The sequence below is a fragment of the Cryptomeria japonica genome, chromosome 11 (assembly GCF_030272615.1).
Source record: "Cryptomeria japonica chromosome 11, Sugi_1.0, whole genome shotgun sequence".
NCBI lineage: Eukaryota > Viridiplantae > Streptophyta > Pinopsida > Cupressales > Cupressaceae > Cryptomeria > Cryptomeria japonica.
In genome coordinates this window covers 54204198-54276286 of record NC_081415.1, presented here as the reverse complement: position 1 = coordinate 54276286, position 72089 = coordinate 54204198, and the positions used below count along the sequence as shown (strand labels likewise).

General features: G+C 37.4%; 1 protein-coding gene across 3 annotated transcripts; it reads left to right on the top strand.

Annotated features, from left to right (window-relative positions):
• Positions 1-18620: 18620 nt before the first annotated feature.
• Positions 18621-47079, top strand: LOC131051331 (uncharacterized). Of its 3 annotated transcripts, none has more exons than XM_057985794.2 (4): positions 19257-19393; positions 44791-44926; positions 45133-45219; positions 45383-47079. In XM_057985794.2, exons 2-4 carry the CDS (start codon positions 44888-44890, stop codon positions 46802-46804), a joined length of 1548 nt encoding a protein of 515 aa, XP_057841777.2. In that variant the 5' UTR covers positions 19257-19393; positions 44791-44887; the 3' UTR covers positions 46805-47079. The 3 variants fall into 3 exon arrangements, with proteins under 3 accessions (XP_057841775.2, XP_057841777.2, XP_057841776.2); XM_057985793.2 differs by lacking the exon at positions 19257-19393 and adding an exon at positions 35769-35786; XM_057985792.2 differs by lacking the exon at positions 44791-44926 and having other exon boundaries at positions 18621-19393.
• Positions 47080-72089: the final 25010 nt, after the last annotated feature.

The window sequence follows — 72089 nt, the reverse complement described above, 5'->3', positions numbered from 1 at the left end:
TAATACCTAATCCCCCCTTGCATTTAGGATTACAAACTTTGTCCCAGAAAACCAAAGCTATCATTTTCTTGTCTTCTACCTCTGAGCAAAGAAATCTTTTCTTAATCCTTTATAAAGCTTCAGCAAATTTAACCGATATACTAAACAAGCTAAGAGCATAAACAGGAAGATTATGAAGAGTAGCTTGAAGAAGTTGAAGCTTACCAACTTGAGATAGCATAGATCCTTTCCAACCTGCCAATTTCTTGTTGATTTTGTCAATTAACAAGTTCCAGAAAGAGTTTGGGGGAACCAAACCAAGAGGGAGGCCCAAATAAGTAGAGGGGAGCAACTCCGCCTTACAACCAATAATGTTAGCAATTCTCTGCTGCCTCAATATTGGGGTATTTATGAAATAAATAACAGATTTCTCCCAATTAACTTGTTGTCCAGTAGCCAAGGAATAAGAGCTGAGAGCACCTTTGAAAGCAACAACCTCACCAACAAAAGAATATCCCATCAAAATTGCATCATCAACAAACTGTTGGTGAGTATAGGAAACATTAGCAGAGGAGGGTTGCAACCCTTTGATGGTTTTATTCACTTTCAACTTTTGAATCAGTCTGCTCATACTTTTCGCCAAGATTGTGAAAAGAATAGGAGAAATAGGATCTCCTTGCCCGAGTCCCCTGGAAGATTTAAAAAATCTAGACGGAGATCCATTAATAAGAATAGAAAAATTTGGAGTAGCTATCAATTCTCTTGTAACTTTAATTACCTTCTCATCAAATCCGAAGGCCTCCATAACCCTGAAAAAGAGCCTACCATTCCACTCTATCATAGGCTTTTGCTAGATCCAATTTTATCAAAAAACCCTCTTTGTTTGCAACATTATGAGAGTGGATATTTGTTGGGAAAAATGGTGTCTCAACCTTGCATTTATGTGAGGTTACTATTTATAGTAAGTTTTTATTTGAGCACGAAATGGTGCGAAACTCTCCCTGAAGCTTCTGGTTGGCTAGATAAGCATTCCGGTAAAGTTTCGTCGCAAGGTCACAGCTAGTTTTGAAGATATTAAAGTTTTTGTCTTGGAGGGGTGCAATAAAATGTTTAAACTTAAATTTGGGGACTTTAGAGGCTCCGAAATGCCCTGAAAAGTGGCCGTAGCTGGCGAAGCGGGTTACGAGGTGATAGAGCACTTCGCGAGCTTTCCGACGCTTCAAACGGTTCGTCAATCGGACACCCGGTTCTCAAGTTATGGCCTCCGGAAGTTTGTACTCCTGAAATAGGAAAAATAATTTGTATCGAATACATAAATGAGCTGTAAAAGGGAGCGACACGTGTTGATGTGTGCTTTAACATGTCATAGAAGGGAGATAAGGTCGGCTGCACCTTATTGGGTGGTTTTAGCCCATGGTTTTGTAATACCGTTTGACGGTTTCTTGTATTGTATCTCCTATTTATGAGGTGTGTGAGATAGAGGTTGTGTGTAAGAGTCTTGTGGCTATTGAGTTGCCTCTGAATCTCTGATTAATGGTACTCCTGCGAAGAGCTTGCTCTGCAAGTATTTTGTAATCTGTTTTTGATTGCTGAATAAAATATTGAGCTGCTTTTGGAAGGTGGGGTTTTTCTCCCGAAAGGGTTTTCCCACGTAAATCATTGTGTTGTGGTATGAATGCTATTATATCTATTTCCATTTTCTGTAACTGTTGTAATGATCTGAAAATTTTTTGCATTACCCTCCTCTCAAGGTTAGTGTAGGAAGTTGTTTCCGCTACTTAACTTCCTTACAAGTGGTATCAGAGCCTGATCACCTTTGGTTTCAATTGTGGGCAGTTGGGTTTTTTGTACTAATCCAGATTTGAGTGGGAGCTTGTGCAGAAGACACTTTTTGATCTTGTTGCAGGAATATTCAGATGGCGAGTTCGTCAGGGAGAATAGAGGTGGAGAAATTTAATGGAAGTAATTTTGAGATGTGGAAGTTGAAGATGGAAGATCTGCTAATAGATCGAGATCTTTGGGATGCTGTTGATGCGAATGTCCAAAGGCCCTCAGATCCTACTGCGGCAGCTCAGTATGATGTTATGGACCGAAAAGCCAAGGGTCTAATCAGACTGTGCCTGGCAGACTCTGTTCTAATCAATGTCCATGAAGAGAACTTTGCAAAGAAGCTATGGACTAAGCTTGGTGAGATGTATCAAGTGAAATCTTTATTAAATCAAATTTTCTTAAGAAAGAAATTGTATTCCTTGAAGATGGAAGAGGGTGGACGAATTGCAGACCACCTAGAAGCATTCAATATGATTGTGGCTCAATTAGTATCCGTCGGTGTTAAGATGGATGAGGAGGAGAAATGTCAGATCTTGCTTTGCTCTTTGCCTGATTTGTGGGATTCTCTTGTTATGGCTATCGGTAGTACTTCTGTTGTTTTGAAATCTGAAGACGTGGTGGGTGCCCTACTCGGTGAAGAGATGCGAAGGAAGGTATCCATCAGTTCAAAGGAAGCCCTAACTATTCGTGGAAGACCTAAGGAGAAAGGCAAGAAGAATGAGAAGCGTGGCAAGTCCAAATCCAAAGGGAGATCGAAATCTCCTGGAAAGTCCAAAGTCATTTGCTGGAATTGCGGTAAACCGGGTCACATCCATAAGGACTGCAAAGAAGAAAAGAAGAAGAAAAAGAAAAAGTTTGATTCTGATTCTGAGTCCGACAAGGAAGATGGCGATGCATTTATTGCGGCTTTGGCAACTCATGCAGGTAATGACGCCTGGCTAATTGACTCAGGTGCATCTTTTCATATGACTTCCAATAGAGATTGGTTTTCTGAATATGAAAGATTTAATGGAGGTAAGGTGTACTTGGGTGATGATTCACCTCTAGACATTGTTGGTCGAGGTAAAGTTAGAATCAGGTTTTCTGATGGTAGAATAAAAGGGATTAATGGTGTGCTGCATATCCCTGGATTAAAACGAAACCTGTTATCTGTGAGCAAACTAATAGATGCAGGTGTGCAGGTAGTCTTTTCTGAAACAGGATGTAAGATGATTAAGGGTGCTATGGTAGTTGCTAGAGGTGTCAGGTTTGGCACTTTGTATAAGCTTGAAGCATACACTGTTGAGTGTAATAGCACTTCTGTAAAAAGAAAATTTGTGGATACTTCACTGGAAGATTTGAAGGTTTCACCTTCAGCAGATGGAAATGGTTTTTGGGTACCTAAGGGTGCTCTTTCGTCTGAAGCAAAGTTACCTGCAGAGAAGACTATGTTATGGCACCAGAGACTTGGCCACATTGGAGAAAAGGGTCTAAGGACCTTGAAAAATAAAAACCTTGTTGAAGGTTTGAATGACTGTAACCTTGACTTTGATTTCTGTGAGCATTGCATTTATGGAAAACAAAACCGCGTTCAGTTTTACTCGAGTTCTCATAAAACTTGTGGTGTTTTGGATCTTATCCATTCTGATGTGTTTGGTCCAGTAGATGTCTTTTCGATTGGAAAATCCACATATTATGTTTCATTTATTGATGATTTTAGTAGAAGGACATGGGTTTATTTTCTAAAGAGTAAATCTGAAGTTTTTAGTTGTTTTAAAGAATTTAAAGCAATGGTTGAGTTGCAGACTGGAAAGAAAATAAAATGTTTGAGAACTGATAATGGCGGTGAGTTTTGCTCTAATGATTTTGATAGATTCTGTAAAGACTGTGGAATTAACAGACAGAAGACAACTCCGTATTCTCCACAACAGAATGGAGTTGCAGAAAGAATGAACAGGACATTGATGGAGAAGGCTAGGAGTATGTTGAGTGGTGCTGGTCTCGAACAAAAGTTTTGGGCTGAAGCTGTTGCCACTGCTTGCTACCTGATTAACAGGTCTCCTACATCAGCTCTTGTTGATAAAACACCTATGGAAGCATGGTCAGGTCACAAGCCTTCATTGAGACATCTTAGAGTTTTTGGTTGCGAGGCATATGCACATGTGCCAAAGGAGAAGCGAACAAAGTTGGAGAACAAGACTGTGAAATGTATCTTCATCGGGTATAGTTATGGTGTGAAAGGATACAAGCTTTGGGACCCTGTTGCACAAAAGGTAATTCACAGTAGAAGTGTTATTTTTAGAGAAATTAAGTCTCCTTCTGTTACATTGCAGCCAGAACAGACTAAAAAAGAAGATGTGATTCAACTTCCTTCTACACCTGAAAGAGTTGAATCGAGACCCCTAGATAGACAAGAATTTGAGGAGAGCTCATCTAGCTCTGAATCTTCAGAAGAGGAGGAAGAACCTCCAACTCAGCTTGTTCGAAGGTCTACAAGACATAGACAACCACCTGGAAGGTATTCACCTGATGATTGGAGATGTATTTTTGCTCTGAATACTAGTGTGGATGAACCGAAATCTGTAGAAGAGGCATTGGGTATGAATGATGCAGAATCCTGGAAGATTGCTATGGAGGAAGAAATGGCAGCTTTGAAAAAGAATGATACATGGGATCTTGTACCATTGCCCGAAAGACGAAAACCTGTTGGTTGTAAATAGGTGTTCAAGAAAAAGATTGGTTCAGATGGAAGCATTGAGAAGTATAAAGCAAGGTTGGTTGCAAAAGGCTACTCTCAGGTTGAGGGTGTTGATTATGGTGAGATATTTTCTCCTGTTGCAAAAATGACGTCCATTAGATTTTTGCTTTCTATTGCTACTGCTTATGATTTAGAGGTTGAGCAAATGGATGTGAAAACTGCTTTCCTTCATGGTGATTTGGAGGAAGATATTTATATGACACAGCCAGAGCACTATGTGGTGAAAGGCAAAAGTAATTTGGTCTGTAAATTGAAGAAATCTTTGTATGGCCTCAAACAAAGTCCTAGAATGTGGTACCAGAAATTTGATACATATGTGTTGAGTTTGGGATTTGAACGTTCTAAATCAGATCATTGTGTTTATTATAAATCTTATGGTGATCATTTCTTATTCATTGCATTGTATGTTGATGATATGTTATTCATTGGTAAAGGGAAAGGTATGATTTCAGAACTGAAGTCTCAGCTCGCTGCTAAATTTGAAATAAAAGATCTTGGTGCAGCAAAGCACATTCTTGGGATGGAAATTAGAAGAGATAGGGTAAACAGAAAGTTATGGCTAGGCCAGAGTAAGTATGTGAATTTAGTGTTACAGAGGTTCAACATGCAGAATTGTAGACCATTGAGTGTTCCTTTTACAGTTGGAATGAAACTATCTATTTCAGATTGTCCTACATCCCCATTGGAGATGTAAGACATGAGCAGAGTGCCTTACCAGAGTGCGGTTGGAAGCTTGATGTATGGTATGGTCTGTACTAGACCAGACATTGCCCAAGCAGTGGGAGTACTTTCTAGATATTTGTCTAATCCTAGTAGAGTTCATTGGGATGCAGTCAAAAGAGTCTTCAGATATTTGAAGAGTACTTCAGAGTATTCTTTGTGCTATCATGGTAATTCAGTTGGAGACATGACTTCCCTTGATATCCATGGTTATGTGGATTCAGATTGGGCAGGTGATATTGATAGCAGAAGATCCACCAGTGCTTATGTGTTTACTTTGTTTGGTGGTGCAATTAGTTGGATGAGTAAGCGACAGGCTGTGGTTGCTTTATCCACTACTGAAGCAGAGTATATGGCAGCTACTCATGCTTGTAAAGAGGCCATTTGGCTTAAGAGACTGTGTTCAGATATTGGAATGAAACAAGGTTCAGTGACAATTTACTGTGACAGTCAGAGTGCAATTAGCCTAGCTAAGAACCCAACATTTCATTCCCGGACCAAACATATTGATATTCAGTATCATTTTGTTAGAGATATGGTCGAAGATGGTAGGGTGAAGCTGGTTAAGGTGGAAACTTTGATGAATGTTGCAGATGCTTTAACTAAGGCAGTGAGCACAGATAAGTTCAGATGGTGTTCAGAGTCTATGGGCCTTATGGCCCCTAGCAATTGATTCATTGTGTTGACATTCCCTTCCGCTCATGCAAGGTGTTCGACAAGTGGGAGATTTGTTGGGAAAAATGGTGTCTCAACCTTGCATTTATGTGAGGTTACTATTTATAGTAAGTTTTTATTTGAGCACGAAATGGTGCGAAACTCTCCCTGAAGCTTCTGGTTGGCTAGATAAGCATTCCGGTAAAGTTTCGTCGCAAGGTCACAGCTAGTTTTGAAGATATTAAAGTTTTTGTCTTGGAGGGGTGCAATAAAATGTTTAAACTTAAATTTGGGGACTTTAGAGGCTCCGAAACGCCCTGAAAAGTGGCCGTAGCCGGCAAAGCGGGTTACGAGGTGATAGAGCACTTCGCGAGCTTTCCGACGCTTCAAACGGTTCGTCAATCGGACACCCGGTTCTCAAGTTATGGCCTCCGGAAGTTTGTACTCCTGAAATAGGAAAAATAATTTGTATCGAATACATAAATGAGCTGTAAAAGGGAGCGACACGTGTTGATGTGTGCTTTAACATGTCATAGAAGGGAGATAAGGTCGGCTGCACCTTATTGGGTGGTTTTAGCCCATGGTTTTGTAATACCGTTTGACGGTTTCTTGTATTGTATCTCCTATTTATGAGGTGTGTGAGATAGAGGTTGTGTGTAAGAGTCTTATGGCTATTGAGTTGCCTCTGAATCTCTGATTAATGGTACTCCTGCGAAGAGCTTGCTCTGCAAGTATTTTGTAATCTGTTTTTGATTGCTGAATAAAATATTGAGCTGCTTTTGGAGGGTGGGGTTTTTCTCCCGAAAGGGTTTTCCCCACGTAAATCATTGTGTTGTGGTATGAATGCTATTATATCTATTTCCATTTTCTATAACTGTTGTAATGATCTGAAAAAGTTTTGCATTACCCTCCTCTCAAGGTTAGTGTAGAAAGTTGTTTCCGCTACTTAACTTCCTTACAATATTCTCATGCACAAGAATAATAGAATCCAAAATCTGCCTACCTGGGACAAATCCTTTTTGCTCCTCAGAGATAACAAAGGGGAGAACAACCAATAGTCTGGAAGTCATGACTTTTGAAATGATCTTGTAAAAGGAATTACAAAGACTAATTGGCCTAAACTTTCCCATAGAATCAACCCCAACCACCTTAGGAATTAGAGCAATAAAAGTAGAATTGATTTCCTTAAGGATTCTTCTGGAACCAAAGAATTCTTTGACAACATTGATCGTGTCTTTCCCAACAATATGCCAATATTCCTGAAAGAAAAACATGGGAAAGCCACCCTGGCCCAGAGCCTTATCCCCTTGAAAAGAAAAAACAACTTTTTTAATTTCATCAGTTGTAGGGATAGCAAATAAAGTCTTATTCTTGTGAGGTTCAATAATCTTACGAATATTATCAACCAGGTCTTGTTGCTTAACAATGTCAATATCCTTACTAGCAGTAAGGAGGTTAGAGAAGAACCTAACAGCTTCATCCCCAATGTCATCATCTTTGAGAAGGATTTTGTCATTAGCAATTAATCTTGAGATTCTGCTGGTAGCTTTATGCTTCATAGATGTCATGTGAAAGAATTTAGTATTTCTATCCCTGACTTCCAGCCAAATAGCCCTAGATCTCTGCCTCCAGTAGATTTCTTCCCTAGATATAGTGTTGTGAAGTTTAGCTAGAATCTTATCTTCCTTAGCCTTGGGAAACATATTATAACCATGTTTCTGAATAGAGTTTTGAATCTGTTCTAGTTCCTCCTTCAACTTCCTTTTGGATTCAAAAATATCTCCAAAAAACCTTCTTATTCCAGATCTTAATGTTATCTTTGGTATTTCTTAAATTTTTAGCAACTTTGAACATGGCAAAACCATCCACATTAATATTCCACCATTTGGCAATGGAATTTTCCAAGGAAGGGTGCGAAATCCACATTTTTTTAAATCGGAAAGGAAAACATCGATTGCTCTTAACAGACTCAGCAACAAAAGAAATGGGATAATGATCCGAACCTATTTTGTTAATAACAGACAAAGAACATCTATACTTCAGGATCCAAGCAAGAGTGATAAGGGATCTATCAAGCCTTACCTGAATAAGGTCTCCTCCATCCCTTCGATTAGACCAAGTATAAGAAGCTCCAGTAAGATCAACATCAATCGGGGCATTGACATTAATAAAGTCCATAAGGTCAATCCTGCTATCCAGTTGAGCTTGAGTTCCTCCAAATTTGTCACTTTCTTGCAATGGGGTGTTGAAATCCCCCATCAACAACCACCTTTCTTGAGAAAAAAAACCCCTTTTTCTGCCGAATTTTGTCCCAAAATTTACTCCTAGCATCTTTAGAGTTTGGGGCATAAATGTTGGTAACCACCCAGTCCTGTCCTTTAGCAATACATTTAACTCTCATAGAAATAATATTACCATCTTCATCAATCAGATCTCCATCAATAGTTTTCTTATTCCAGAATATGGCCACCCCACCCGACGCCCCATTCGAACTACTACCACAAAGACCTCCCTGTTTGAAGAATTTTAATTTTCAACTTTTTCCTTACTCATTTTAGTTTCCTGAACCAGGATGATGTCTGGCTTATGATCTTTGATAAAATTCCTTAATACATCCTGTTTGTGGAGACCATTTAGGCCTCGAATGTTCCAGAAAATTACCTTCATTTGGAAACCTGAGAGCAGGATTCCTGGATAGTTCGCTGCCTTGCATCAGCTATGTTCTGTTTACTCTCCTGGTCCCTATGCCACTTCATGGTTTTACGTCCCTGCGGGGATTTGGAAAGACCAATATCCGCCTTAGATCTGGTTTTGGTTTTAACCCCATTAGAACAACCTGTCTTCTTATTTTTCTTTTTTCCCACTCCTATTATCTCTTCATCTTCTTCATCTTTATATGCAGGTTGCTTATTATTCCATGGTTCTCCTATTATCTAAGAAGAGGTGAGTGATTCAGTACCAACATTCTGAAATAGAGAATTTAGGTAATCCTGAGGCAAGCCAAACTTGATCTTTTTCTCAACAATAACTTCTTGACCTTCAAAGACCTCAGGGCAACCTTTATTATTTTTCATATCTATTTCTTGTAGAGCCTCATGTTGTGATTCATTTGTGTCACCAATCTCGCCCTCTTCAAGAGGTTCTTTTATGCTTACATTCTCTACCTCCTGAATCTGTAATACTTCAAATCCATTGACTGTTTTGATCTCAAATCCTTTATCTTTATTCTGTCTATCTTCCTTCTGACTAGAATCCTTGGAAGGAATAGCTCTCCTATCATCTTTTATTATATCTTTTGGGTTACTAGGAAGTCCACTTCCTCCTTCCTCATTACCCTCCTCATTTTTGTTACTCTTCTCTTTCCAGATCTATTTAACATGATTGTTATGCTTTTGAACATTCTTAGGGTTACTTGGGCAAGCCTTTTCCCAATGTCCAACTTTCTTACAAGAGAAACACACAAAGGGGAGGGACTCAAACTCTATGGCTCGTTCCCACTTCCCTAGTTTGGAATTTATTTCAATAGAGCTAGGTAGGTCCGTATTCTGTGAAATATTGACACATATCCTCGCATACACCGACCTCTTTTGTGCTATTGTCATAGAATCTATAGCCACAATCTCCCCGAAGGAGTTAGCAATACCTAAGAAAACATCCTCCAACTAGAATTCAAGCGGCAAACCATGCAACCTCACCCATACCAGGGCAGATTCAAAAAAGGAGTCATTGAGCTCCATATTTGGAGACCATTTCCTTTAGGATAATGAGGATTTCCCAAACATCCATGGTCCTCCAGTCAGGGCCATTTCCAAGTCTTCCCCACAAGAGAAAGAAAAGATAAAGAAACCCCTTGACAGGGCTGAAACATCAACCTATCCTTTCTGTATATGGTGAAAATGGATAACAATAATAACAATATTGAAAGGCTAAATGAGTTCAACCACAAAAACCCTAGCCTAACAACAACAAAGATCCACCATAACATATGAAGATTACCTAAGACAATGTAAATCAAATGAAATCACAAAGATTATACCTTCACATGTCCAATAGGGTTTGGATCTCATTCTTCCTATCTCCATTGATCTTGCTTGATATATTTGCTCTCAGATTTTATGTGTGCACAAGAGCTCAACAAAGAATGGAATGTGGTTGCAAGTAGGATCGTAGTGAAGTCAATTGCATAAAAATGATTAGAATGCATAGAACGATTAGGGTTTGATAATGAGGGAAGCATCTCCTTATATAGAAGACACTATAAGAAATGAAGGGATAAGATTGAGAGGTGTAAAAGGAGGTCGGCTATGATTAGAGGGTAGGTAAAAGAAATAATAAAACAATGAAAGGGGTAGGTAGTGTAAGAGATGAATGACATGTGTCATGGGTAGAAAAGGTTAATGAATTAATTAAATAAATAAAGATTTATTTAATTAATAGAAGAAGTGGGATCAATTAAATAAAGAAGATATTTATTTAATTTAGGAAAAGGATAATTTAAATAAATAAATGTATTTATTTAAATGAGAAATAAGGTTAGAAGAGGATAAGTGAATTAATTAAATAAATAAAGATTTATTTAATTAATAGAAGAATTAAGCTTAGATAATTAAATAAATAAAATATTTATTTAATTAGACATGACAATTTTGGGTGTCTACACTTTCAACCTCCATTTTCTCTTAACAAAAGACCTAACGACCTCAATATTAGGTCTGGGTCCAACAAATTTTCCAACTAGAGAAAAAGCCATCAGGGAGATACTATGGTCTATTACCACATCTGGAACTGCAATAGCCAGTCTGCCTATTTTTCTATTAGAAATATCTTCCACAGAAGGAAAGGATGATTTACTAGTGGGTTTGTTTGCAAATAGACTATTCCAGGGTTTGAGAGCCTTCGTCTTTGTCGTCTTTTCCAAATCGACGTTCAAGATCTCAGGAACTAACTTTGAAGAATCTTCATTATTTTGATGAGGGTCCCGATGCCATGGGTCCCCATCCTTTCAACCATCCTCGTCATCCACCGTAGATCCCAAAGAGTTAAGTTGTCCTTGTGTTGCAGAGGAATCAGAACCAGCCGCACTGTTCCCTCCATTCGCAAAATTCAAATTTCCAACTGCACTATTCCCTCCATGATATGCATTGAGGATGACTTGTTAAAGAAGTAGGAATGTTGATCTTATTGAAGCTCACATAGATATCTTGTGAATATACAACAATCATTGATATTGTTTATATATCTTATTGTTGAGAAATGTACAAATAAGAATATCTTAGATGGGTTGGATTGGTTTATCATTGGCTAGAAGTACCTATAGAGATATAATTTTTTATGTACCCTTAATTTGTCCTTATAAACCATTTGTTGGGTTTACAAAGCTTATCACTGTATTGAGATATTTGTTTTACCTAATATATGTTTCCATAAACCTTGGTGCAAGAATATTATCTTGACTAGGATGCCATAGCTCAAGAATCTACAGGAGTAAAATAATTCCATGGTTTACTAAGGGAATGATTAGGTTCATGTGTACTATGGATCTAGTTTAGAATGATATGTATGCCTAACTATGTTTCATAGTCCTTAATTAAGAATATTATTATATGTGACCAATGTTAATAATATTTAAACATAATAATGATAGGTGATTTGGTCATTGACATTTTGTAAATCGATGTTGTTTAGTATATTTGACTTCTTGAAGAGTAGGATAAGGCATAGATTATCCATAACAAAACAAGTTGTGAAATACATTATCCTCGTATATAAAAGGGGTTACAAATAAATTTATTGGAACTCGTGTGATTCAATTGTGCTAGATATGCAATATTATTTCCTTGTGAGCTTCTTATTAAAATTTTGTATTCTCGAATGCTCTTGATTTTATTGTATACTCTTATATGACTATGCATGCATATTTATGTTGTTGCAAGATTTTATATGCATTGTTTGCATGTTCAATGTGTATTATTTGTGACTATGGATCATGGGTGCCGAATATGGGTAAGCATAGAAGGGTAGATCTCCACTTAGATCTATCTGTCAGTAGTTGGCCTGAAAAGATGCTTTGGCCAAAGCTCATTGAAATCATCTTGTGAATGATTGTATTTATTTTACTCTCTGCCATATCATGGTGATATATGTATATCTTTTTCTATGTGTGTGGAATAGTATGTTAGATGCATCATGTTGCACCCAATTTCATCACCCTGCCAGTTTCGAGTTGCTAAGCATCCTCGTGCAGGGTCAGGTATTCTTCATGTTAGGAAGAATTTCGAGGAAGCATAGTCCTTTGTGGTTGGGTGGAAAAGTGCTCTGACAATGTTCTTGCCCGTGGTGTTCTAGAGGGAGATAGATGTTAGGAGCTCCTATTAGGATTATCATTAGTTATGCACTCTATGTATTCATTGTATTCAACCTCATGGTCTATTGTAAAGGTAATTGTTTCTTATGTTTTGCTTATGATTAAGTTTACGTACTTTGACATTTTGTTTAAAACTATTATAATGTATCTATTCCTAAATATAAGCGAATTGCCATAATGTGTGCTTAATTATGTGCGAGATTAAGTGTAAGTATATAATTTAATAGTTTAACTAAATGGACGTCTTTACTGTACCATCCACAAAATATCTTTGATAGGTGTCCGAAGCCTACCGTGATTTGGTAATAACATCATCTTGCTCAACCCGAAAATGATTCCTCTCGATAATAAGAGAATCCTAATCCTGTATCCACTCCTTCCTCTCCTACGTAAATAATGCCCTATCCTTAGCCCCACCCCTCTCTGTTGCGGCTAGCCATGTCTATAGCTCTACAAGTCGAGCCTATAATGTTTGTATTTGAGCTTTGACCACCTAAGGATCTCGTATCTAGGCAACATCATCACCCACTTGTATGTTCTGCAAACCATCATCTAACACATGTATATTTGGCATGGTCACATCCTCTCCACCATGACCTTCACTCCTAGCCTATCATAATCAAAGTCTAAACTAGAATCATAGTTATCAGATCTAGAGCCAGAATCATCTAAAAAGCTCCTTAGTCTCATCATCAATAGATCCCAATTCTCCTCCACATCTACATCCATACCCTCACCATCCGCTCCCATCACTTGTTGCAGTGCTATCACTGGGGCATCCTATCCACCACTTCCACCATCACCATCTCCATCCCCTCATCTGTAAGAGTGTGATATCACAACTAATCAACTAGGCTCCTAAATATGAAACAAAGTGTAATAGATGATATAGCATGGAAAGTACACACAGACCCCATGCATATGCTCTACAATCATCCACCATACCCCCCAATACCCTACCCCACCCAATAGGAAAACCATGCCCTCACTTGCTTAAAGTATTGACAATCAGATTGCAAAACACCATCGTATACTTATAATACATGTCCATCAAAGTGCTCAATGTGATCTCAAATAAGTCATCAATAGATCACATTGATATAATTGACAAAGAGCTGCAATCCTAGACTATGGCTCGTAGGTCACCCATTCACTGTGAATAGGTATCCACTGGATGTGCTACACCTCCTCCAATGTCATAGAAGCCTCCCTAGTTGGCAAGTGGAAGGAGTTTGTCTCTGAATGCCAGTGCTTTGCAAGAGTAGTGATCAGACCTCTGTTGGTCGTAACCTCAGGCATAAAGAACACATGGTATAGACCAATCCATCGCAGGTAGTCTCGCTCAATCTCATCTAGCTAGTGATGCCAAGCAAGGCCCTTAGGTCTATTCTCTCAGACACCAAATAATGGAAGGACAACTTACAAATCAAGCCTAATGTCAACACATGCCTATCATTGAACCTAATTGACCCATCTCAATCTAAAACATAAACTTAGCAACAAATAAAAATCCTAATCAAGCAATTGTGTAACATTACAATGAAAATGTCTAACAATTGTGCAACAATTGAAGCAAATGTTTAACAATTAACACTTGTGCAAATTTACTAGCAATTGCATCAAAACATTAGTAGCTACGTAAAAACCAATACAAAATTGAGTAGCTCTTATTTTTGGGCATCCCGAGACCTAAGAAAAAACACACAATAAACGACATGAAATGACAAGATGGATTTTGGTACTTACCCTATTGCTTGTGCCCTCTAGCCTATCATACATCTCGACTCACTCTGATAGATGTTTCTTGAGCCCAACTCCCACCATAGCTCCGCAAACGCTCACAAATTATTGTGACATTACAAATGACCAAATGAAACCCCAATTCTCATATTTATAGCCAAATGGAGCCCTAATTAGGGTTTCCTACCTTGTCGGTCATAATCCTTTTTACCTTCAACACCTTGTAGATTGGATGTACGAGCCCCGTTGTTTCCATAAAATACATATTTGGGATCTTGATTGTATTATCATCAAATTGAGATTCAAATATTTTTTTTTGACCAATTTCCCGAGGGAGCACCATATTACCCTATAGACACTAGGACATATTGGGGTAAAAATTTCTTGTTTTTTCTTTGAAACAACGTTTGAAAACACATTGTATCAAAGTAGAGCAAAATGTAAAGACCTAAAATCGTCTAATGTCTACATACGCCACTTTTACTAATTATTCCTCTTTATTGATTAAATAACTTTTATTATTTAATTAATCTAATTTCATTATTCTGAATCAACATTTCAAAATCATATTTCAAATTTCCCTCTAATTCATAATCAATTAATCATTTCCCTCCTAATATTAATTAAATAATCTTACTATTTAATTAATCCTAATTATTCACTTTAGTTAAACTATCTTTATTGTTTAAATTCATTTCTATTACATTCCCATGATTGAATAATTTTTTAAAATTATTTAATTAGCTATCAATCTCATCTATATTAAATAAATTTCTAAATTTGTTTACTTTCATTTATCCCCAATTTCAATTAATTTCATTTTGCTTGAAATTCAAATTAACCTCATTTCCCTCTCATTTCAATCTCAATTTCATGTTTTTGAAAACCTCAATTTCCTGCAAATTACATTTTGTCTAATTTTCTACATGACATGTTGAAAATCCTAATTGCCACAAAATCTCAAAGAGTCATCAATCACCTTTTTTCTGACTAATCAATCAATTTAGTCAACTAATCAATCAAACTAGATAACAATTCAATCAATCCTTTAACTTTCAATCTATTCAGTCTAACTGAATCATGCAATCAATTCCACATCATAATTCTCTTGAATCAAGTTGTCTCAATCATTCTTAGTCATTGATCTTTCTATTGAAATTTCAATCCTGATAGTTGAACCAAATTTAAAAAATCCATAGATTCAAGCTCAATCCCTGTTATCAACAACCACTATCTATGTATTCTTGTGCATCTATTTTGTAGGTTTTCATTAAGTACGATTTTGAGAGCCATCATACAACGCAAGGAGAAGAAGGACAATGGAGGCCAAGTGCTTGAGTATCAACATGGGTTTGATTCATTTTATAATTGTTTGATTTGTTGATCTCTTTAAAGTTTTCCTCTATTGAGTATATGATTGGATTTTTCTTTAGATCTAGCATTTAGTGGTTGTTTATTTGATCTAATTGGTATATCGATTTTCACTTGTAGACACTTACTATTAGCGTAACCATTGCACCTTGTTTTGGTGTAGTGCTAGTCTAGGTAATCAAATGGGGTCCAAGGCATTATCTACGCAACTAAAATTGATGGTGCCACCTTGCTAGTGGTAGACTTAAGTGACAAGGGTAGAGTGAAGGTATTATAAAGGCTACGCGCCAAACATCAAAACTAGTAGAAATCGTTGAACCCCCAAGGTAGGACTGAGAGGGGAGGGGGTAAATCAGCCTGGATATTCAAAGCAAATTAGTTATAAACAAAATTTAACCATTGAACAACAATATTGAAAACACATCAACCATCAACACACAAACACCAAATTTTATGTGGAAAACCCAAATAGGGAAAAACCATGGTGAGAATCAAATTCACGATATGGATAAAATGATTACAGCATTTTAGGCTTACTGCCAAGGAGCAACATGCACCTGATGGACTTGCAAGACTAAGGCACACTACCTTAGGGCAAGATACATGGACTTGCTCAACTGAGGCACATTGCTTTAGGGCAATATATAAGGTGCTCCCGAAGGAATCGCTGTCAATCAACAATAAGGGAAATAGAAAAACTAATATGAGAAGAATCTCCTAAACATGAATTCATTCTTGAGCATTTGTATCAAGTGACCAACATCATGGCAAATATCTCTAAAAATCACCACTATCTCAACACACCGTCTCATAGAAAATATCACTTTCAAAGCTCTTCACAAACTGACTTTGCACATTTGTAGTCTCAGATCTTCTTGCACATCATTCTAATTTGCTTCTCATCGTTCCATACACAATCCACACACAACTCATACTTATAACCATAATGCTCAAATATGAGATAAATCATAAAAAATCCAATTGAGGGTCAACCACAACTGGAATAAACATTATTGCACAAAATAAGTCACCCGGACCAAAAATACTCATGGTGGTCCATTCTAGAAGAAATAGGGGACCTAAATACATCGCAACACATTCTTCCAAGATGAATCCAATGATTTTCATATGCTAACATATCTTCCAAAGTCACCACCACATGTAATGTGTAGATATGCAATAAAGCTTGTGAATCAGTCAGCCAAAAGACATCTTCCAACACAAATGATTCCACACAAATCTCCACATACCATGGTGAGACCCATACCAACATTCTAATTCATCCTCTAATGCATATCCAAATCAAAAAGCATGATTTAACAAGATAATTCAATCAGACAGACTAAACCATAACACAACCGAATATACCAAACACAAGTCAACATAAATCACTTATGAACATAAACACCACTAGATAAATACACTAAAAATGTTGCACAAACCACATGATCATGTCCTCCAAACCACAACATAAAATTCAACATATTCGGAGTCCATTGAAGACTTTCCAGATCAATCTGACATACTTTTATTGTCAGAGAATAATAACAACTAACTTTTTCAATCCACAAACTATAATTTTTACCATCCAAATGAATGCAAATCACACTACTAATGAGACATTAAATATTGTTTCTTGCATACATTAAAAACTCTTTCTTGCATATTGAACTTGCCACAACTAGCACCAATACATCAAGCTCAACTGCAACACCAAACACAAGACAAAGAAACCTGCAACAACATAAGATCATATTCAATCCAAACAACCTAGTTTGACATCAATGACACCCATACACACTCAACTTTCAATAGTAACAAAATACATCAGAGGCAGAGTAATTTTTGAGTGGTGGCTATGTGCGTTGCTTGGGGTTTAATCCTCCCTCACTGTAAAGAACCATTCACTTTGCTAGTTCATGCTTAGGGGCCCAACACAATAACTTGTGTTGTATAAAAAAATACCTATTGATAAATTGAAAATTATACTCCATCGATGCTATGTGTTTGTAGACTATGCAAAAATAATATTTTGTTGAATTGGACTAGTGGTTGTGACTATTGATGATGTACAATGCACAAATCATATATATTCCTTACATTTGTACATAAAATTCTATTAAGCCAAAATCTAAAAATCCTAAAAACGATAATTTTCCCTCTAAAATATAGAATATCTTAAATGATAATTTTTTTTTTGGTCCTCCTAGACTTAATGGTGAGGTCCTTTTTGCACAGATGTACACTAAATAATCTCCTATTTGAGTCACTCCTATATTTGATAAGGATCTTGCAAATTTGAAGCTTTGATGCCATGTAAGTGTCACACAAAGACTCAATCTCCTACAATCACTTGCAAAACAAAAAATAACCTATCACAAAAGAGTATAAAGAAATGAATTGCTTGATTATGGGTGTAATAATGATACAATGATCAAATAAATCAAATGATAAATAATGCATAAGAGAGACCTTGCTTGTACAGGCAAGATGAGAAGATATGACATCTCAAGATTATGAAATTTGTCACAAACATATGATGAGACACAAAACTAAATGAACTAAAAGTGTCCCAAGTAAACTCAACTAATCTGGTGTGAATATACCTAAGAGGTAAACCAATTAAGTAATATACCTTGTTCACACCAACACTCATGACTTAACAATCTCCCTGAGTTATTTTCAATATTGCTAGTCCTTACACATTATTAGACAAGAGAGATTCTAAAGGGCTTGGTTGCATAATTTGCATTCACATAAAAAAAAAGCATGCACAAAAACCAATTCAACATTATGTGAGAAAAAATTTCAATACACAAAATTTGAGATAATCAACACATCTAAAGCATTAATTTTTCTTATAATAATAATTTTATCTCTAACATCCCAATTTGACCAATTTAAAAATATCTAATTCTTCTATCACTTACCTTTATCTTTCACATGTACAACTCAAACCCTAATTTCCAAAAAAGTTTAATTAATTCTAGATTGATTGTGTTTCTCTTGATTATATTATACCTTATAGAATATACACTCGATTGACCTTTGAAGATTAACCTATGTAACTTCTATTATACATTAATAGAAGACTTTTGTGTTCCTTCACATGACACGTAAACATTGTTGTAGAAAATAGCACATCTCTTTTGGCACCGTAAAAGGATGCCAGCCTATTTACACCAAAGCCCTAATTTTTGTTCTATATGACCCTTGTCCTCACCTTGTCCCCTAAAATCCCTAATTTTTCACATTATTTTTGCTGACTTCATTCCTTGTCCAGGTCAAGTTCTTCTCTCTCCCGTCGTAAACTGCTTTGCTCAATATAAAACATCAACATAAAAAAATGTTCTCTCATTCCATTCTCTTTTTCTTGAAAGTTACAATTTTTTTTTTCTTTTCAAATTTCTTCAGAAGATTACCTATCAATATAGAAGGAAATCCCATCCTAGGAATATAGGAGGTTTTTGTCTTGCCATCATTATGCAGAATGGGACACAAATGTTCTGCAATTTAAAATGATGAGAATGAGAAGGATCTGAATGCAGATAATCCCAGTTAAATGTCATTCAAATATCTTAGAAGGGTACGAAGGATCTGAAAGCAGATAATCCCATTTAATTGTCCTGCAAATATCTTCAGAGGGGTACTTAACCCATTTGGGATTATTGGCAATTAAATTCTTAATCATGCAGGCCATTGTAGTAGAAATTAGTTCTTCAGATGACGAAGGAGAAACTGAACCACAATCCAGGAGGTCCTCTTCATTTAAAAGGACCTCCGTTACAGACGACGATGACGAGCTAACTGTAATTGAGAGCTTTATCTGTTCTGAGAAGAACAGTCGCCCTAAGAGGGCTAAAAGTTTTGGAACCCAAATTGAAGATTTGGAGAATGATTGCTTGGTTTTAGAGGGTGATCCAGAGAAAGTTGCTGCTGATCCAAGGGCTACGGTTGATGAGTCAGAGGATTTGATAGTGACTGCAGAAAAAGGGGAGGTATTCTATCTGTAATTTGTTCCTTCTCTTTCTTTCTTGTACCCCTTGCTGAAATATGTGAAATTTGTTAATATTTTTAACCTTTTGCTCCCAATTCCTGTATATTAACGCATGCTCATCATTGAAATTGGTATGTTGATTTCGTTCTTTTTCTACCCACTGATGAAATTTGTCGATTTCACGGGTACGTTAAAGTTATCTCCCCTATTTCTAGTTTTAAAGGCGTGCCTAATAATGAATTTGGTTGGTTGCTTTTTTTTCCTTCTGCCTATCATTGAAGTTTGTGCAATTACTTCATGTTTTTAAGTGCCTGCTTCCAGTGCTGGTTTTTAAAGATATGCCCCTCTTTGAAATTGTTTTGTTGGTTACATGTTCTTCTTGTATCCATTGTGAAATCTGAGGAATTTTGTCACGTCTATTCCTAGTATTTTAAAAGTGCACCTATTATTGAAATTGGTAAGTTGGATGCATCTTTCTATCACTCATTATTAATGAAATCTATGTAATGAATGATTTTGAGTTTCTACTCATAATGCTAATGTATTAAGCCCTGCCTATTATAGAAATTGGTTGGTTGGTTGCATTTTTCTTCTACCCACTACTGATTAAATTTGTTGAATTTTTGCAAACTTTTGAGCTTTTGCCCCAAATACTAGCGTATTAAGATGTATCTATCAAATTTTTTCTCTATGCATGTTAACTACGGACTTAGATGCCACAACAGAGGGGTTCCACTTTTTTCGACCTCTTCCAGGAGTTTCACCTGATCTTGTCCTTTGGGTATGATGAAACCAGGGTTGGATGCTATTTAACACTTCAAATGTTAACATGTCTGGGAGGGATTTGAACTAGGGGCTTTGCTATGAAACTGCCGATGACTACCATTGGAATGGAATCCCATTCAATATGATGACTGTGCACCCATCAGCCATTTTAGCTAAAAGCACTGAGGGTTGAGGGGTTCTAGACTCGGAAAAAGTATTCGTGAGATGCGACTTCAAGTCGGTGTCAACTATTCAGACTGGAAATATTAAAGTGTAGCATGGATGTTAAAACTCGACTTTAATCATTTGCTTTTCTGACATCAGATCAATCTCCTCTCTTAATCTTCAAACATATTCCATCTAACTGTAAGTTAGCAAAAACAAAAGCCTATGGCTTTTTTTATTTATCAACTATGCTCTTTTGTCTTTTATTATTTGCTTCTATTTGATTTAAAATGTCTAAACACATAGGGTGTGAAGTGTTCTTGTACAGCTTATATAGAAAGTATACAAATACTAATAACAACATAGAAGAAAGCAGTATGCAAAACATCAGCTATATATTTATTGATCGTGAAATTGTGTAACTTAATGATTTCCTGAAGTGGAATGAGTTCACCTGTACGTGAATATAAGTGGATCTAAAAAATTGAAACTTTTGATGATACCTTTTTGATATACTTACAAAAGTTAAGTAGATTAAGTTAACAGTCTATTTGAACTTAATGTACTTGGTGCTTCGCAATAAATTAACTACACCTGAGTGGTCCTTATGCTGCCTACAGTATCTTCACCAAAAAATATTGGCAAAATCCTGATTGTTGTCTTGTGGATCTGTGAAGTGGGGTGTTGCTACAATTGTTTGGTATAGGTCATCTCCAAGGCAAGGTTATTCATCCAATCCCAAACAGTTCAATATTCAATGCCTGATAGTTTTGTGTATTGTTGTGAAGGTTCTGCAATTTCTTCCTTTGTTGCAAAATTTATTGTTTTTGTTTGTTTTTCTGTGCTTAAATTTTTTTCCATGTGTCTGTGACTCTGTCCTTTGTTTATCATTTATTTTTTCCCCTACTAATGCCTCATTAAACTTGCTTTGTGTGCACACTAATAAAACATTGACCAGCGGTTACTAATTGTGATTTCATCCAGCAATTGTCAATTATTGGATTTACCATTTTTTTTATATTTGTTAATATTCTTGGGTAGCCCCAAAATTTTCCTTCAATTAATGTCTAGTTACTGGGTTCTTCCCTGCAGGCCCGGGTTGTGGTCCTGGTTCGGCCCGGGTACTGGTCCAGTGCTGGTACATTCCTGGGCAAACCCAGGGTACTGGTATATCTAGTCTTGATCAACTTTGGAGGATTTAGATGTGAGATCGCAAAGTCAACAATCTTTAGTTTCCCAAAGGTTATTTTTAGACTTAAGGCTTTTGTGTATGATCCTTATTCCCAGTTGCCTCATAAATCCACATGATTATAAGTTTATTTGTTGGATGACTGTGCTTGACTTAGAGTATCTTGAACATAGCTAAAAGTTTTGAGTGAATGTGAAGGATTCTTTTTTTTTATTTTGTGCTAAATTCTATCAGATCAAACTTGCTGTTGTCCTCTTAAGCCATTAACAGTTATGTCAGCCTTCATTTTTGATGGACAAATTCTGTTTTCCTTTATAATGGATGATCTGTGTTATCAGACATGTAATGTGTGCAAAAATATGAACAATAGATCAGAGATGCTAGACCTTAGTATTTGGTGGTGGATCTTAGTAGTTTTTCTTGTGGGTTTAAGGGAACTTGACAAAGATGATGACAATTGAAGGTTTGGATGTTGACATGTACAATCTACTCAAAGTGTGGGGTACCAGTGGAAACATGTGTGGAATCTGCTGAAAATGATTGATGATAATAGAACACAAGTAGGCATTACCATAAGTTATTATTGGAGAATGTTTCTTGGATCAATGTGCTTTGAATGTTGAACACATTTCTATCACTGTAATTTAATATATCTGGTTTATCTGGTTTCGGTATAACTTTTATTAGAGCAGATAAACATACTAGTTGCAAATATATCCCCGAAGCTGAACTGGTATCTCAGATTAATGTTATCAGAAGTTGTTTTTTATGATGTGTGGTATTTATTGATAAGCCCATGGCTTAATCACTTGTTATGGTTCAGAAGCTGTCCTCCCTTCGTTTGTCAGTGAATGGCACATTTTTCATTTGTTTAGTGATCATTGATGTGGTTGTTTGCTCACTTGGTTGTTGTGTACTAGCTGTCAAGGTTTGTTGTTTGGCAGATGCGACATTCAAAAATTTCTATTGTCATGGCCTTAAAGTATTGTCAGGCAGCAATTTTTGCTTGACAATTGTCACTCAGATTCTTTGTTTGGCAGTTGCCATTTTTGTCTATTTTCCTGTTTCTATAGTCGGCTCCAGATAAATGCAATTTAGTAAGTAGGAAGGTTTCAGTGTTTCATACTCACCCATTTACCAATCAGCAAACCTGTATCTGTGGTTCTACCATTTTTTCAAGTATTCATCCAAAACGCAGTTCCTTCATCATCTTGTTTATATTTCTCATCTGAATCTGTTCCAGAACTAGCATGCTTTTCTCCAATTTATTGGTCATTAAATGTGTCTATCATTAGTTGGACTTAAGCAGTTTTTACTCAAGTGTTTTTTTTTTCTTTCCAATTATGGATAGCTATAACCTATTTCAACTGTGGATACAATGTAGTACTGCATTTTCATGTTTTAGAACGTTTCCATTCTTTGAGTACAAAAGACTGCTTTTGATGCTTACTCTGCTATCATAGTGCCTTAATTTTAAAAATTTTCTTATTGAGAAATTCCTTTGTGATTTGCTAATTTTAGTTTCAAATTAGTTCTTAACACTGGGTTTCTTTCTCAATTTCTTTCAATTTTTTTCCAATAATATGTTCACATTTGATCATCAATTAATGCATTTATAAGGGCCACACCTCCTATTTCAATTTTAATTTTAATTTTAGCATCTCTTTCTTCATGGTTTCTCGTGACTGTGATTGCTGTGGTGAATTTGGCTGGGCTATTTGTGGTAGACAGTTAAATTGTTTGATTGGTACCATTACCACCGTCACATATATTAATGACATTAATTGCTGTAATTGTTCTTTCCGCATATTGGGTCTGTTATTATTCTCTTCTAAGGTAGCATGGGAAATGTCCCCTCCTTTCCCCCCTGTTCATGGCCATCTTCTGTTTCTAGTACACAGGTGTGGCCAAGGAATGTCTCCTGACTGATCTCCATCTCCCACAAAATCAGTGATGCAACCATGAAATGCACCAATCCGTGCCACATGTTCCAGGGAGGTCTGATATTTTTTCAGTAAAAAATGAAAAAGAAAAACAGATTAAACTTAAAAAAGAAAAGAAAAAAGGGAAAAAGCCCTTTTCACCAGTGTTATCAATTAGCACTGTATTTAGTGTTGTATTTTGGCATTTGCTCAAGTTTTTGAGCCAAAAGGAGCCTACCACTTGTATTGGCATTAGTATTGCTTTATTTTTAGAAAATTTTCATTTAATTTAATATATAATGTAACTTGTTTCAATTATTTTCTATTTGTGCAGTTCTAATTCAACAAAAAAATTAAGTTCTTTGTCGATTTCAATACCTGCGTTTGTGTCAAAAAAGCATTTAGATATCAAGTTTTCTCTTATTTTTGGGCTTTTTCATTTAATTTTCTTTAGCAGATCATATTTTTGCAATCTAAACACTGTCAATTGTAATTCATGCATGGAAGTGGCATACAAATTGACAGCCATTACGTACACTTGAACTTGTATGGTTTTTATGCATTTTTCTTCAATTAGTTTATGAAAGAACAAATTTCAGTATCTATATTAAGAAAAGCTTTTGTTAATGTTAGAAGTGTCTACAGGCAATTTGTAAATAATGGGATAAAAAAGAGTATGCTGAAAAGCGAAGGATCCAATACCATTAATAGAATGATGCCTTGGCACAAATGGCACAATCCTTTAGCTAGAGGATCACTTGAGTGACCAAAGGTCGATACTCTCCAAGCGTTAAATAGATGCTGTCACCCCAAACCATCAATTCCATACTTATAAACTCACAAAACAATGAGCAAGAAAAAAATGAAAACAAAAGTATGGGACAGGAGTGGAAGCCCCATAGGGAGGTTTAAAAAACAGTTTATTTATTCTGATTCCTAGCCAAGCTTCCAAACTCTTGTAAAGGGCTGAAAATGATGCCTGAGCAATGTCAATATTGGCTAGAAAGTCTGCCACCAAGTTTGATTTGTGAAAGCAATGGGAAAGTAGAGCAACATCAAATGATTTAATTAACTTCATTGCTTCCTCAAGTAAGTGTATTTTCTTCCAACTTGTGCATGATACCCTATTGAAACCCTGAAACATTACCAAACAATCACCTTTCACTACTAATTGCATACAACCCATCAAAGAAGCTAAGGCAATACTTTCCATTACAGTATACCATCTCGTGTAATTAAATTAGTTAGCACAAGAGAAGAATATAAGATAAAAGAGAGATGCAATACTCGATTAGAATAAATCATACCATGGGCCAACCTCCAAAAAGTCTTATAGTAAGAACAAAACTTTCAATACCATGCTTAACTTCTCACTACCTCCTACTTGTAGGCTAAGTTGCAGGTTCTAGATGGGTTTGGTTTTGATACTTCATCATTGATTGATGGTAGTGATAAAGATAAATGTCAATTGATATTTCAAAATTACAATATAATCTCATATCATATATGTCTAGGAGGATTAAAATGAAAATCATTACAATTGCAAAATTTGAAATAAATACAATCAAAAGTTTGTATATTTGTCATCAATAGTCATCAAAGGGATCTAGATCAATATCATCATTTGGTTCAACATCATAATTCATTTGAACCACAATCGATTGGAGTGCCACTCCCACTAGGTACATCCTGTGTAAGAGCCTCATCATCATCTACATTGACTCTGGCAAGCTGTAGGATAGGTGCATCCATGTTGGTACACTTAGGGCTATATTCCAATTCTTCATTGCCCCGTCCTTGTAATCATCTTGCTTATGTGATAGGGCACAAGTTGGAACATATAAAAACCAAGTCTTTTGCTTTTTTGCAGCCAACTGGTTATGCTTCATCGAGTGGATAAAGGAGATGTGCTCACATTTTGTTCAGCTGAAGAACTTGCAACTTGTTCAAATTGGAGAGAAAACTGACCAACACAACTTAAAAAAAATGCAAAAGAAATTAAAGAATGGTAAGTAATAAAGTTTACAAATGTTAAAAATAAAAAAATGCTTACTTGTGATAGAATCTTGATTGCAAGAGTTTAGAGGAACAAATAATCTTGCTCGTGGAGGTACTATTATGTACAAACATCTTCCTTGTATTGGTCTCAAGGAGCACAAATGCTATGATCTCGTCCTGAGATGAACTTGGCAAACTTTTTCCTAACATTATCCACCACTTTTAGATCTAACAAGATTTTTTGGAATGCCAACTTGTACTTGTTAGCAAATTCACTTGTTGTATGGTGCAATTCATCTTGGCAAAGGAAGTATTTTTGTGTTATAGTATTTGGGTAGAGTGAATATGCAAGGATGATGTGTTCATCTTGTAGATGCGGTGATGAATGATTTTTGCCACACCTTGGAAAAATGTTTCTTCAGGTTCATTCTCCTTTTGTGCTATTATGACCTTTATTTTTTCTATCATGGAGTCAATGCCATTGTAGATTTCTCTCAAATATGGTCAATCTGTATCAGCAAACTTGATCATACACTTGATAGGCTCAGTGAAACTCAAGACATTGTCCACACAAGCTCTCCAATCATCAACTAGGATCAATAACTTGACCTTCTGAGCCCTCTTTAATCTGATTGCTTTAAATACTCCATTGGTGGCTAATGACCATGGCGCTCAATGCCTCTTGCACCTTCACAGGGTGTCTGAAAATGATTGTGTGTGACATGGATTGGGTCTCAATAACATAATGTCGTGTAAACATAAGTTAATAACACGTTAAAATGTAAGTAAACATGGCATAAATTAAACTAAAAAATAAAATGAAATAAATTTGCCTTAAGAATTTCAAATTTGAGAAAGTTCTGAAAAAGACTTGTGACATATTTAAAAATGCGTTAAATTTTCTCAAATCTATATTGTAACTTCTTTAACATGTCTTACATCACCCCTCTAGATTTCAAGGAAAATTTGTAGTTATGAGAAAGATATGTGCTTAACACCACCACCTTTAAAACATAAAAAGAATTGCCCGTTTTCTCACCTTCAAGGTGCCAAGAATATGGTTTGATACTTGTAATGAAATTATTTAGCAACAAAGAGTAATATAAAATAAAAGAATGCAAATAAATGGAAATACTTGATTAGAGTAAGCCACTTCGAGGTGGCAACCTTGAAAAGTCTTATAATAAGAACACAACTTCCAGTGCAATGCTTTAACAACTACTCACTACCTCCTGTTTATAGGTATCATTAGGTAATATTAATACCCTAATCTCAATGAGACTGATCTAGCTTACAATAATTGAACTCAAGGACTAATCATTGACTCAAAAGTTGGATTATGTGAGCCATATTCCGTTATCGTATACCCCAATACAATCAATTCTTTAAGGGTGCAGCATTCTGCCTGATTGTTTGTCCTACTCAAAGAAACAAAGAGACCATTTGCACTCTGAATCACAATCATAGCTAACAATCTAGGGTTCTCCTTGAAGCCCCATCAAAAGTGAGCTTTAAAAATTTAGTTGGAGGTTTCATTCAAGTAGAGTTTTTTCTCTTAACTATCTATCAATCACCCCATTAATGAGGATAAATGCCGTTATGCTTTTTTATTTATATTAAAATTACATTAATTAGCTGGGAGATTCTATTGGGGTCGTCTCCCTTGAAAATAAAGATTAACTCAACATATTATCTAATGTCTTTTTCTTACAAGATCTTAAAATCATCTGGAAAGCAACTTCTTTCCTCAATATAGGTTTCCTGTTAGATAATATAGTTCATTGTTTTCTTTAGGAGATACATTCACTAAGACTACAACCTGAACTTTCTCCACAAAAGGAAGATCCTCTTTTGATGAGACAGAAGGACAAGTCTCTAGGTTAGAATCTAAAATACTAGGAGACTATTTCAGGTTTTTCAGCTTGTAAAGAGGCTACCTTCATAACCAAAGGCCTTGCAATATCTACTTCCTAAGCAGTGGTTTAGTATGGAAATGATATCCTAGCCTATGTATGCAAACTAAGATCTTAAATCTCCATATCTTATCATTAGGAATAATAATAAGGTCCACCTACAAGCCTAATAGGAGAGTTGAATGCTTTGGATCAATGTTCCTATTGGTGCAATTGAATTGAAATTGTGAAGTGCGTGTTTAAGATGTAGGTTTAATGCCAGGAAAATGATAACTTTTAAAAATGACAACAAATTACAAAACAAGAAACTAAAGTAGTAGCTCAGATCTAGAAATAAGACATAGAAAGGAACTTGCACTTGCCAATTGATCCTGAAAATGTTGGATTGGTGTGTTGGGTGCCCCAGCCTGAGGGTGCTTGTGCAAATAGAATGAAGTAGATTTGCAATCAGAAGGGTCTTGTAGGTTTGTCTCTCCAAAATTCAGCTGACAAGTGTCGAACATGTGTGTTGGGCGCCCTAGTCTAGGGCTTTTCGCTTGTTCAAAATCAGGGAACATCTATCACTGTTTGCTCTGTGTGCTATTGGATTTGAACCTGCACACATGAAAAACGAGAAAGAAGGGTTGTGCTTTATAGGGGCTTGCTTAAGTCAAACACTGTGGTGTTCCCACCTCCACTATAGCTATGATTGATGAAAAAGAGGCTTCTCCTTAGAAGGATAGAGGCTAAAACAATAATGGAGATGCTTGAGTTGAGAAATATTACCTCCAACGTGAAACCCTTGGTATGAAGTCTCACATAAGGCTTGATGTTGCCTGGAAGATGTTAATGGATGCCTTCATAATGGAGGAACACATTATGATTGATCATAATTGTTGTAACAAAGATGTAGACATGAATGCTTCTTATTCCTTGACTGCAGATTTGTGCTCAATTGCCTTGAATATGCTTTTTTGAATGCTCATAGGATGATTGCCAGAAGACTTAAGAGTTTGGATGAGAGAGGGAGTTGTATTTATATGCAACTTATATCTTTTTGGATTTTATTTTTTGGAAGGGCAGTTTCCTGCTACATACAAAGCTTACATTTGAATTGAAATTTCGGGGCCAAACTGGCTGGACAGGGGCGTTGGGTGCTCTAGTCCAAGCAGTTTGGGCCAATAAAAAGGTTGTGAATAGGTGAATGCACCAAGTTAATGAAAACGGTCCCGAAATCAAGCACAATTAGACTTATATTAGGTACACATTAGGCACAACCACCAAAGTGGGTCCAAATTAAGTGTGAAATTGTAAAGGGATACAATTTACCAGACTACAATGGTCTTAATAGGCAAGGGCATACATTTTATTAGCAAATCTAGGCTACTAGGGAGGGGGGGGTGGGGGGTAAAGATTCTTCTACAAGGGGATAAGTTAAACAAGGAAGCATCAAGTAACATTCGGAAAGATTTTCCAAATTGATGACAATATTGTAAACGAACTTGAAAGTGTACTTTGCAAACTTGGACCATGAGAGTATTTTGTAAGCCCAAAATATAAGACCTTTAAAACCACACAGGCCTTAATGGCACACATCATTTTCATGATTTTTGAAGAGACAAAAAATCAATGTTGACAAAGCCAAAAAATAGAGAATTTGGAGTGTTTAACCAACATATGCCGATATTTGAATAATGCTTCAAACCAACCAAACAAGAGAACTCATCTGATTGCAGCTGAAAGTTGAGAATGCTGCATCCAATCGATCACTGAACTTAGATAGTACTGCAGTAGAGGTGTATTTTGTCTATGCCCAACTACGCACAATATTGGAAGCATAGAGAATGGACTACCACTGAGAATTGCTCCTGAGAATAGACTGTTTTTGAGAAATTTGATCTGCATGGTGTACAATCAAATTTGTAGGCCATACAATGCAAGTAGGGTGTATGATGGAATTTGCAAGCCATAGGATGCAAGCAATACGAACAATGCAAGTTGCATGCCATGCAATACAATGGTTTACAACAGGCTGTACAATGAGAATATATCGTTGCTGTACCCTGAACAAGTCAGGGCGTACAATAGGAATATATAGTCATTGTACAATGAAATAATAAGGCTGTACGATAGGGATATATAGCCATCATACAATGAAATAATCAGCTCTTACAATTGAAATATATTCTGTAATGTCCCCTCCTTAGGCAGAGCAGTCAGCATTGGAGGTATAGGCTCCTGTAGGCTGGCAGAGTGAGTAGGGAGCCTATTCAGGGGTAGAGACAGACACATTGGGGCTTTAGGAGCCTGTTTGGTCAGTTTGGGATAGTCTCCTAAATTTTAGGAGGGATCCCTATTTTTTAGGGACGGACTGTGAGTTACTTGGGAAGCATCAGGAGACTTCCAGAACCATTCTGGCAACTTTTGTCACATTTCCTATTGTTTAGGAAGGGGTTCTAAATTTTAGGAGCCACTGCCAGTTAGCTCCTAGTGTCATGGCATCATCAGAGAACAAGTGGTTTCAGTCAGATCACAATTTAGAGTCCCGAGGCATTTTTCATGAATAAAATAGGAAATAAGTAATACTTATTTCCTAAGTTTGGGATTTAATTAAATAAATAGTTGAAGTGATTAGTTTAATCACTTAACTTTATAATAAGGGATAAGTGGTCTTGAGGTCACACCTCCCTAGGCCAATGAAGTAATAAGTTATTATTAATAACTTTGGCCCTCTTTTTATGAATAATAGACCCCTCGTTATGGATTGAACTCTAGGAAGGGAAATTATGTTATCAAACATTAAAATAAAGTATATTTTATTATTATTTCAAAAAGCTCTTGGAGGGAAAAGGATCGACCATTTGAGAGGGAAAAAGAAGAATGATTAAAAGGGAGAGAGGAGGGAAAATCATCTCATTATGGTTGAAGGATATTTTTAATATTGGAGATTGTAAGCTCTGAGCCAGAGTGTTGCAGCAGAAAAACCCTCAAGAACGTCCATTCTTGGGTGTTGGGAAGGCTGGACGTAGCCCTAGCCTCACATCCTGAAGGGATTTCATCATTTTCAATAGCAAGTTCATCATTCCCAGGGTGGTTCGATTTGAAAGTTTAGTCCATTAAGGTGCTGGAAAGGAGACAAATTCAAGATCAGAAGTTAGTTTTGAGCCTGCAGCAGCCTTTGCTGACTGTTCTTAGCCCAGTCGTACTTGCTTACATCATTTCAGCAGCCGTACAGGGCCTGTTCAGAGTATTTGGTGGTGAACTTTAGCAGATCATGTCAAGGAAGAACCTCAGCAGCACCAACACAATGCAGATCTGGGCGTTGGGAGAAGAGTTCTGAAGAATCCAGACTTGCTGGGCGAAAACCACATTAATCTGGGCTGTACAAACCTCAATATCAGGCCGTACAGTACCTACAGTAGCTACATTCTTGCCTGTTACAGACCATAAATCAATTGGGTTATGTAATTCTGGTTAATTGAAATTAAAAGGCAGGGGTTTCAAGTCTGCATTTGTTTTTGGTGATTTAATATCTAGAAGTTTATTGCGATTTCTAGTTTTCTTTCAATTCTTCATTGCAATTAGTTATCAGTCACAACCATTGCAAAAAACTCAAAAAAAGAAAAAAAGAAAAAAAAGAAGAAAACCCTCAAAAACCAAAAAAAATAAAAAACAGTGAAAATAAAAAAAAACATACTTTAATGCATCACTCCCAGATTTGGATCAGATTGGCATCCTAGGGTGTACATTACATATTGCCACTGTACAATTGGAAACTTTCTGCTGCATTGTACAATGAGAGTATTGCTGTGCTGTATAGTTGAAGACTTGCAGAGTCCAATGGAAGACTTGCACCCTCCAATGGAAAACTTGCACTGTACAATGGAAAGCTTGCACTGTACAACGGAAAATTTCAACCATACAAATGAAAAATTGTGCTGTACAATTGGAAAAACTCTCTTGCCATACAATATGGATGGGTGAGTTATGCGGTAGAAGATTGTTTTGTCATGGGCATTGCTGTTGTACAATTATATAGTCACAACATACTCTTGGCTGTACAATATAGATGGTTGTTAAGCTGTACAATATATACGGGTAATTGACAAGGTTGTAAAATAAAGGACAATTCTCGCCATACAATAAAGGACTTCTCTCATCATACATTAGGATTGTTACGTTGTACAAAATAAATACTTTTCCTTTTTTTTTCTATTTCTTTGTCAATTACCTAATTCCTCCAACAATTTCTACCAAGAATATGAGAAAAGTAGTATGAGAAAACCTCGAAGTTCTAGAGGAGATAGATACAAACTTCCCTAAGGAATTAACAATGCTTTCCAAAGAAGCCAAACAAAAATGTGTAATGTCCCTTTTTTGTACATGCCCTAGTTTTTGCCCTAAAATCACAATTCCAAGCAACTTTCCTGCTAGGGTTAGGAACATAAACTTAATCATAAGATATCTCTAATTTATTGGGGAAATTTTAACCATAGGGAAGCCAGAATAAGACTTGATAGGGTGCTCTAGAGATCCTCTACCCTAGGCCCAAGAGTGGATATGCCATCCCTCTTGGCCTCATGTGGCCTGTGCCATCCATATGAGGTATACCTAGTGAGGTGTCCTATAACCGTTCCCCCTCATCTTGTCATCATCCTAGTTTCTTATGATTGATCCTCTTGCGTTAATGAGCAATGGTGGAGGTGAGGGGAAAAGATTGCAGAGAGTGCCCCAGAAACCATCTCTTCCTAGACCCAAAGACCGTACCCTTTGTACTCCTTTGACCTCTATGGGCTCATCTTGTCCCACTTTGAGGTGGCATATCTAGAAGAATGCTCATACACTGTAACCCTCTTGTATTACATCTCACACCCTCCTCCACCATTGTATATATATTTATCATATATTATAAGTGATGAAGAATCCATGTATATATTCATTATGACGGTAGTTGGTTATTGCTGAACCCATTTATCAGATTGATATTAACAGTATTACGAAATATCATTATATTGTGTTATATTATCAGCATTATTTTATGTTACCTACATTTTATTAAATTACATTTCTGTATTGTATTACATTGATAATATCATACTATATGAGTAAAATTATATCAGATTTTATTATCTGTATTAGCTTCAGATTTTATTAGGTTATATTAATCAGATTATATCAAATTATATTAACATTATGTTATATTGTTACCCCATATTTAGAGTAATATTATGTTAATGTTTTTCTTCATATATCATATTAACAGTATTAATTGTGATAGCAGTATTATATTATATTAGTAGCATCATATTGTATTGACAGCAATCTTATATTCTCATATTTATACCGTACGTATATCTCAGGCAGTGACTGCTGATGTCTTTCCTTATGTTTTCCCTTATTTCCTTCCTTTCACCCCTCATAAATTTTTTTCCAACATGATTTGCTGGGCCTTCTTATACATGTAGATGCTGATGTGAAGGGTTGTGTGGAGGGACGTGTCTCCCTGGGTGTTTTTAATTTAAGTTTGTGTAATAGTACACAGCCTTAATAAGTATCGTCCTTACATAATGGACCGCTGCCTTTGTCTTATAAATAATATATTATTTAATAATCATTAGATGCCTAGTCATTATTTAATAAATGGTTATTCATTATTTAATAATTCTCTATTGATAGAAATAAATGGTTATTCATTATTTAATAATATATTGCTAATAGAAATAAATGGATGGTTATATATTCTTTCATATTTTTATTTTATTATTATTAATTTATGTTTCAAAGTGGGGACATTACAAAATGTAAAGTGAGATTGGGCATCCTCACACCCATTCAATCTTAAACATTTCTGCCAGTAGACCCATTCAATCTTAAACATTTCTGCCAGTAGATTAAATTCATGGAACTAGGGTTTGACAAAGAAGTAGCAGTCCCACAAACCCATGGCTTCAGCAAGAAACAGTCTGTCTTATTAATCACACCAGGCACTGTTTAATCACACCAGGCACTACAGTGAAAAGACCCTGAGCACAGGGAGAAATCACACCAGGCTGTGCATGACAAGGTTTACATTTTATATTTACCCATCGATGCAGCTCCAGCAGACTGAACCAAAGATGATTGAAACTGCAAATAAGTACCATTTTTGAGTAGTACTCAACTTCTACTACTTTGCTACCCAGCTCTAAGAGCAGTCAGTATCTTCTAAACTGCCTTAACCATGCCCCCAGAAGATCCTTTCTAGCCAAAAGCCTTGCTAGCAGAAGTAGTTTGATTCTGCTCTTCATGTGAAGCAGCAGATTTCGAAGGGTGACTTTTAGCACTTTCTTCTCCTGCCATAACTGAAAATGTACATCCTAAATGGCTAGCAACATCATTTTGCATGGCTCCATGGGAGGAAGATCTAGATCCAACCACCTTTTCACAAGTGCACAGCTTCTCCAAAGAATTAACATCATCAGGAACAATGGCTGGCTCAGAGAACTGGGGCAACCTAACCTTCACTGCTGCTAGGCCTAGCAGCCATGTTAGCAGAGGCTCCAATATTAGAGATTTTTTTAGTACCCCTATCCTTGGGGAGGACACCTTTAGAGATAAGGTAGCAATATCAACCTCTCCCAATAAAGCCGAACATATTTGATGGGGATCAACACTGTGGGAACCAGGGGAGTCGGGCACAACCAAAGGAGCCCTAGTTGTGAATGCTGCAAACAAAGCCCTGAGCAGCTTTCGTGTGACAAACCTATACAGATGCTGATGCCTTATTGTTGCAGAAGGGGAGAGAGCTGTATTTTTTTTCCCTCAATGCTGGTATAATATGGAGTACAAATTTTTGGTCGATCACATTTTTTGTTTTACCAATTCTTGACTGCTTTTTCTTTTTAATCTTAATATCAGTATGATTATGTGTACTCAGTACTGAAATGGGTATGTTTATGTGGATTTAATTAGATTAGATTTAAATTTCATGTGAGATGGTCCTGGAATGCCTAGATGCAGAAAAGCCTTAGAACCCTGAAAGCAGGACTGAACAATGGTTTGAACTTACTAGTGATTGACCTATTGACAGTTTTTCACTATCCTCATATGTACACACACGCGCACACACACCAATAGTTCAACATTTTATGGGTGTCTGTGTAACACTGTAACCATATACATAACATATGTTTGTTGTGTGTACGTATATTTAGCATATATACACAGACAAAAATATGTACATACACACACACACACTCGACACCAATCTATCCTTGGGTATTGAGCTTTTTTAGTAGCTGTTTACAAAGTGCCGTACTGTAGGTGCAATGGGTACCGAAAGACTGTTTTGAGCCATGGCAAATAATGTCTTGGATTTGTTCTATATTTTTAATTTCAATTTTCTGATTCAAACATGATTTTCATTACATTGTTTTTCAATAAACGTTTTTATGACCCAAAATTAATCTTCCCTCATGGTTTTGGCTTTTGTTATCATTCTGTTGAATCCTACCCAAGCCTGATTCTAATAACCTCTGTAATTACCTCGACTCTTGTAATTATTAATTATCCTAAGTGTAGACTTGGTCCTCTCTGCTGACTTGTAAGTTAGATTATTTGAGGATTTTAGTTAACTTTGGCCTCACTGCTTGCATCTAATAAGTTATGACTTGCTGGAAATTTTCAGAGCACACTGGACACTCACTGCCTGCTTGCAAGTTAAATTTGGATCCTTAGTGACTCTGTGAAGTTACAGTAACTAAATAGGATTATTTCACTGCATGAAAGTTAGGTTGAAGAGCAGTGTTATGACTTGCTGGAAATTTTCAGTGCACACTGGACTTTCACTGCCTGCTTGTAAGTTAAAGTTGGATCCTTAGTGACTCTGTGAACGTACAGTGACTAAATAGGATTATTTCACTGCATGAAAGTTAGGTTGAGGAGCAGTATTACTGGGCTTGCTCATAATGCCTCCTGTGTCTGGACTGGTTTGGACTAGCTAGGGTTGGCTTCACAACCCAGGTGAAACAGGGCCAAGCACAGATGAAATTATGAAGATCTCATCCCCGAAACATAAAGGTCAACTTTTAATAAATAAACCATAAGAGAAAAGAAGACCTTAACTAAACCAAAATTTGTATGCTTTGTGCAAGTTATGGTTTTGTTTCTATATTTTTTATATTATTATAAAGGAAAATGAAATTTCCTTAAGTTTAGGCTTACCTAATAAAGTGCATACACATAAGTCCAGTCAACCTAGACTATTAATTAAGAGCTGAGATCTGAATATTTGAGCAATAATTAAACACGGGAAATGTAAATAGAAAATAAATGTATTTAGCTCTATAGTCGATGATTGCACAAAGATTGATGAAATTCTGGATCTGATAATCTTGGGATCAGGAGCAGTAGATGACAGACTGGTAATCACCTTGGGATCAGAATTTTCTGTTAACTCTGGACAGGGACGAGTCCGACTGTCAGGTATGAATACACAACTATGAACTTTTTCTGTACCTGTGAATTTGTCGCCTCTGACCTACAGATTTCTGTTCTTCAATTCCCTTGATTATCTTTGACTTCTTCTCTGTGTTCTCTAGAATATCTGGGGACCTGACAGTATTCAAAAATACCATAAAGGATTGTTGTATCTCACAAGGAGCTTTCACCTAGATCAATCCCCAAAAATTGAATAGTGGTCAATTACAGTAATTTTCAATCATGCAAATGCTCCTAGAATGTATTTGCAAAACTAGAGTCCTTTTAGAGCACCAATTAAAGTGTATAGATGGTTTCTTTTTATTATCCAATGGCTGTTTGTTGATTAGAATGAACGCATTGAATGTTTTTAAATACAAGTACATAACAACATATTGTGTGAAGTTGTGTTTAGTTGGCACTAGTGGTAAGGATAAAGTTGGGAAATTGATCAAATTTGAATTATAAAAGTTCAATTTGGGTGGGACAATTGTGTGACTATGAGGACAACCTTGCAAATGCAAACTAGTTTCAGGGCAGAAAAGTGGCTAGATATCTGTGGATGATGTGTGAATGGAAATAAGTGCGAGCATAGGAGTGATTAACAAGCGGATGGGGTGAATGTATAAGGGTCTGTGAGCATGGGAGATGGGAGTAAGTGATAGGTGCATAGAGAGATGTGCAATGAAGTAGGTGGATAGCATAGGGCGAGGGACCTGACTTTGCACAAAAGTACAGCATTTAGCAATATGTCTGTGTCAAGGCATTCCCCTCTATATAAAGATATTTCAGCTGATTTCAGCGTCACTGAATGTAGAGAAAAAGAATTAGTGAATCACCAAACCTGAACTGTGAAGCCTAACGTGAATTGAAATTGGCAACTTAGCTGTGCAGGATTTCAGTTTAAATAAGGAATTTCAGTTCATTGGGGACTTTTTGATTGCATGTAAGTTGCACTAGTAATTTTGAATATTTAATTCTGGGGTAGTTTACATTTGCTTGGCCTTTTCATGTGGCCTGCAATTAATACAACTCTTGAAGTATTCGATGACTAATACATTAACAAAAATCTGTATCTCCTCCCTTATAATGTTATTTGATTAACTTTCCATTCTCGCTTTCTTTTCTTAAGAACATGGTCAATACATGCACTCCAAATGAGCTGTTTAAACTTTTAAGAGCTGAGATAGATGTAGATAGTAGTTTGTATGAACTCAAACAAAGCAAGAACCAACACATTGCAGATAGCTAAAATATAATAGTTATAGACTTAAGTTTACATTAGCTATATTGTATCTTCATTTAGTTGGAAGTGTAGTTATGACTCGTTGATTGATTGAAGTGATTTTGGGTAGTAGCTGACGATTGAATTTCCTTGGCAACTGTTGGCAAGTTTAAATTCTTATTTTGTAGTCGGGAAAAGGGACTGCATTGTTTGAAATTCATACTTTTATACTTTGCCCTTTGATGGATATTCATTGTTTTAACAACATTAGAAGTCCTACCCTAGTCAGTTTGACCAATTGAATAAGAGTATTATTTTAGCTGATTTTAATAATTTCATCTAACCAGTACACATCGTCATCCTTGCACATCAGTGTTTGGCAGCTTGACTGCTAATTCTTAATTTGTTATAACCTTTTGTTGTCCATGTGAGGATATATCAAAGCTATTTTTGCCTTCTTCAAACAAAGGAATTTATTAGAAGTAGAGTATATGAAACATGTTATCATTTGATTTTTAAGACAAAGGGGAGCACAGTTAAAAGTAAGAAATAAAAAAATATATTTTTTGGGGCAGCATGGATTGACAAGGAAGAATATCAGAGGGTTGAGGGCAACTGAGAGGAACATCTCTTTGATTGATGATTCAAGATTGGGCAGTGTAGGTTGGAAAGATTATTCTGCAATGGATAGCAGCTGAGAGGAGTGGTGCTGCTTTTGTTAATGATTGAACTTTGGGCAGCATGGGTTGGCAAGGGAGATTAACACACAATAGGCAGCTGAGTAAACAACCTTAGTTCTATTTTCGATTGAATGTATATGGTGAATTTTTTTTTGCTTTTTTGAAAATTTCATGTATCATACATACCCTAATCATAGTCACTGTAAAATGTAGTCTTGTCCCAGTACCCATATCCCATATTTTTTTGTGGCTCTATCTATATATAATAGCTGGGCTTTTATTCATTCATTCATGTCCTGATTTGAATGGCATCCCTGTCCTTGTACTAGCACCCACACCCTCACTTCTCCAGGCGATTATGCTCTATATTCATATATCTTCTTCCTGATTCTGAAAATGATGCCCACATCCCTATGCTGTACCCATGTTTATGGTTTAGAATTCTGCAAGACATTCAGTATGAAGTTTGGATACGTAACTTCAGGGATCTCTGAAGGGTGCTTTTTTTTATATATTAAGAAAATGTACAAATATAGCACCAAGAGCAACACTAATAGAACATCTTACAAAGGTGAACATTAAGAAGCTTCTACATGACTAATATGACTGACCAATACTTATACTCCGAAGTTGCCAGCTGCTATAAAATAAAAACTGATAACCCAGCTGACCCAGTCCAAAATGACCTTACATGTGAGATTTACATAAGAGTTACAGCTGTCTCGTAACTATCAACAGAACCATAAAATTTTAAACATACATTATAAGCATGAACAGAAGCTGGTACCAAAAAGAGATACATATCAGACATTTGACTTATGATAGGAGAGACTCATTTATCCTTCTTATCAGCCTTTTCAATCCTTTGTTCAGCTTCCATAATAACCAAAATCTTTCTGGCAAGGTCTTGAACTGTATGTTTCATGCATTTTCTAAGCCACCATTTAGGGTAGGTTGATCTAGGGATGTAATCAAAATCTCCAAGCTTGGAAATGTCAATATCTTTGGAAGATCTAGTACCGGTCTTCTTAGATCCACCAGCTTTAATAGCTTCAGAGCTAGATTTCTCATTGCTAGAACCAGCCTCCTTCTTCCCTTTTTTATGATCTTTTACTAACTTTTTGATGTTCTCTTTATTGTTATTTATCTGTTCACAAACCTGATAGGATTAATGGTTTATCAGATCTTATCAAGATCTTTGGAAGAAAAATTACCAGCTGCAATATTACTGCATAGAACATCATAACAATTAATAACTTTGTCCCCTGCACACATAGATGCAGCAGGGAAAAAATAGTCCCAAACCATCCTTGCAAAGGAACAGTTAAAAAAGGATTTTTAAGGAGATTATTACTACAGACCAGACAAAGACTATGATCAGATGACAGACAATCCCCTACAACAAGCTTCCTTCATATAAGAGGCCATCTAATTTCTTAGGTTCCATCACACTAGACCAGATATTGCTGAGCTTGGTAAGGCTTCAGGGTCATTAACCCCCTAGAGGGTATTAAACAAAATATGAAAATTATCCATTTTAATAACATATATTTTAAGCATTTTTTGTAGAAACTTCAATCAATTTACTCCCACAAACCAAGAAAATTAACTACAGATTGGTATAATAATTCTTTTCAAGAACTGGGAAGTTATTACCAACAACAAAAATGCTAAGAAATTAAGTCTTTTTTTTGAGAGTGGAATCATAGTTGAACTACTCGCCAAAAGCAAAAACTCGCCAAGGCCCAAAAAAACACACTGCAAAAAGGCAAAAACTTGGCAACTTAAAAAATTGCTTAAATTTAATGGAAATGCATTTTTTTTGCAAAATTCAATGAGGATATGCATCGAATGAGTCAATAAATGAGTACACAAAAGAAACAAGCTGAGTCTAGATATATTTGATTGATTTAAATGCAAATTGGGTACAAAATGGCATCCTCTTGTGGAATGCTGATAGCCGATAGACTGAAACAAAATGAAATAGCAAATTGTTCTTGTAAAACTAAAAGTAAATGCTACATCAAAACATTTTACATCTTCCTCTTCCCAGCTTTAGTGAAAACCACGGGATAGATAGAACTAGAGGGTCTAGTCCTAGGAGTTCGATGTGGCTTCTCCCCCCTCGTGGGGGTCTGAGGGTGAGAGAGGGGTAGAGAGATAGGTCTAGATCTTGGGGAGAGAGGAGAGAGTGAGATAGAGAGTGGTAGAGAGAGGGGATAGAGGAAGAGTGATAGGGAGATAGATAGGTGTATAATTCGGGGCAGATAAAGTGAGTGAGATAGAGAGAGAATGCTGATGGGAGCCTACTGATTACTGAAATTTGACCAAGTCTGAAAATTTAAAAGATCTTCTAAAACCTAGAATTTGCATTATAACTCCTCGAGATCTGAAACCACTCTCAAACATCCCGCCAATGTATATATGAAATATAAGTTAAAGTATAAGAAAGAAATTTTCCTTTATTATACTTAAATGTTATATTTTATTTATATATTTTGATGAAGAGAATGAGACTGACTTGAAAACAAAAAAATTTAGATAATTTTTTGATGTGTTTGGGCCTCTTTTTTTAATGCAGCCAAGTTTTTGTGAAAAACTCGTCAAAAACTTGCGATAATTTTTTGACGTGTTTGGGCCTCTTTTTTTTAATGCAGCCAAGTTTTTGTGAAAAACTCGTCAAAAACTTGCCAAAAAACTCAGCGAGTATTCCATCTATAAGTGGAATATGGAAAATAGATTTAATGACATCCCAAGTGATAATACCTTCATCTTTTATAATATGGCAAATGTTTTTATGCCTTTACTGAACTGCTCCAGAGTAGAACACCCTTTTTGTAATGCCAAAGGTTCATCATTAATTTCCACAGATCACCAAATAGATCTGAAAGGGCACAAAGGATCAATATTAATTTAGATACATCTCACATAACAACAAACCTTTTAACCTGCTTCCTGGCCTTCAAGATTGAGCTAAAAACTAAAGAACTACCAATATTATTTTACTGAGATCTCACTCAGCAAGAAATCTTTTAACCTGCCCCTCAGCCTTCTAGATTGAGCTAAAAATCAACGAACCACTAGTATGATATCTTAAATTCCCAAACAGGAGATCCACAAAGCCAAGGCTTTTCCAATCAAGCCTAGATTTTGGATAGTTACTCCATATATTATGCCTGAGCAACACTTTCCAAGGCTCCCAACTATCAAGAGCCCTTAGAACTCACTTCGCAGCCAGAGACATGCTGCACATACGAGTTCTCTAGATCCATGCCCACAAACTCCCTTGGCCTTCAGCACCAGTTCCAATTAAGAACATTTCTCCTCCTATTCTCCTTCCTATTTGACCACAGAAAGTCCCTCATTATCTTTTCAAACTGCTTTAAATGAGAACATACCAACCAAGCTGAAGAAAAATACGAAGAATAAGAAAGAACTTACTGACAAACTTGAAGTTTGCTAGCAACTGTAATAAAATTTATATGCCAGTTACCTATCTTCTAGCAACTGAAATAAAATTTATATGCCAGTTACCTATCTTCTTTAACTCTTTCGCCATAAACCAATCCTTTGTTTATTTGAAGGATGGAGCCAGAGCGAAGGGGATGCCAAGGTACCTCAGCTGCTTGTTAGGGTCATCTCAATCCCAACCATCCTGAACAAGCCAATGAAGGGGAGCTTACTTCCAACAAAGAATAATAGACTTATGAACAACAACTTTGGAACTAGAAGCATTCCAGTAACATTCTATTTTGCAATGCAAATTCTTAAAGTTTTCTTCCTCAAGCACAAGAAAATGAGCAAAATATCAATTTGCAATTAGGGGATCTAGAAGAGTATCATAATTGGGAAGAGTAAATCTTTTAAAAGGGAGGCTTAAACAGGATTGCCCAAGACATGATGCAATGCTTTAGCAACAATAACAATTACAGAGGGAGCCAGTGGTCAACCTTGTTTAATTGACCTTTGCAACACAAAGGGGAATATAGAAAACCATTAACGTTGACCTGTGCAATGGAAACTTGGAAGAGCACAGTAAGATAAAAACAGCTCACCAAAACCCAAGGATCTCATGACATCCAAAATAAATACCCATTCGATTCTATCATAAGTTTTTTCAAAATCAATTAAAGCCATACAAACATTTTGCCTAAAGTCTTCTACCCAATTCATGCCCTCCCAACTAGTAAGGAGATTCTCTTGAATGTATTGCCCCTCCATAAAACTAAAGAGTAGGGAAGATCACATTTGGAATAATATCCCTAAGTCTGTTGGCAATCAATTTAGCAAGAATTTATAGGACACATTTAATAAAATAATAGGCATCCAATTCTTAGCTAAGGATTCTATCCATCATTAGATAGAAACTTAAAATGCCTCTATTGATGTCTTTCTCCAAAGCACCAACTTTAATAGCTTCTTTATACAGTTGCAGTAAACATGAAGAAATCCACTCCTTACATTTGTAAAACTCTGCAGATAGTTCATCAGCGCCTACAGTCTTATCATTAGCAAAAGAACCTATAATACTTTAAAATTTTTAATCACATTCAAGGTAATAAGCTCTTTTAACTTCATAGAATCAACAAAATTTACTTTCTTTGGAACAATCCTTATTATTAATTCTCTATTCCTGATAATGTTAGAATCAATGCCACCAAACGTGCAAAGATCTTGTTTAAGACAGTTTAATGGATCCTTTATTTGAGATCATCCTCAAATTAAGTGCTTTGTAACCTTAACTTTTCCCTAACAGCTTGGGCTCTCAAAAAATAAAAAAAGAACTTTGAACCTTTATCCTCCAACTTCCACCAATTAATCCTGGACCTAATTTTAACATATTCGGCCTTAAAAACATTATCACATCTTATTTTGTGCTTAAGCTTGAGAACCTTAATCTGTGTGCTCTTATTACATGGATTATTTTGCAGCTTCTCTTTAGGAGCAAGAAAATTAGCCTGTTCCACTCTAAAGCGCTCATTCCTCTTAGCCTGAATTTTACCATGAGGCCTAAAGAGTTTCTGCAATTCCCACTCTCTGACCAGATAGAAGCACAGTACAAATTCCAAAGACTTTGGACCCCATTACAACATGATTTATCTTTTAACAAAGAGCATTCAGCTTGAAAAGCTTCATAAAAGAAGATACAACTTGAGCATGAGGAGCTACAAATTCAGAAGAGCATTCAGCAGGATGACAATCAGATAAGGGGCAAGGGCAGACACTAACTACATTCATATCAACAGACGGAGGGAAACTGGAAAAGTTCTGTCAAAATAAAATCTAGCCAATCTGCAGAAGACCTGTTTTTTTCTTTATGCATATTTGACCATGACTATCTCTCACTTATATTCTTTTTTTTTGCCAACATTGGATCAACAAGTTAAATTTTTCTCTTAAAATTAGACCAGAAAAACATTTCATTCGCTTTCCAAGCAAATCTTAGCCCATCCAACTTATCTTCTTTTCCCTGAACCATGTTAAAGCCCCCACCAATAATAAATGGAATATGAGGCAAATTAGAAGACATCCACGATCAAAGGTTAGATCTTAACCTATAATCATGGAGCATAGGCTGAACAAAGCACCAAAACCTTCTCTTAACAGCCAATTTAACCCATACAATCCTTGAATATGGAGAGAAACCTCTATCAACCATAGAACCAGCTAATTTTTTGTTCAACATGATAGCAGAGCCCCCTTTTCCCTTTTTTTTTTTGCTTCAGATCAAATCCAAATATGATGTGGGTGATCTGTTTCTGCAAGAAGTCTAGTTTGTGGGATTTTCATTAGATAATGCTCTACATTGTATTTCTCTGGAGGGTTCTTGCATAAACATGTACATGTTATGTACCAACTTTGTGAAATGCAAATGAGTATAACTGGTTTTTATTTGCATTGTGGATTAATACTGCTACTTTCTAATAACACTGGAAAATGACATTTTTGCTACTGGTTTCTGCCAATATTAAAAAAATGTATTCGACATGTTTAGGAAGTGTTTTCTGAAATCAAATTCTTAGCAATATCAGATTTCGTGAATTTTCAAACGTAGCATTATTTTACGATTTAATTTATTTTGGCACTTTACCTTGTTTTTCTCTGATAAAACTGCACCTCCACCATCTATTTCATAAACACAATGACATTCTATCCAGGAAGCATCGTGTGACCTGCTATGATGAAAATTTTTCATCAGGATTGTTTATTATAGTTTCCAGCACTTGCTGGTTTATTGGCTCTTTCAAAATGTGGAATATAGATAATGGGACAGCCATAGGAAAATAAAAAATGTACTTAAAATAATATTTGTTTGGCACTTACAGGCAATATGATTTTGCTGTTATGTTATCAGTGTTATACAGATTAATAATTACAATGTGAACATTTTATCAGACTTCAGGGTGACTAGAGAGATGCTGTTTTTCTTAGTCTTTGCCTACTAAATGAGGGTTTATCAGTTCCTCAGCTCATGAAATGCAAACAGGAATCCAGTCTCAAGACACATGTACTATGCATTTCATTTTGCTGCATTAGCACAACATACGTTGCCCAGGGGTCGTTGGGTGGTAGGGTGGTGGTGGCAGGTTATTGAACTTGGGTCTTAATCATGGCAATGCTCCATTCTTACCACTCAGTCATGCCTGCTGAATTTATGTGAAGGCTTTGTTGGAGTATGCACTTTTTGTTTTTAGTGGACTTTCTTGCATAATTTAATGTTTTGTCTCACGAGCCTTTTTGTCCTGAAACTGAAATTTGAACTCCTTCATTTTGCACGTGCTTTGTAGTTACTATAATTGTTGTATTCTTATATCCTTTTCCAAGGGATATATATGCTTGTGGGACTAAATTATCTAGATTTTAGTTTTGTTTGCCTAGTTGCAATAGTTTGTTTCAATTGAAAAAGTTGTATCAGCATTATTCCATTAAACCCTGTTTTAGATGATGAAATATGTTCTTTGGTTGCAAGTCTATCAAGAATTCTTGACTTCCCAGTTAAATTTTGCTAGCGAATGGACTTAACTCTTGGCTTCCTAAAAGAGTTAGATCATTATACATCTGGTGGATTTTAGGTGTCATTGGGTTGATTGATATTTTGAAGCAGGGGAAAAGATCTTTAAGCTGGTTTGCATGACTCTGACTCTGAGGCAGACAATTGAACTGTGTGCACCTGCACTCTATCAAGCTCTATCAAGCACTTCATGATGGAATGGGTTTCAAATCGGAAAATATTTGCTTTTGTTAGTTCTCATGCTTTACTGTAGATAGCCATTGAATTCTAAGTTTGTCTCATCTTTTGTTTTCTATTCATTTTTCTACAGCCATGGAGTTGTTGACAGAAAAAAAATGTATGATGGATGGAATGCCTTTCATACTTTGTAGTTAAACCGTTTATTGTTGAGCTCTTGATGCTGGTGAATTTCTAATTGATTTTAATTGTCTGCAGGTTGCATGTAGGGACTTTCCTCACCCACGGCATCTTTGTGTGAAGTTTCCATTCAAAAACACTCCTCATGAGAAGTATTGTGAAAAGGTAAGCTTTCTTTGCTCTTTCAGCTTTATATTTTTTTTGATTTTCTTGTGAAAGTTTGGTAAAAGGGGAAAAATGTAAATCTGTGCCTATGAAGGCTTAAAGTGTATGATATTCTGCTTGTAGTTTATGCAATTGTTGATCTTTACAATGTTTGATGAAGCAGTGCCACTGTTATGTATGTGATAAGCCTGCTCCATGTTTGTTTTGGGGCAAAGAGAATCCTGATAAGGATCACTGTCACTCATCAGACAAAGAAGAAAAGTGGAAAAGACAAAGGACTTTCTACAAGATGCGTGATTGTAAAGAGCCACCCAGAACTTTACAGCGCTCTTTCAATACCATACTCACATTAACTGCAACGAGGACCACAGTTCCTGTAAGCCGAAGCAATCAAGCAAATGCAGGGGCAGTGTCACCTCTTCAGCTGAATCCTAACATGGATCAACAGAGATCTTTGTATCCTACAACTATTAGAAACTGTGCTGCTAATAAGGAAGTGACACCTTCCCGCTATACTAAGCATGTGGCCAACCAGAATCCAAGAGTTGGCCGGAGTAGAAGCAGATTTACAAGCCCTTACCGGAGAGATCCATTAAATTTAGGCTCTATTGGGCATGGAGGCTATGTCAGAGGATCAAATGGAAGTCGATTTTCTGCAGATGATTTGCAGAGACAGAGAAATTGCTTCAATACATTTGTTACAAACAATAACAGGCCAAACCCTCTGGATGCCTGTTCTATTACTCAAACACAATCAATAAACATCCATTCTAGTGAACAGATACATGCCAATGATATGCTACAAAGAAATGTCAGTTGTCCTCAAACCTCTGTACTTGATGACATGAGTAAGCTGTGGGATTTCCTGCTGGGTGCTGATATAGAGGAAAGCGGCACAATTCAGAATGATTCTTCTAGTGATTTGAGTCTCAATATTACATTAAACCCTTCTAGTTCTAGCAATTCAAATGCAACAAATGTCACAATGCAACCTAATCCATCCACAGAATCATTGGCTTCTTGTGTTGATTCAAACCATGAGCTTCAATTATTACCACAATCTAGTTTTTCTGTGGGAGTTTCTACCGCAGCTGAGAATATTGTTCAATGGCCGCACACTCAAAATCCTAGTTCAACTGCTACAGAGCAGAGCGCAGAACCTGCCTCTTACTTCAATTATGACTGGCTTCATGAAACTGCATATCCACCACTGAATCCTGTAATTGATCCATGGCCTCAATTTGTAAGTGAAGTGACATCCACAGGTCACACCTGGAATTATGTTGCTTCTCAGCCTTCTACTAAAATCAACGAATCTGGAGTCTCGGTGAACATAAGTGACCAGAATCCAATCAAACATAATAATGCTGAAACAGGCATTCTTGCTGCACAACCACAACAGGCAGAGTGGGCAATTCCTCAGGTACCCTATCCAGATATAAGTAATACTGCAGGGCAAATTTGTTCTGATCACAGTTTTGCTACATCCTCATCATCAGCTCCTGCATTATATGTTGATCTGAACAACTCATGGGAGACATTGGCAATGAGGCAAAATCCGAGTTCCTACTTTGAATGCACTTGAGGATAATGAGATTACCAACAAGGGTGTTCACTATTATAGTATCATCTAGTCCAAACTTTTTGCCAACTTTTCCATTAACCATGGAAAATCTAGTAACTTCCGTAGGATTTATTCTGCTGTGAAATTGCATTGTAAAAAAATATACAAGAAGTTATTGATCATACTTGTACAGTAATATCATACGATGAGTAGTCCCTATGTTTTTTCGTTTCCCACAAGCTTCATTCTAACTGGTTATGAGGAACTTTAATAAGGATCATTATCTATTTATGGAATGGCATTTGTAAACCGTTTTTTGTATTGTTCAGGTTTCTTTATTGTAGATAATGTAGTCTATTTTGTAGGTCCTACTTTTGCAATAATATTCTATTTTATTGGAAACTTACTCAGTTTGCAATAAAAAGCAAAATTCAAGGCATTAGATAACAATCACATTTGGTAATTCGGATTGTTTGATGCTGGTATCAATCTGTGTTGTGGTACTAAATTAAGCATTTGTACATTAGCTATAGTACATTATAGTTATAATTATGAATTACTTAAAATCAAAATTCTATTCTAATGTATTCTGGTGTAATATGTTCTACATTATGTAAGAGAAACGACGTGAATTTGTTTTTTAACAATGAGATCAAAGAAAACATATTTTGCACAAGGTTGGTTCTGCACTCAACCAAATATAACTTTTATAGTGTTTTCTGTCCTTCGACAATGTGAAATGTGGGATATGGTAGCTTAGTATTCTCATGACATAAACCAAGGTGTTTGGATTTGAGTCACTGATACAAATGCTGATCAATGATCTCATCCCTTGCAGATATGTAACAGCTGCTCCTTAAAGTTTGAAGACATCCAGGAAAACATGATCTCACCTCACAGTTACTTTTTTCTGTCACTTGCAACTACAGAAATTTGCACTTGCATACTATACACTACACACATGACCTTTGCTGATCAATGACTTTCTGTGGTTTGTTTTTGAATCTATGTTTGCCCTTGATGCCAGAATGCAATCATATAACTGCATATTAAAATGCTTTGAAGTACCCTGAAATCTATAGGATACCTAAATCATGTCTGTTTAGGGACTCATCAATACAGGAAGGTGGTATCTTAATCAGACTTATTGTGCACCTATCCATTGACATACAAGTGAAACATGCAATGGCAGTTTGGTCAAAAGTCAAGACCTGTAAATCTGCAAGTTTCTCACCGTAGCCTTGGCAAAGTCTAATCAGTGCAATCATGTGCTGGCTTTTTGGCTTTGCAACCTACTCACCGTCTATAGCTCCACGTATAATTTGGTGACCTAATGCAGTTTGTGAACTGTTTTGCAGCCTTTCGGCTTGCCCAGTTGCTAATGCACTTACCCTGCAAACTCAATGGTTTCATTCCTTAAGTAGCCGCGCCTTGCTACCACCTTCCATTTCGAGATTAAGCTTTAGCACAAACTGTTGTAACGTATATGTGTGCAGAAGTTTTTTTTATATTTATATTTATGTTGTAACGAGACCTACTTTGCAGTCTTGCTGATGCATAGCTGATTTGGAGCCCACCTGGGGACAACCCAAACAAAGAGATTCATTTAGACCATAAGTGTATATGTGTGCAGAAGTTTTTTTTATATTTATGATACAGATGTAGTTATGCAAAGAACACTAGAACAGAAAAAAAAAGAAGATGACTGACAACGGTATTAGAATTGAAACAACAAAACTGTATTATGCCAGATTATGTACACGATCTGTGAGAACAGATGTATGATGGTTGTGCCTTGTTACTCCTTTTTTGAATGTCTAACTACAAAGAATGGTTATGTGCTTGATATGAGGAGAGGAGAAAACATGAAGCATTGGTTGGAAACTTAGAAGCACAACGGTTCATATTCTTGTTTCAATTGCTCAGAATTGCCACAAACAAGTCATGTGGTAATGCTGACATGGAGTTATGGCGTGTGGTTTGGAACATAGGTGTTGTCTAGAATGAATATCTTCATTGATCAAATCATAAAAGCTGCCTATCAATGTCCGAGATTTGGGGTAAGATCGAGTGTTCCAGATCTTCTTGGATTAGTCATGGCAAAAGATGCGGGAATAGATTAGCAACCAGCACCTCAATGACTTGTTTACTTTGGGAAGGTACCTGACCCGCTTTAACTAAAAGAAGAGAGGGATCTCTTCTTGTCTTATCTGTTTAATGCCGATTTCAACAACTTTATCCAGTTCTGCTGGAATGTTGCCTTCTGGTTTAATTCCATTTTTTGAAGCCTTTGCAACATCTGAAGTGATCAACAGAGGTGAATGGTAATGGCGCAAGAGTTTTGCATTGAATATTGGATGCAACCCAATGTAAGAAGGTAGATTGAGCTCAACGATGTTATCTCCTCGCTTGGTGATGCTATAGATTTCGTACTAAAGTGGGCAAAGCTTGGTTAAGGTCCTGTCGGTCTTTCCTTTTTGCAAGTGTTGCTAGACCTTATCACCAACCTAAAAGGCGTGTGGTGCTTGATTCCCGATGCTTGTTATTGTATTACTTTTACTTTGCATTACCTTGTTGCAAATAGTCTGCACTTCTTGTTGAATGTGCTCAATGAATTGAACAATTTTGTCAATTTCCTTTTAAGTTGAAGTTGCTTTTATTGATGGGAGAACAAGATAAGCTAAGTCGATGGATACTAGATGTTGGAAATCGAAACAAAGTTGGAAAGGCTTGTGTTGTAGAGCTGTGCATCTAGTGTAATTACATTGAACGAGAGACATACTTTCATCCCAAGTGTAATTACATTGAATGAGAGACATACTTTCATCCCAAGTGTGTTGCTTCGTTGAATTGTATACGTTGAGAATATGCACCATCACTCTATTTAAAACTTTTTGTCAATTCATTAGTTTGGAGATGGATATTTGGTGGATTTGTTCAACCTTGTGTCTAGCATAATAGACCAAAGTGTTTTCCAGAAAATATTTGCGAATTGTTGGAGTTGATTGTTGAACCCCACAACTTGTAGAAATCACTTGCAATCAAAACACCTATCACATGCATAGAGAAAAGGTAAGATTGTGCTCTGTAATTTGAGAATTGTATTGATGCAATAATTTCTTTAGCAATGATTACAATTGCAATGATGAATCTGTACGAAAAATCTGTACGAAAAAGGAAAAAGAAAAAGAAAAAAAGAAAAGAAAAAAATCCTAGATGATAAAATTAAATTATGGTAGGTGTTCTCATCCTATGCTATGAGAAAAAACAACATATAACCTAATACTAAAAGGACACCCTTAAATTGTAATAAAAGAAAAGGGTAATTAATTGATGATTAATTAATTATTAGGCAATTATTACAAGGCTTGATGAGATAGTTATGTACAAACAAACAAATCTTTCATATTACAAAATGGATTAAGGCAATCCCCACTTAGAAGGCAATAAGAAAAGTGGTCGTGGATTTTGTTTTAGAACATATTATTAGTTTTGGAGTGTCTGTCAAACTAATCACAAACAATTCTATGTGTTGGCAAGAGACACTGTACTAGAAGAGATAAGTGCTTGAGGAGTGTTTGGGAGTTGTCATTGATGGCAACTCAGGGTCATAAGCTTCATCCGGAATATGCAGAATCATCCTACCAGAAGTTCGAAGTCTATTTTGCTCAAGTCTGGAAGGTGGAACACAATGCTCGTAAGAGTAAGAATACATTGAGTAGAACTCAATTTTGGGTGCCCATTTTTTTTTTTTGTGGTGGAAGAGGTAGTCGATTGGATGATTGGAATAGCTTATTCCACAATCCTAGCCTTCGGTATTGATTCTCGTGCAAGATTGAAGATTTGACATCTGACATTTTAGGAAGAACAAGGTTACTTGGGTGAATAGTGGTGTAGCGTGTTATGCGGAATCTTTGGGATGATTTTGTTGCTTGGTTCCGTGTTCGAGGTTGTCGAGCCGACATTTATGAAGCATATAATCAATTTGTTTTGGTCTGCATGTGTATTAGTAATAAGATTGAGTTGACATGTTGGTGACCTAAAACAAGTGATGTGGATATATAAGACCGATCTATATGATCATTTTAGAGATCGATGTTGTGCGAAGATTGTATGAAAATCTATGCGCAGTTTCATGTGCGCTATCTTTGGATTTATGCTTCGGTGTATGACAAAACAACAAAACAAAGCAGTGTGCCAAAACAATGGAAGTAAGATATTTTGTGCTTAATTGGAACTGCACTTTGGCATTTGGAGATGCTATTCATCAGTTCAAACATTCAAGTTATCATTTGTAAACACTTGTAGGACAGTGGGTCCTCCGAGGGTTGTAACCCTCTTTTGTAACTAAGTAGTGAGCTCTAGGCAGTGTGCCTGAATGCATGTGCATTCCCCTTGTAATATTATTATACTTCTAATCACAATATTTTAATATTGCGGGTCTCAATCCCACCATGGTTTTTCCCTTTTCGGGTTTCCACAAAAAAATTTCGGTGTTATGGTTTTGTGCTTGTTTGTATTGTGTTTCTGCACTTTACTTTTATTCATTTGCATCGAGTGGCTTAAGAATCAGTCCAAGAAAATTAAAAATTGCAAAACATTGATTCACCCCCCCTCTCAGTGTTCATTGATTCCAACAATTGGTATCAGAGCCTAGTTCCTCGGAGGAAGCCTAACAACTTGAGGAAGATTTGGGATAGTGAATCAATGGACTCCAGTTTATAGAAACAACACACTGTGGCACTTAAGATCTAGATACAACAAGAAAAGAAGCAAATAGCCTAAGAAGAAATTTGAGCTATGCTAAAGACTTCATTGAGTCATTGAAGGAAAAAAGTGAACACATCTAAAGAAAAGCGAAAGGAGCTTATGGACAAAGTCAAGGAGAAAGGAGATTGAAATATTGATAACCAAGTCTTAAAAGACAAGACAAATGAATGTGAAAAACTTGTTAAAGATAATGCAGTCTTCAAGAATGAAATGCAATCAATTGTAATGAAGTTGACAAAGGAGATTGAAGACAGGAAGAAGAATCGGGAAAGTTTGACTCAATCATTAAAGGATAGATCCGATGAATGTTGTTGACTAAATTGTGAAAATGATCAGCTAAAACTTGAATTGATACAATCTAAGAATAATGAGCAAGAGCTTGAAAGGCATATCACAATTTTGAGAGATGAACTTACCACTACTAATGAGTACAAGAAAAAATTCATTGTTATCTCAACTAAGCTAGATGAGATGCTACAAAGTCAGAAGAGTAGAGATGATAAGCGAGGACTTGGATATGAGAAAGGAGAAAGCTTTGGATCTGGTTAAAGAAATGCTAAACCTCATGATCAAAAGAACAAGAAATCTTCGGTAAGACAACCTAATGTTTATAAATTCAATGGTAAATGATTTGTTTGAAATAAATTTGGTCATATGGAAAGTCAATGCAGAAATAGGGCAAATCAGAATAGTTCAACATTCTCCGAACAATGTTTCAATTGCAATAAATGTGCTCATAAGTCAAATGAATGCAAAAGTATGACAAATAGGAGAAATATGAGATGCTATGCTTGTGGAAGATTTGGACACATTGCTAATCAATGTAGGTCAAGGGGAAATCAAGGTAATTATAGGCCTAATTAGAGAAACAACATTGTTTGCTATGCTTGCAACAAATCCAGTCACATTGCAAAATTTTACAGAAGTAAGAATATGAACATGAATGCTCCGACAGACAAGAACAAGTTAGATGATAAGGTCAAAGTGAAGGTTGAATAGATCAGAGAGCAGTGCAAGAAGAAATGGTCAAAAAGGTCGATTCAGATGCAGTGAATGGGTCCGCACTTGATTCCAATGCTGAAACCTCATTCGGTAACTAAGGCACTTGGCCTTAAGGGGAAGCTTTTCATGCAGATCCTAAAAACCCCGTATCTGAGATCTGTAACTACCTACAATAGGTTGCAGGTGATTGTGAATGATTGTACAGTCGATCCTGAAGGATCGCCAGAATACTTTTTGCCGATTTGAGACTCCGAAATAATATTCTTGAGATACAAAGCATCTAGAAGAATTAGGGTTGATCATTTATTATACCTAAAATTTAGGTATGCAGTGGATAAAAAGGGCGATTTAACTCTCATTTCTCACATTGTGTTCATTGCGAAAGAGCAGGAGAGCTTGGCGAAGAAGACTGTGCTGTGAACCCAGAGCTTGAAGAGATTCGACGAAGATTTCTTGCATTCGGTTAGAGACTAAAATGTATTTTCAGAGTTCGAAAAACTTTCTCTGTTTATAACCTAAAATTATGGAAAAGTATGAAGACTCCATATGCTTCGTGGTGGACACCGATCAATGCTTAATGGAGGCTGTTGAACCTAGGACAACAGGGATCATGCCCATTGGGTATGAGGTTGATGGTGATACTCTTAATGCGTATGCTCAACACCTCTTGAGCAAACCGGTGGACAAATCAGAGGGAAGATTTGGGACATATAAGGAGAAAAGCTTGAGCCTGCACTCCCAATTCACCAAACCTGAGATGCAGAGAAGAGTGAGGAAGGAAGTGGAGCAACTAGCAGAGGATACGAGAATTAAAAACGAGGCAGTTCGAAGAGCCAAAGAGAGGAACATCTTGAAAGATGAAGATATGGTCAAACCAAAGAAGACCAAGCTGAAAACTCCTTCACCAAAGCCAAGGAAAACAAGGAAATCAATACCTTCCTCCTGTGCTCAAAACCCCGTGCCACCACCAAAGCCTCAATCCAAACCATCTGGTGGAGATGAGAAGAGGAAGAAAGGGAAACCAAGAAGAGTTTATGTGGCAGCCACTGTGGAAGAGGAGACTGAACCATTTCAATGTCATGAGGTTAAGGACAGTTTTGAGGATGGTTAAGGAGATAGGATTAGTCTAATTACCGGTGTGGAGCATTCAAGAGGCAGTGGACGAAGGAGGAAAAATCTACAAGTCATGTCTTTTATTGCCGAAGTTCACTATAGAGCTTGATAAGAAGATCAAAGAGTGTGAAGGGCAACTGGACGATATATTTCAATCCTATGCCCCCCAGGCTCTTTGCTAGTCATTATGAAGCTCAGGTGATGCTTCTACTAGATAAAATCAAGAGAAAGATAAAATAGTTAGTAGAGTGGGAAAGATGAGGAACCTAATCACTCCCTGGTTGGATACTCTACTTAGCAGTCAACAAGATGCCATGAATGCACTGAATAAGAATGTTCCTTTAACCCTCAGGGGAGCATAAATGCATGCATATCTATTCAATGCTCTCATCAACATTTTGGAAAACCTGAAGAAAGGTTGGGATGATCACTTCTAGTCATTGAGGATTTATTTTGCAGACATCTTCAATTTTTTTTAAGTTGCTGTGTATACCCCTGTACATAGAATTTTGAGTGGATACATGATGCAGTCAAAGTAGGGAGATCCAATGAAGGACATCCCATCCTTGCAGCCTAACACAAACACCATGTAAGATATACCGGTAACTGGTAACACAATGCAAAATTAGCAGAAAGAACAACCGGTAACAACACAGAATACATAACTGGTAAACAATATGAATAAATCTTATAACAATTTGAAGAATTACATATGCCACATGCTGGATCGCAGTTCAGGACACAAACAAAGCTTACAACACAGATATAAGATCCGAAGATCATCCACATATCAAATCGGCCTCCGGAAACAGTCTGTTGGTTCAACCCTAATATGGACCTCAGCCCTTTCGGCTTCAGTCCACTGGACCAAAATCTCACCGGTTCTACATCTTCGTGATAATATGACGAAACTATAAAGATCCGGTCAACTACTGAGAGGGGGGGTGAATTAGTAGATGAATAATTAACTAAAATTTCACCAAACTTATTTGCAACTCAAAAACAACTCACAAAGTTTACCGGTTTAGTCACTTTAACAAATATGCAGTTGCATTGTTAAACCTTACTGGTTGACCTAAAACATCAGTGATATAAAGCAACAGATTTGAAACTTAAATATCCTTTGACCAAAACTTAAACCACTTCACTAATACTAGTTGTTTATGGTAAAAATGGAAACAACAATATTGAAAGACTAAAATAGATTCAACCAGGAAACCCTACCCTAACAACAACAAAGATCCACTAGAACATATGAAGATTACCTAAGACAAATGTAAATCAACAAAATCACAAAGATTCTACCATCACATGTACAATAGGGTTTGAATATCCATTCTTCCTATCTCCATTGATCTTGCTTGATATATTTGCTCTTAGATTTTATGTGTGCACAAGAGCTCAACAAAGAACAGAAATGTGGTTGATAGTAGGCTTGATCGCATATGAAACTTCAAATGCTAGAATGCTTGGGAGGATTGATAATGAGAGAAACATCTCCTTATATAGAAGACATTGTAAGAAATGGAGGGATAAGATTAAGAGGTGTAAAAGATAGATGGTCGACTAGGATTAGAGGGTAGATAGAGAAAATAAGAAAATAATGAGAGGGTAGGTAGTGTAGGAATTAAAAGATGAATGAAATGTGTCATGGGTAGAAAAGGCTAATGAATTAATTAAATAAATAAAGATTCATTTAATTAATAGAGGAAGTGGGATCAATTAAATAAATAAAATATTTATTTAATTTAGGAAAAAGGATAATTTAAATAAGTAAAAGTATTTATTTAAATGAGGAAAGGCTAGAAGAGGATAAATGAATTAATTAAATAAATAAAGATTTATTTAATTAATAGAAGAATTAGGCTAAAATAATTAAATAAATAAAAATATTTATTTAATTAGACAGGACAATTTTAGGTGTCTACATTTTGCCTCTCTTTGAGACAATGCAGCTTGTCGCGTTGTTTCAAAGAAGATAAGATAAATTGATACAAAGTTGCTCCAAGATGAGAATGATATGCCCCCTCGAGAGATTGGATAAAAATGTCTAAAACGATCACAGACAATCTTTTGATAAGAAAGAAAGACTAGAAATGACTGACAAGATAGCATAGAGTGACAGAGTCACGTGATAAAAGAAGACTGACACGGGAGACTAGGGATAGGGTAGTTTATAAGATAGATTACGAGGGAAATCATCCTCATTATCATCCACACACCTAAGAAATCAGAGTGCAGTGAACAGTCAACAACGATGACATTGGTGCACAGATTCGATCACGTTCACCGATATCAGAGGTCAGCAAATGCAGGAGAGCCGGTAAGTACCAAAAAACCTCCTTGTACCTTGTTGCATTAATTGTTGTCAGAAAGGCATGTCAAGTAGGGTAATAAATGCACATTAGGTATGCCTAAAAAAATAAATGTCAAGTGGGTCAAAAGACGGGAAGGTACATCTGCGTTGGTGCCAGGCGCGTCTGGGTAGGATAGGTGCGTATGTGTCGAGTTTAAACGCATCTATGGTTTTAAAAGAGTCTATGTCAGATGTGAGCGTGTTTGCAAAATGCGGGCGCGTCTATGCAGGGCAGACACGCCTGTGTAGAACAGAGGCACATCTGTGAAATGCAAAAACATCTGTGTAATATGTAAGCGTGTTTGTGTCATGAATGCACATTTATGTCTTCAAGGTCGAATCAACAGTTTTGTGATAAACATACGCTATCGATTGGATAAGCTGTTGAGAGGATACACTCAAGCAGATCCTCTAGGGAAGACTAGGATAACAAATAGGGCTAGGATTGACAATTCTGTGATAGAACATACGTTGCCAATCGGGAAACTACTCAAGAAGATACACTCAAGCAGAGGCCCTAGGATAGGATAGAGCAAGACAGTTTGTGATGAACAGGGAGTACCAAAGAAATTGACAATTCTGTGATAGAATATACGTTGTCAATTGGATTAGGCTGAAATTGACAATTCTGTGATAGAACATAGGTTGTCAATTGGATTAGGCTGAAATTGACAATTCTGTGATAGAATATACATTGCCAATTGGATAAGATACTCAAGATGATACACTCAAGTAGGTGCCCTAAAATATAGGATAAAAGCAACACTTTGTGATGAATAAGGAGTACTACTAGGATAGAGTGCCATATGATAGATATAAGCACTAGGATAAAAAAGCAGCACTTTGTGATGAACAGGGAGTACTACTAGGATTGACACAATTGATTTTATTGACTACAGGAGGACCTACCAATGCTAGAGTCACGAGAGAGATTTTCCCTCGACTCAGAGTTTGCGAGTAGAGCTGACATTTGAGGATAGAGCCATAGTTGAGGCCATGGGCTTGCGATACATTATGTATGTGCCTGAGTTTCAGGCGAACATGGGATTGCTGACTGCATTAGCTGAGAGATGACACTCAGAGACATGCACTTTTCATTTGCCGATGGGTGAGATGAAAGTCACCTTGGAGGATGTATATAAGATATTGAGGATACCGATAGTTGGGGAGTTAGTTCCATACTATCGAGAGGGAGACATGGATGCACTAAGACGAGTGTTTCAGGATCCAAGACTAGAGATGAGGGCAGGACATGTGGCTTGGGACACCATGACAACGACAAGATTGGTGCTATCGACAGTGTTGGCAGGAGTTATCAGTGGGTTCCTATGTCCAGATAGGGTGACACGAGGGTTGGCGGTGGGATGGGGTAGGACACTGGAGACATTGGTGATTGAGCACACCAGGTTTGCTTGGGAGCTGTGTTTGCTGGCACACTTGTATTATGAGCTACATCAGTTTGTATACCATGGATTAGCAAGATTAGGATGCAGAGTGACCTTATTGCAGGTATGGCCATATGAGCATCTTCTGGTGACACGACCGATACACTTTAGAAGCAGGGGACATGGGTGCAGTTATGTGTATTTGTATGATATGATTACTTCTCACCCACGGATTGGGAGGCTAGAGTACTGGCGTTGGGTTATTGATGAGGTAGACAATGTGATATGGAGGCCGTACCGAGAGTGTGAGGAGTTGAAGGATGATGCAGTTGAGCTATTGTATGTATTCCAGAGTAGGTATTTGATTGGTCGGACACCATATATCATTGAGTGGTAGTTGATTGACAATGTATGTAGGTAGTTCGGTAGGATACAATGGATGCCACGGGGTTCAGGGATGTATGCACGAACGATGAGGGATCAGGTGCATTTAGGGCCATTATAGTCTTATGATCAGGTCGTGACACAAATGCAGGAGATGGTTCCCATGCCTTGGGATATTTGGGTGGATGTGGAGGATGCAGGGAAGGATGCAAAGTACAATGCATATTGGGCAGAGCATCCATTTCTACAACTAACGGATCTAGGGGAGCGGATAGAGGGTGATGGTGGAGATGATAGTGGGGATGACGTAGGCAGATGTCGATGATAGAGGCGAGGGGCAGTGGTAGAGAGGAGGGTGGCTCAGAGGGGAGATGGATGAGAGGAGAGACATGTACATGTAGTGAGGGGCAGGGGTGGATTGCCGTTATAGGTGCCAGCAGCATAGGTTCCCAGACAGGTACAGGGACAGGGACAAAGACATGAGCAGTCACAAGAATAGGGTGAGGGGAGAGCGGATGAGGAGGATGAGCTACTATCCTTGAGAGAGATTTTCTAGGGACAGGCAGATGAGATCCAGGATCTAGAGAGGGATGCGTGTAGGCTCATGAGACAACTAAGGGACATTGAGCGGGAGAGAGATCAAGCTATTCAACGCTATACATAGGCTGAGACAACACTGAGGGCAGGGAGGCAGGCAACAGAGGACACGAGAGCTGAATACGCCTATGTTCTGCAGGTAGGGGAGGAGATAGCCTACTAGAGAGACCTGTACTATGGAGTGGTGCCACCAGATCAGTGGGCTAGGAGCTTCCGGAGACCATCACGGACTACGATGACCATTGGAGGGAGAGACAAGAGACAATTGTCTAGTGGTGGGGTCATGGGTCCTCCACCACCACTAGATAGAGGGGGTAGGAGAGATGATACTGGGGCAAGGAATTCTAGGGCTCAAACTCCGTCGAGGCCAATTGGCTCTAAGAGAGGGAGTTCATCATAGCCTTAGAGGGCTTCCTATGTATCAGTTTTTGTATCGTTTGTGTATGACGATGTAGACACCTTCGAGTGATTGTGTAGCCATATGTATTTTGACATCAATGTATCATGACACTTGTGATTATATATATATATATATATATATATGAGATGATTCATCCTTGCGACGACTATATGCATGTGTACCTATGTGATGTTGTTTCTATGTGATGCTTATGATATGGATGCAAATATGTACATGATGGAATGCAATAATTTTGTTCTTTTATGTTTTTAATATGTTATACATATGTGAATGTGAATGTATGAAATGTAAATGAATATGATAATGTACATAACTATTTATATGATGAGAATGTAAAACGTGCTAACATGTGTTGTGTGCCGGATATGGTGCAATTGTGATATCTATATATGTATGTATGAAATGTGATATGCTAACATGTGATGATGCAGGTGCAAACTACATGAAATGCAAATATTTTGGCTTGTCATCATACTCAGTCATGTGATAGCAGGCTACACGGACTCAAGAAGGACGATGGAGGTCAATCAAGAAAGGGGGATGGAAGATAGAAGATATGGAAGTGAAAGAGCTTCTTGAGCTTTATCATCATTGAGCTTTATTATGGCAAATAGGTTATGACAATCCAGATATAGGTTTGACCCAGAAAGTTATTGTACCTGTTTGCATGGAGATCAGTGTAAGGAAGTTAAGTAGCGGAAACAACTTCCTACACTAACCTTGAGAGGAGGGTAATGCAAAACTTTTTCAGATCATTACAACAGTTACAGAAAATAGAAATAGATATAATAGCAATCATACCACAACACAATGATTTACGTGGGGAAAACCCTTTCGGGAGAAAAACCCCACCCTCCAAAAGCAGCTCAATATTTTATTCAGCAATCAAAAACAGATTACAAAATACTTGCAGAGCAAGCTCTTCGCAGGAGTACCACTAATCAGAGATTCAGAGGCAACTCAATAGCCATAAGACTCTTACACACAACCTCTATCTCACACACCTCATAAATAGGAGATACAATACAAGAAACCGTCAAACGGTATTACAAAACCATGGGCTAAAACCACCCAATAAGGTGTAGCCGACCTTATCTCCCTTCTAGATGCCCTATGACATGTTAAAGCACACATCAACACGTGTCGCTCCCTTTTACAGCTCATTTATGTATTCGATACAAATTATTTTTCCTATTTCAGGAGTACAAACTTCCGGAGGCCATAACTTGAGAACCGGGTGTCCGATTGACGAACCGTTTGAAGCGCCGGAAAGCTCGCGAAGTGCTCTATCACCTTGTAACCTACTTCACCGGTTACGGCAACTTTTCAGGGTGTTTCGAAGCCTCTAAAGTCCCCAAAATTAAGTTTAAACATTTTATTGCACCCCTCCAAGATGAAAACTTTAATATCTTCAAAACTAGCTGTGACCTTGCGACGCAACTTTACCGGAATGCTTATCTAGCCAACCAGAAGCTTCAGGGAGAGTTTCGCACCATTTCGTGCTCAAATGAAAACTTACTATAAATAGTAATCTCGCATAAATGCAAGGTTGAGACACCATTTTTCCCAACAAATCTCCCACTTGTCGAACACCTTGCATGAGAGGAAGGGAATGTCAACACAATGAATCAATTGCTAGGGGCCATAAGGCCCATAGACTCTGAACACAATCTGAACTTCTCTATGCTCACAGCCTTAGTTAAAGCATCTGCAACATTCATCAAAGTGTCCACCTTAACCAGCTTCACCCTACCATCTTCGACCATATCTCTAACAAAATGATACTGAACATCAATATGTTTGGTCCGGGCATGAAATGTCGGGTTCTTAGCTAGGCTAATTGCACTCTGACTGTCACAGTAAACTGTCACTGTACCTTGTTTTATTCCAATATCCGAACACAGTCTCTTAAGCCAAATGGCCTCTTTACAAGCATGAGTAGCTGCCATATACTCTGCTTCAGTAGTGGATAAAGCAACCACAGCCTGTCGCTTACTCATCCAACTAATTGCACCACCAAACAAAGTAAACACATAAGCACTGGTGGATCTTCTGCTATCAATATCACCTGCCCAATCTGAATCTACATAACCATGGATATCAAGGGAAGTCATGTCTCCAACTGAATTACCATGATAACACAAAGAATACTCTGAAGTACCCTTCAAATATCTGAAGACTCTTTTGACTGCATCCCAATGAACTCTACCTGGATTAGACATATATCTAGAAAGTACTCCCACTGCTTGGGCAATATCTGGTCTAGTACAGACCATAGCATACATCAAGCTTCCAACTGCACTCTGGTAAGGCACTCTGCTCATGTCTTCCATCTCCAATGGGGATGTAGGACAATCTGAAACAGATAGTTTTGTTCCAACTGTAAAAGGAACACTCAATGGTCTACAATTCTGCATGTTGAACCTTTGTAACACTGAATTCACATACTTACTCTGGCCTAGCCATAGCTTTCTGTTCGCCCTATCTCTTCTAATTTCCATCCCAAGAATGTGCTTTGCTGCACCAAGATCTTTCATTTCAAATTTAGTAGAGAGCTGAGACTTCAGTTCTGAAATCATACCTTTCCCTTTACCAATGAATAACATATCATCAACATACAATGCAATGAATAAGAAATGATCACCATAAGATTTATAATAAACACAGTGATCTGATTTAGAACGTTCAAATCCCAAACTCAACACATATGTATCAAATTTCTGGTACCACATCCTAGGACTTTGTTTGAGGCCATACAAAGATTTCTTCAATTTACAGACCAAATTACTTTTGCCTTTCACCACATAGTGCTCCGGCTGTGTCATATAAATATCTTCCTCCAAATCACCATGAAGGAAAGCAGTTTTCACATCCATTTGCTCAACCTCTAAATCATAAGCAGTAGCAATAGAAAGCAAAAATCTAATGGACGTCATTTTTGCAACAGGAGAAAATATCTCACCGTAATCAACACCCTCAACCTGAGAGTAGCCTTTTGCAACTAACCTTGCTTTATACTTTTCAATGCTTCCATCTGAACCAATCTTTTTCTTGAACACCCATTTACAACCAATAGGTTTTCGTCCTTCAGGCAATGGTACAAGATCCCATGTATCATTCTTTTTCAAAGCTGCCATTTCTTCCTCCATAGCAATCTTCCAGGATTCTGCATCATTCATACCTAATGCCTCTTCTACAGATTTCGGTTCATCCACACTAGTATTCAGAGCAAAAATACATCTCCAATCATCAGGTGAATACCTTTTAGGTGGTTGTCTATGTCTTGTAGACCTTCGAACAAGCTGAGTTGGAGGTTCTTCCTCCTCTTCTGAAGATTCAGAGCTAGACGAGCTCTCCTCAAATTCTTGCCTATCTAGGGGTCTTGATTCAACTCTTTCAGGTGTAGAAGGAAGTTGAATCACATCTTCTTTTTTAGTCTGTTCTGGCTGCAATGTAATAGAAGGAGACTTAATTTTTCTAAAAATAACACTTCTACTGTGAATTACCTTTTGTGCAACAGGGTCCCAAAGCTTGTATCCTTTCACACCATAACTATACCCGATGAAGATACATTTCACAGCCTTGTTCTCCAACTTTGTTCGCTTCTCCTTTGGCACATGTGCATATGCCTCGCAACCAAAAACTCTAAGATGTCTCAATGAAGGCTTGTGACCTGACCATGCTTCCATAGGCGTTTTATCAACAAGAGCTGATGTAGGAGACCTGTTAATCAGGTAGCAAGTAGTGGCAACAGCTTCAGCCCAAAACTTTTGTTCAAGACCAGCACCACTCAACATACTCCTAGCCTTTTCCATCAGTGTCCTGTTCATTCTTTCTGCAACTCCATTCTGCTGTGGAGAATACGGAGTTGTCTTCTGCCTGTTAATTCCACAATCTTTACAGAATCTATCAAAATCATTAGAGCAAAACTCACCGCCATTATCAGTTCTCAAACATTTTATTTTCTTTCCAGACTGCAACTCAACCATTGCTTTAAATTCTTTAAAACGACTAAAAACTTCAGATTTACTCTTTAGAAAATAAACCCATGTCCTTCTACTAAAATCATCAATAAATGAAACATAATATGTGGATTTTCCAATCGAAGAGACATCTACTGGACCAAACACATCAGAATGGATAAGATCCAAAACACCACAAGTTTTATGAGAACTTGAGTAAAACTGAACGCGGTTTTGTTTTCCATAAATGCAATGCTCACAGAAATCAAAGTCAAGGTTACAGTCATTCAAACCTTCAACAAGGTTTTTATTTTTCAAGGTCCTTAGACCCTTTTCTCCAATGTGGCCAAGTCTCTGGTGCCATAACATAGTCTTCTCTGCAGGTAACTTTGCTTCAGACGAAAGAGCACCCTTACGTACCCAAAAACCATTTCCATCTGCTGAAGGTGAAACCTTCAAATCTTCCAGTGAAGTATCCACAGATTTTCTTTTTACAGAAGTGCTATTACACTCAACAGTGTATGCTTCAAGCTTATACAAAGTGCCAAACCTGACACCTCTAGCAACTACCATAGCACCCTTAATCATCTTACATCCTGTTTCAGAAAAGACTACCTGCACACCCGCATCTATCAGTTTGCTCACAGATAACAGGTTTCATTTTAATCCAAGGATATGCAGCACACCATTAATCCCTTTTATTCTACCATCAGAAAACCTGATTCTAACCTTACCTCGACCAACAATGTCTAGAGGTGAATCATCACCCAAGTACACCTTACCTCCATTAAATCCTTCATATTCAGAAAACCAATCTCTGTTGGAAGTCATATGAAAAGATGCACCCGAGTCAATTAGCCAGGCATCATTACCTGCATGAGTCACCAAAGCCACAATAAATGCATCGCCATCTTCCTTGTCAGACTCAGAATCAGAATCGAACTTTTTCTTTTTCTTCTTCTTTTCTTCTTTGCAGTCCTTACGGATGTGACCCGGTTTACCGCAATTCCAGCAAATGACTTTGGACTTTCCAGGAGATTTTGATCTCCCTTTGGATTTGGACTTTCCGCGCTTCTCTTTCTTCTTGCCTTTCTCCTTAGGTCTTCCACGAACGGTTAGGGCTTCCTTTGAGCTGATGGATACCTTCCTTCGCATCTCTTCACCGAGTAGGGCACCCACCACGTCTTCAGATTTCAAAACAACAGAAGTACTACCGATAGCCATAACAAGAGAATCCCACGAATCAGGCAAAGAACAAAGCAAGATCTGACATTTCTCCTCCTCGTCCATCTTAACACCGACGGATACTAATTGAGCCACAATCATATTGAATGCTTCTAGGTGGTCTGCAATTCGTCCACCCTCTTCCATCTTCAAGGAATACAATTTCTTTCTTAAGAAAATTTGATTTAATAAAGATTTCACTTGATACATCTCACCAAGCTTAGTCCATAGCTTCTGTGCAGAGTTCTCTTCATGGACATTGATTAGAACAGAGTCTGCCAGGCACAGTCTGATTAGACCCTTGGCTTTTCGGTCCATAACATCATACTGAGCTGCTGCAGTAGGATCTGAGGGCCTTTGGACATTCGCATCAACAGCATCCCAAAGATCTCGATCTATTAGCAGATCTTCCATCTTCAGCTTCCACATCTCAAAATTACTTCCATTAAATTTCTCCACCTCTATTCTCCCTGACGAACTCGCCATCTGAATATTCCTGCAACAAGATCAAAAAGTGTCTTCTGCACAAGCTCCCACTCAAATCTGGATTAGTTCAAAAAACCCAACTGCCCACAATTGAAACCAAAGGTGATCAGGCTCTGATACCACTTGTAAGGAAGTTAAGTAGCGGAAACAACTTCCTACACTAACCTTGAGAGGAGGGTAATGCAAAACTTTTTCAGATCATTACAACAGTTACAGAAAATAGAAATAGATATAATAGCAATCATACCACAACACAATGATTTACGTGGGGAAAACCCTTTCGGGAGAAAAACCCCACCCTCCAAAAGCAGCTCAATATTTTATTCAGCAATCAAAAACAGATTACAAAATACTTGCAGAGCAAGCTCTTCGCAGGAGTACCACTAATCAGAGATTCAGAGGCAACTCAATAGCCATAAGACTCTTACATACAACCTCTATCTCACACACCTCATAAATAGGAGATACAATACAAGAAACCGTCAAACGGTATTACAAAACCATGGGCTAAAACCACCCAATAAGGTGTAGCCGACCTTATCTCCCTTCTAGATGCCCTATGACATGTTAAAGCACACATCAACACGTGTCGCTCCCTTTTACAGCTCATTTATGTATTCGATACAAATTATTTTTCCTATTTCAGGAGTACAAACTTCCGGAGGCCATAACTTGAGAACCGGGTGTCCGATTGACGAACCGTTTGAAGCGCCGGAAAGCTCGCGAAGTGCTCTATCACCTCGTAACCCGCTTCACCGGTTACGACAACTTTTTAGGGTGTTTCGGAGCCTCTAAAGTCCCCAAAATTAAGTTTAAACATTTTATTGCACCCCTCCAAGATGAAAACTTTAATATCTTCAAAACTAGCTGTGACCTTGCGACGCAACTTTACCGGAATGCTTATCTAGCCAACCAGAAGCTTCAGGGAGAGTTTCACACCATTTCGTGCTCAAATAAAAACTTACTATAAATAGTAATCTCGCATAAATGCAAGGTTGAGACACCATTTTTCCCAACAATCAGGCAATCGTAAACAAAGAATGCCCCAGTTCACACTAGACTCACAATGTCCTCATATCCCTGGAGAAGTCATAGCATTACTAAGAGTCAATCCACAAACAACAAAGAAAAATAGGTGACGATACCCCATCCTCGCCTTAATCTCTAGTCAGAGACATCCTGGAAAAGCTAAAAGATATGTCACCAAAAAAAGATAAAATCAAAAGAAAACCAAGATCAACACCAACATCCATTGTAGTCCTCCAGTTTAGTGTCTCTTGTCACTTGTATAAGTCTATTTGATTGTGGTCACAATGTTTACTTTCACAAAAGGATAGATAGCACTGAACCATAATGTTGTCTGAGTCTATTGAAAGATTTGATTTGCTGAAGCCCATTGTTGCTGTGTCTCATCTGAAACTAACTGAATCCATGAAACTGCTACTTTATTGCGGATTGGTGATGCAAATGTTGCTTTATTGTGGATTGTGCATAGATAGACTAATTTTTTTTTGAAGAAACGATACTCTTTGGAATGTGTGATGCTCTTAGTTTCACACCCATCACTAGACACAGGATTTGCCTTAGCCACAAATAGGAGCTGATTTATTATGGATGGAAAGGGTGAAAAGGAGGAATTATTATGAATAGCTAACCAATCTCAGGTAGATCAATAACAAGCCATGATGGGAATGGGTAAGTTTATCATAGATGAATAGGCTATGAGTGTGTGCAAGGTGAAAGGATGAGATTGAATCCTGAAGGAGGGAGGAGTAATGTCTCTACACATGGTGCCGGTGACCCAATTTTCACCATGGTACTTGCCCAAAGTGCCATTGAAGTGGTTTTCACTGTTGGACGAAATTATTTCTCTTTACTTTTTTTTCAATATTTAATTTTTTTTTGTGTCACAAGACGCATGTTTGCTAGGTTTTCACCAAGTAACGATTTTTTATTTTTATTTATTTTCTGTACTTATTTTTTTAAAGGATATTTTGAAGAGCTATGTGTAAAACCTGTGAAGGTGCATGTTGTTGATAGGATCCTCCAAAGGTTCGCCCTCTAGGGTTGAGAGCTGATATGCACTAGATCCATAGACTGCTGTAATGATGTAAAAACCAACACAATTTGGTTCAAACTTGCCCTTCTTCTCTTTGTCTTGCTGATTTTTAGGATTTTCTTTGAGAACTAAGTCACCTACCTCAAATGTGCGAGGCTTTACCTTGTGATTGTAACTGCGACTCATTCGTTGTTGATAATCCTTGAGATGATTAAAAGCATTTTGTCTTCATTCATCCAATAGTTCTAGTTCTTGTAAGCGAGAGACCCTGTAGTCTTCATCATTGATGATGCTGTGCAAAGAGACTCGTAAAGATGGCAACTTGACCTCAATAGGTAGGATGGATTTGGCGCCATAGACAAGTGAATAAGGTGTGGCTCTTGTAGGTGTGCGAACACTTGTGCAATAAGCCCAAAGTGCAAGATTAAGTTGGATATGCCAATTTCAGCCAGCGTCATCGACTGTCTTTTTGAGGATTTTAAGAATCGTTTTATTAGATGCCTCAGCTTGACCATTACCTTGGGGGTAATAGGGAGTGGAGAAATGATGGGTAATATGGAAGCGATCACAAAGTTCACGAACGTCTTGGTTTTTGAAGGGACGTCCGTTATCAGTGATGATGGAAAGAGGAATACCGTACTGGCAAATGATATAGTTAAGAACGAATGTAGCAATCTGTTTTCCAGTGACTTGTGTAAGAGGCAAGACTTTAATCCATTTTGTGAAATAATTCGTGGCAGTGATAATGAATTTGTGGCCGTTGGAAGGAGGGTGAATCTTGCCTATGAGATCGAGTCCCCACTGACAAAAGGGCCAAGGAGTCACAATCGGTTGAAGTTCTTGTGCTGGTGCATGAATAAGGTCTCCATGAATTTGACATTGCTTACATTTCTTGACAAATTGATATGAATCTTTTTCCATATTGGGCCAGTAATATCTAGTCCTGATGAGTTTCTTGGCTAAGGTAGGACCACTAGAATGTGGACCACATATACCTTCATGAACTTCGCGTAAAGCAATCTGAGCTTCGTCCCTTTCTAAACATCTAAGAAGAGTTCCATCTAGACCTCGACGATATAGGATATCGGCTAAAATGACGTATCGGGAAGATTGGCGAATGAAAGTGCGACATTGGTTGTTGGATAAGTCAGGAGGAAGGGTGTTGTTACAAAGGTATGTGAAAATGGAACCGTATAACTGGGAATCAGGACCAACGACACATATCATCTCAGTAGGAGTGATCTCATATGAGGGAACCAAAAGGTTATCCACCAAGAACTCATAGCAAGCTTCATTCCGCGGTAGATCAATCAGTGAGGCAATAGTAGCCATGGCATTTGCGGCTCAATTCTACTCTCTTGGTATCTGCTCAAAGGTTATCTTTATGAAATGTTGCTTGATGTCATCTACCATTTTCTTGTAAGGCATTAATTTTTTATCCTTTGTTTGGTAGTCATCGGTTGCTTGACGAATTACAAGTTGAGAGTCCCCAAAAACATGAAGTTCCTGGATCTTCCACTGAACTGCAATCCATAATCCAGTAATTAATGCCTCGTATTCTGCTATGTTATTAGTGCAAGGAAATGACAATCGATATGATTTGGGAATGGAACCCCCTTGAGGGGTGATAAAGAGGATTCCAGCTCCTGCACCATGCTGTGTGTATGAGCCATCAAAGTACAATTGCCAAGGCTTTGTGTGTGATACCGCCAGGATGGATTCATCTGGAAATTCTAAAATTAAAGGAGCACAATCTATCATGGCTGCATCTACTAACTGATCTGCGATAGCTTGTCCCTTTATTACTTTTCTGTCCACATATTCAATGCCGAATTGACTCAAGAGCATTAGCCATTTGGCTAGTCTGCCAATAAGCATCGCCTTATTAAGAAGATACTTCAATGGATCAATCCGTGTGACCAACTTAGTTTTATGAGTTAGCATGTAATGTCACAATTTATGCGAAGCAAAAACCAAAGCGAGACACACACGCTCAATTGGTGTGTAGTTTAGCTCATAACTAACCAAAGTACGACTGATGTAATATACTGCCTTTTTTTTTGCCTTCAGCATCTTGTTGCGCCAAGAGTGCCCCCAGTGCTGTTGGTGTAGCTGATATGTAGAGTAACATGGGTTGTTTTGGGACCGGTGGCATCAAGATTGGTGGATTCAGAAGATAATCCTTGAGTATCTGAAAAGCCTATTGACAATTATCATCCCATTTGAATTTGATGTTTTTGTGCAGCAAGTGCTGAAAAGGATGACATTTATCCACAAGTTGTGCTATGAATCTTTGTATGGACTAGAGTCTTCCTTGTAAAGATCGAAGTTGACTGATATTTGTTGGTGGTGGCATTTCTAAGATCGCTTTGACTTTTGTTGGATCGACTTCAATTCCTCTTTTTGAAACAATGTATCCAAGGAGCTTCCCGGAGGTTACTCCAAAGACACATTTCTTGGGATTTAGTCTCACTTTGTCTTTTTCCAACCGATCAAAAATGACTGAAAGGATTTCCAAAATGTGTGTCTCCATCTAATGATTTTCCCAAGAGGTCATCAACATAATCTTCTACAGTTATGTGCATAAGATCATGAAAGATAGTAGTCATGGCTTGTTGGTATGTAGCGCCTGCATTCTTTAGCCCAAAGGGCATGGCATTCCAACAGAAAGTTCCCCAGGGACAAGTAAACACTTTTTTGTGTTAGTCCTTGGATGCGATTTTTAGTTGATTGTAGCTAGAGAATCTATCCATCAAAGATAACATTGCATGACCTGCTGTGAGATCTAAAATCAGGTCGATGTTTGGCAATGGAAAGTCATCCTTAGGACAAGATTTGTTGATGTCTCTGAAATCTGTACATATTCTAATGCTGTGATCTAGCTTATCGACTGGTACTAAGTTGGAGATCCATTCAGGATAATCAATTGGTCGTATGAATCCGACATCCAATAATTTTTCAAGCTCCACCTTTACTAATAATACCACTTGTGGATGCATCTTTCTTAATTTCCGTTTCACTGGCTTTGCTCCTGGTTTAACCGTCAAAAGGTGCATTACTAAATCTGGATCCAGTCCAGGCATATCAACATATGACCATGCAAAATTGATTTGTCGCTTTGTGAAGAAACTTATGAACTTTGGTGTTTCTCTCTTTGTCAGAGATTGTGCCAGGAATATGTTATGTGGAATCTCTTTTGTACCGATGTTTTTTTTGATGGTCTCCTCTACTAACATTGATGATTTTTCTTCATATGATGCTGGGAGAATGTCGAGCCTTCCATCTTTGGGAACCTCAGAGAGGTTTTCACCCTCAGATACATCCTTTCTTTTTACTTTTTTGGGGTCAGACAGTGCCACAATGTGGTTTTCACCATAAAACCCATGATTTGTTTTTATTTTTACATTTTTGCGACTGGAAGGCCCAACACCCTCACCAAAATATGCCATGCTATTGAGTTCTATAGTGTATCCCACCTTATGGGCCCCAAGCGGAAGATCATTTGGTATGCCTAAATAGTCGATGAAAGCCTCATCATTTTGGAATGTGTTGAATTGTAAAGGTCCTTCACGGTCCCAGTCAATAAGCTGGTGGTGAACAAGGGGAAGAACTTCAATGTTTTCAAAGTCAGTGGGTGTTAGGGTGTAGATACAGTTATATTCAGGTATGTCAAGGTAGTTGTCAAGGTCATCACTAGAACTCTCCTCATTTGTCTCGATCGTGAATGAGTCCACATTGTCATCACTAAAAGCGCATTTTGGAATGGGTGTCCTCAATTTTCATGATTTCGATCGAGAACCTACAAACAAAGACTATGTGGGATCCTTAGGGGTTGTTTCTTGACCAACTCTGAATTTTTTATGAAATTCCTCCTCTTCTGTGGGTTCACCTAGTTCTCGAAATGTCTCGGCGAGTTCATAATCACTGGAGGATTTGCTTGAACCCCATTCCCATTCAATAGAATCGGTGGAATAGCGGTTCTCTTGTTGATTATTGGAAATCATGATTTGCAATGCTTCTTTTGATTTGTGAGTGTTTACCCTGGAAGATATGAAACCAAGCCCTTTTGAGCACTGATTTTTAAATGCCAATTCTGGTTACACAGGTTGAGTGATACGTTCTTTTATTAAGCCCAGAGGACTTCTACCATCGTACCCAAAATTTTGTAGGATCTTGAATCCTTTGCCATATTTTTCACATGGTATCTTGATGTGATCTTGTGTATCATCTTCAGGGTCTTTGTAAAGCATTTTGTATAAGTCTTCTTCCATTTCACCCCACTTTTGGAATTTAGTAAGATCCCATTTTAGTGTAATGATAGATATCCATTTAGAAGGATGTGGTCATCCATATTCTTTAGGCGAACTCATAACTTGCCACAAGCACATGGTTTGATTTAGAGTGTATTCAACCATGCCTTTGTCCTGATATTTCCCTTTAAGCTCACCTTGCTTTGATGTCGAAGGTTTTAAAGATTCAAGGTCAATATATGCAGAAGATGGGATAGCTTCTCTATTAATTGGAATTATTGTCTTGGCTTTTGGCCTCAAATTATTGCAGTATATAAATGGATTAGGGTCACCATTACTGTTACTTCAACTCCATTATGGGGAAACTTAATGCATTGATGGTATGTAGATGGGATTGTTCTCATCTCATGAATCCATGGATGTTCTAGCAATATGTTGTATGTGAGATCGAGGTCTAGGACTTGACAAACCACATCCTTTGTAATCAGCCCTACTCTGAGAGGTAAGGTGACTGTTCCTTTTGATGAATGCTCTTCATCATGATATGCCTTGATGGTAATTTTGTTTGTAGCATTCACAACTTTATCTGAATATTCCAATTGTATTATTGTGTTCAAAGTACATATATTGAGACCAACTCCTCCATCTATCAGGACTCATTTTATTCAATGTTTGTGTAGGAAGGCTTCAATATGTAAAGGTGCATTATGTGGTTGGCTTACAGAGGTGTCGTCAGCTTCAGTGAATGTGAGAGAATATGGAATGGAAAAGTATCCCACGATGGCTTGAAACTGGTCCACGTTCATATCAGTGGGGACAAAAGTTTCTCTCAAAGTTTTATCAAGGATGGATTTATGTGCGGGGGATATGTGTAAAAGCTGAAGGATGAAGATAAGCGCAGACGTCCTCCCTAACTGTTCTACCAGATTGTACTCAGGTTTGGGTGATGAGGAAGCAGTGGTTTTAGCTGGAGCACCTTGCAAAGTGACCTTACCTCGACGAGTTGTGATATTAAATTTAGAGGTAGATTCAGAAGAAGGTCCAATGCCTTTTAGGACAACTTTGGGTCTTTGGGTAGAATCTTCAGGCGTTTTGTCCTTTATGATAATGGTAGAGACATAATTATCCATCGAGATGCGATTAACAATTGAATCATAGTTATAGGATGCTTTTGTATAGTTGGCTTGCTCATCTGTGGCTTTGGATTTTCCCTTGCCATGTTTAGGGAATGGTTCCTTAAACATCTCATGTTCTTGATTGGATGAATGTCCTTCGATCTCAATGTCACCTCTATCAA

Excerpts from the sequence above, each read along its gene's own strand:
- LOC131051331 (XM_057985792.2), top strand. The coding sequence starts at position 19,085 with ATGCAGGCCATTGTAGTAGAAATTAGTTCTTCAGATGACGAAGGAGAA. Across the intron at positions 19,394-45,132 it reads TGACTGCAGAAAAAGGGGAG|GTTGCATGTAGGGACTTTCC; the intron begins GTATTCTATCTG and ends AATTGTCTGCAG. Across the intron at positions 45,220-45,382 it reads ATGAGAAGTATTGTGAAAAG|TGCCACTGTTATGTATGTGA; the intron begins GTAAGCTTTCTT and ends TTGATGAAGCAG.